Source organism: Odocoileus virginianus, chromosome 9 (assembly GCF_023699985.2).
Source record: "Odocoileus virginianus isolate 20LAN1187 ecotype Illinois chromosome 9, Ovbor_1.2, whole genome shotgun sequence".
NCBI lineage: Eukaryota > Metazoa > Chordata > Mammalia > Artiodactyla > Cervidae > Odocoileus > Odocoileus virginianus.
The window spans coordinates 64,382,806-64,454,894 of NC_069682.1; the positions used below are offsets into that span (position 1 = coordinate 64,382,806).

A 72,089-nucleotide genomic window follows, 5' to 3' on the forward strand; every position below is an offset into this window, starting at 1 on the left:
GTCACAAGTACTGAATGATCTACGAAAAAGTAGTATTATTATTTACAGGCATACTTCAGAAATGTCACAGGTTTGGTTCCAGACCACTGTAATAAAACAAATATTTCAATAAAGCCAGTCACGTGAATTTTTTGATTTCCCAGTGCATAGAAACTTTATGGTCACACTATACTGCAGTCTATTAAATGTGCAGTTGCATTATATCTAAAAACAACAATCTACATACCTTAATTTAAAAAAAAACTTTATTGCTAAAGATTGCTAGCCATCATCTGAAACGTCATTGAGTTGTAGTCTCTTGCTGGCAAGGGTCTTGCCTCGATGTTGATGACAGTTGATTGATCAAGGTGACAGTATGACTGTGACAATTTCCTAAAATAAGACAGTAATGAAGTTTACAATGTCAGTTCAGTTCAGTCGCTCAGTCGTGTCCAACTCTATGACGTCAACTCTTACTTTTGCAAACTATATCACTGTAGCATGAAATGGTGTTTGAGAGAATTTTACCCACAGTAGAGCTTCTTGCAAAATTGGAGTCAATCCTCTCAAACCCTGCTGCTGTTTTATCAGCTAGGTTTGTGTAATACTCCAAATACTTTGTTGTCATTTCAGCCATCTTCATAGCATCTTTCCCAGGAGTAGATTCCAGGAGTTGAGTCCAAACAAGAGACAAAAACCATGAAATGAGTTGACCAGGAAAAGTTTAATTCAAAGAATTATTAACCATTGCTCTTCAGTTGCTCAGCTGTGTCTGACTCTCTGCGACCCCATGGACTGCAGCACGCCAGGCTTTCCCATCCTTCACCATCTCCTGGAGCCTGCTCAAACTCATGTCCATTGATTTGGTGATGCCATCCAACCATCTCATCCTCTGTCATCCCCTTCTCCCCCTGCCTTCAATCTTTCCCAGCTTCAGGGTCTTTTCCAATGAGTCAGCTCTTCACATCAGGTGGCCAGAGTATTGAAGCTTCAGCCTCAGCATCAGTCCCTCCAATGAGTATTTGGGATTGATTTCCTTTAGGAAGGACTGGTTTGATCTTCATGTAGCCCAAGGGACTCTTAAGAGTCTTCTCCAATACCACAGTTCAAAAGCATCAATTCTTCAGTGCTCAGCTTTATTTATGGTTCAACTCTCATGTCCAAACATGACTACTGGAAAAACCACAGCTTTGACGAGATGGACCTTTGTTGGCAAAGTAATATCTCTTTGCTATTAACTATATCTCCCCAAGTAATATCTCCATGTTATTAACTGCAGCATGGGGTAAAGAGGATTCCAAGAACAATAGAAATAGCAGAGTAGGAAGCAGCACAAGCCCTAGGGCTGAGGCAGAAAACCCAAGGAAGGAAGGAATCTAGAAGACAGCCCAGAGCAGAGATCCAGATTGGGTTCACAGTGGTGCTGCTTCAGCCCACCGGGTGGTGGAGAAGCTCCCCAGAATGTGCACATCTTGGGTGCTGGGGTAAAGAGCCCATGGTAAAAGGCCATGCCCCTGGTGATGAGTGTCACTGGGTGTCCCCTGGCCTTCCACTAGAGAAGCAGACGCGGTAACAGAACCAAGATGGTTCTGTCTCTCCAGCGCCCTCTACTGACACCTCTCACCAGCGAGCTGGCTGACCAAGGAATGGGATTCGGATGTCACAAGCGGGGCAATGAAGGGCAGAAGTTGATAACTGGCACATACACCAAAATACATGAAATAGAAGAAAACAAATTAAGATCACCAATAACCCCAACAACCAAAACAAATCTTCTCTTGATATTTCAATAAATATTCCTCCAAAACTTTCATTTATTTGGAAGGGAAAGTGTGTTTTCATATTTCTTTTTTATGTCACCAAGGTTGTATTTTATATATAACTTACCATATTACTTTTTTCACTGAACACCATAAGTAATGCTTAATATCATTAAAAATCCCTTTAACATCATTTTATTGGGTACATAATATTCCACAATGGAATACTTAATTTAAGTAGCCTTCTTAGTCAATGAGAAAAACACAACACACTAATAGATAAAAGGGAAAAGATAGAAAAAAAAGACTAATCGCTGAATGTTAACTACGACCATTAAACAAAGATGAAGAAATGTTAAACTTCATGAATAATCGGGGCTTCCCTGACAGCTCAGTTGGTAAAGAATCCACCTGCAATGCAGGAGATCTGGTTTGATCCCTGGGTTGGGAAGATTCCCTGGAGAAGGGAAAGGCTACCCACACCAGTATTCTGGCCTGGAGAATTCCAAGGACTGTATAGTCCATGGGTCGCAAAGAGTTAGACACAACTGAGTGACTTTCACTTCACTTCATGAATAATCAAAGAAAACGATTCCTATAATGACAAATACAGCAAAGTTGGGCATACATTTGTAGTCATGCTGAATTTTCTTGCTAGAATCATCTGAGTTATTACTCAAATCAGTTTCAGACAATGACAAATTCTTCAAATTCAAAACTTGTTTTTCTTCAAGTGACAATGGCTGTAAGTCATGATTTTTCAAATGTGTGTCTGTTGTCTGACAATGCCATTGCCAAGTTCAAAACAGGCACCCGGCCTGATGGGAACCATAACACAACCTTCATCTCTCCTGGGGTTGTCTCCAGCAAAATGATTTGGATTTGTTTTGAAATGGCCTTCCCCAGAGAAGGATTTCCAAAAGGCATCTTAGAGACTCAACCTTTGGCTTTGCTTGGCACAATGCCTGCAGTGGTCAGACCCTGGGAAACATTGAGGATCCCAGCAGGGGAGAGGAGACTCGAGGAGGGGACCCGGCTCCAGGCCCATGATTAGATTCCTAATTTGTTTCTGCTCTGGCCTCAGTGCTGATCAAGACCAGTTCTGCTGCCTCTTCTGTGCACAATGAAGGAGTTATGAGATTCATTTATGGAACTACACTCCCCCCTCAAAGCTCATCTACAGTGTAGAATAATGGAAAGAAGCCTGGATTCAGAGAACACTGGCTCCTTCACTCAATTGCTGTATGAGCATGGGTAAGTTACACAAGTCTGTGAGTGTTGAGCTTCCCGCCTAGTAAACTGGGTCGACGCTTGCTTTGTCTATGTTCCTGGATTATTGGGAGAAGTAGAAGTTATTTATTTAAAGTATTCTTTTTTCTTCTTTTTAAAGAAGGTTTTATTACTTATTTATTTGGCCATGCTGTGCAGTATGTGGTATCTTAGTTCCCCAACCAGGGATCAAATGCTTGCCTGCAGCAATGAAAGTGCAGAGTCTTAACCACTGGACCACCAGGGAAGTCCCAAAATACAAGTAATTTAGAGCCAGTGTGCAAGATGATTTAGACATTGAGAAAAACCAGACATTTAGGATTCAAACCTTGTTTCTACAGCTGTGCATCCTTGAGGAAGTTTACTCAACCTGTCTGTGCTCAGCTTCACCATTTGTAAAAGGAAAGTTATTTCTAACGGAATTATTATGAAAATTAAATTCTATAAAACATGCAAGCACATAACAAGGCCTGGAACTAGTCTTGTTAGGACTAGTACTCCCTGTTTAGAAAGTCCTGCTATTCAAACTTTCTTTCCTATATGCTCTTCTTAATCCCATCCTGATGCTCCTCTCTTTCCAGTTTTGCCAAGCATTATCTTGTATTTTATATTTTTAGTACATCTGATACCATCTGACACAATAAATGGCATTCCCCAGCATAAGGTTTCCCAAGTGATGCTAGAAGTAAGCAGCTTGGCTGTCACTGCAGGAGATGTAAGAGACACGGGTTTGATCCCTGGGTCAGGAAGACCCCCTGGAGGAGGGCATGCAACCCACTCCAGGATTGAATGTGCAACCTTGCTTTAGTATTAGTAAGTTGCTAAAGCAATCTCTACCAGATATTGACTTCAAATCCCTCCTGAGACCAGGAGAAGAAGGTATTGCCTGTAACAGGGCATGAGACGGTATGTGGACAGAGGAGCTAAAGAGCTACTGCAATGAAGTGAAAAAGATAGAAAAAAATAATAATAATAAGTGATGAGAGTAACCAAAACTTTCATACACTACAATTACTGAAAGTAACAACTGATAAAACCACTTTGCAAAACTTTTTGGCTATATCCACTAAACTTAACCCTTCAGGTCCTATGACCCAACAATTCCGAGATATATGCCCAACATCTATGTGTATATGGGTGCACCCAAAATCATGTACTAGACTGTATAGCAGCATTATTCATCATCGCCCTAAATAGGAAGCGACTGAAATGAGTAATGCATTATGTATAAGCATCCCAGGTAGCTCAGCAGTAAAGAATCTGCCTGCAATGCAGGAGACCCAGGTTCGATCCCTGGGTGGGGAAGATCCCCTGGAGGAGGGCATGGCAACCCACTCCAGTATTCTTGCCTGGAGAATCCCATGGAGAGAGGAGCCTGGTAGGCTACAGTCCATAGGGTCTCAAAGAGTCAGACACGACTGAAGTGGCTCAACATGCATGCACACTATGGATCCATCCACTCATTCAGTTTTTGTTGGGCTTCCCAGGTGACACAATGGTACAGAATCTACCTGCTAATGCAGGAGATGCAAGAGAAGGGGGTTCGATCCCTGGGTCGGGAAAATCCCCTGGATTAGGAAATGGCAACCTGCTCCACTATTCTTGCCTGGGAAATTTCACGGACAGAGGAGCCTGGCAGGCTATAGTCCATGGAGTCACAAAGAATCAGACACAGCTGAGCACACACAAGACAAGAGATGCATCAACACTCTATAAGTGTTAAAGACACCAACAGCTATAGTCCATGGAGGAGAGGGATACTAAACAATCAACCCCTCAACCTGAACGCTTTCATTGTGGGAAAACAATTAATCAAAACAAAACAAGGTGGTAAGATACATCATAAGTGGACATTAGTGAGGGACTTTTTAGAGGGGCTACTTTCAACAGTATAATCATCAAGTTTCCCTGTCTTGGGCTCTTAGGATTAAGTTCTCCTGCACAATTAGTGGTGTTAAAACTCAAGATGCTAGTGTATCCCAAAGCAGCAGTCTTCTTTTCACCAATAGGAAGATAGGATTTTGACAACAGTCCCCGAAAGAGGACATCAAGTATAACAATGGGCTGTGATCACCACGTCATAGCCCACATGGACCAGACAGTCCATGGAATTCTCCAGGCCAGAATCCTGGGGTGGGTAGCATTTCCCTTTACCAGGGGATCTTCCCAACCCAGGGATCGAACCCAGGTCTCCCGCATTGCAGGCGGATTCTTTACCAGCTGAGCCACAAGGGAAGCTCCACAGTGCCCTACTAGTATCAGTTCAGTTCAGTTCAGTCGCTCAGTCATGTCCAACTCTTTGCAACCCCATGAATCGCAGCACACCAGGCCTCTCTGTCCATCACCAACTCCCGGAGTTTACTCAAACCCATGTCCATCGAGTCGGTGATGCCATCCAACCATCTCATCCTCTGGTATAGAACTCTGATAATCCAGGGTCCAGAGTGAAGCGCTGGACTCTGAGAAGTGTCTTTTGCACACTTCTCAGTGGCTATTCTCTCCGCCACTGCTTGGGCTGTATTCCAGGACCCTCAGCTGTGTGCCTCTGAAGCAGACGATGGTCTAAGGATTTTCTGGTGGCATATTTAACATACCCTTCATTTCAACATTTTTTTCCTAAAATGTTTTTCTCTCCAACTCCCTGGCAATTCTGAGCATAATTGTGTTGCTTTATTACCAGGGCTCTTTCAACACACTTTACTTTTGAAAGACTTCTTAAAATTTATTTTTAATATCTGAATCATTTTAGATTTTACACTTAGTCCAAACATCCCACTAACTCTCATACAAGTGAGAGAGCTCATTGGAAGAAAAGGTGCACATTTTTTGTAAGACAGACCAACATTAAAATTGAAGGGTTTAGTTTTTAATAATATCACTGGAGCCTCTAAAAATAAATGTGCTATATGAATGTAAAATTCTAATCACAATTTTTCATGGCAGAATATGCAGCAAAGACAACGTGAAAATATCTCAACTTTTCAGGGGTTATTGCCAGATTTGATTTGATTTCAACAGCATTGGTTCTACCAGTCTGTCCCCACATCCTCAAAGCCTACATGTTTCAAGGTCCCAACTTAGATATTAGCTCTTGTATGAAGACCCTTAGGTGGGAATGCTTTCTGCTAACCAATTTCTGTACCTGTTATTTATACCTGTCTCACATATGACTCTAAGATGGCGTGTTTATAGCTCCAACTGGTCTATTAATGTCTCAGGAAAAAAAAAGGGAGGAGGACCATATCTGAGTTAGCCTTTTATCTTCCCCAACACAGCATCCTTACTACCACCATCAACATCATCATCATCATCATTGTTATCACCATGGCTACCATCATCATCCCAGGTAACACCCAATAAGCAATTACCTTCTGTCAAGCAGTGGGCTCGCTGCTTTGAAAGCCTGGTCAGGGAAGAAGATCCTACAACTAAGATTTCACATGCCACAACTACAAGAAAAAAAAAGGCACTGCAATTAAGATGGAAGATCCCATGCGATGCAACTAAAGCTGGCGCAGCCAAATAAATAAATAAAAATAAATATTAAACAAAAATAAAAAGATCTTATTTCATTCTCCCCAAAGTCCCACGAGAAAGATTTGTTATCCCTCACTCTTTCCAGATAAGGACATGAGCCCATGGATAAACTAAGTGGCTTCTAATTCCTTACTACTAGAATTAAAACCCCAGGGCATCTGACTCTACACAGGGTCATATCTCCACTGCCACCCTGCCTCTCATCTCACACTTATCTTGGGTAGACGTTCAGAAACATGTGTTGAAGAATTTGACTCCAGGGCACGGCAGTGGCTGTGAATTGGTTTGGACAGAAAAAAATTGGAAAGTGAATTCCAACCTCACAAGTGTTTTGGGGTGAGTTTAAGAGGAAGCCTGAGGATCTACATTCCAAGACCACCAGTGACCCCCTTCGCAGTGGCGTACCCCAGGGGTCTGTGGTAGATTCCGTAAGCACTCCAGTTTTCCCAGGATCATGATAGCCTCCGACCAAGCAGTCACATAACCACTGTCTCCTGTAGTGTCCATCCAACTGCTCCTCGGATTCCCCAAGAGGCACGTGGTGAGGACAGGTGGGCTCTCAGGATGGAATGGATACGTACTTAAGCAGTTGGCAGCGGTGGGCTTTTTCCATTCCCTTTATTAACTCCCGTGGACTTCCATTATAAAAATGAAGATGCATTCCCATGGGATAAAACACTTGGCCTTACCACCAGACAGAAATGACCTGTACGAAGCAAACAAATCCTTTCCAATCAGCTGTTTGAAGGAAAAACGGTAATGGATGCGAGGACCTGAAGGAATGAGGAGGCTTATCTTCGGAAAGGGATGCTGAACTACAGAAAACATTAAGCGGGAGAAAGAAAGCCTTTTATAAAAAGTGAAAGTGGAGGAAGCGGTCCCGGTGTGGGAGTTGGAGCTAAAGTGAACTTGCATCTCTTCATTTCCTTTTTTTACCCACTTACTCCCTGTTCAACAGAAAGCGCTGATTTGCGGCGAATGAACTCTCCACGACACTGGGGAGAAAAGGACACACTAGGAAGTAATATGCAGAGGACTGGCGCTCAGGTGGACCTGGAGGGGTCCAGTAGTTAGGATACAGGTGTCCACTTTCGCAAGGCAGCAGAGCAAAGACTGGGTCGGGGCTGTGGGCAGGAATCATGTGCTACTCCCGACTTGGAGACACTTCCCGTATCACAAGGCCCCTTCCACCCAGCAGCATCTCATTTCCTTCCTCACCATTGTCAGGTATTACCTTGAGCCAGGCTTTTAACCTCACTCAACTTCAGCGTCTCCAATTATAAAGTGGGGAAGTTGTAGCCTCCCACACTTTTCATAAGATTGTTATAAGAATTAAATGAACTAATATCTGTAAATCATTTGGAAATGGAACATGAATACAGTTCTGACATTTATTTGTTAGCAGTTTATTCATCTGCCAAACCGGTGAATTACACGTCTAAGGATTACACATATATAATTATGTATATTATTTAAATTGCATGTGTGCATGTTCGTTGCTCAGTCTTGTCCAACTCTTTGCGACCCTGTGGACTGTAGCCTGCCAGTCTCCTCTGTCCATGGGATTCTCCAGACAAGAATACTGGAGTGGGTTGCCATTCCCTTCTCCAAGGGATCTTTCTGACCCAGAGACTGAACCTGGGTCTCTTGCATTGCAGGCAGATTCTTTACCATCTGAGCCACTAAAGGCCCATTTAAATCACACATATATTCATGTATATGTATCTGTATCACATATATACATGGCATACATACATACACACACAGACATATCTAGATACACAGGTGTGTATATGTATGTGCATATTTCCATTATATATTGATATGTGCATAACATAAATATATGAAATGCTGAACAGAGCCCAACACCCAGAGAGTACTCATGTAGCTTTCAGTTATGCACTAAGCCAATTTCTATCTGCCTAATTTGTATAATTTTGTTATTTGATTATTATTTAATGGACAATGAGGCAGAGATAATGAATTTTTTATATATTAAAAGGGGGAAAAAATGATTTGCTGAGCTCTTTTCATGTGCCAGGCACTGAGATTTCGCAGTGAAAAGAGACAAATGTGGTTAATGTTCTCGGGGGTGCTTATTTTTTCAGCCAGCCCATCCAGTAAGGGTGCCCACTCAGATACAGAAGGTTAAAGGGAAGGACAGTTTGGTGGGGGAAGTTTACGTGGTAAGTCAGGAGCCCTGGAGGGTAACAGAAGAGGTTCCTTGACAGGAAGTTACTTGGATTTGGAAGTGGGAGCAGAAAGGGGGCATATTATGGATCTGGGGGTTCTCAGGAGTTGATTCAGGGCATAGTGAGATCATTCACTGAGCAAACAGAGGGAGAAGCAATGGAAGGTGAGGAATGGGACTCTTGATAACTCTACAGTTTTTTAGATTCAAAGAGGGGGAAAAAAATTAAATGATGGAGACTGAGAAAAACATCAGAAAAGTGAGAGATCCAGGATTTTGCAAGGAATAGAGAGAAATTGGAGAAGGATGGGAGAAAATGCCTTCACAAGGGAACAGCAGACACCTATCAGCAGCTAAGACCGTCACACAGGTTTGGTTGCATGCATGTTGTAAGAGCATTTTTTTTTAACTTATTCATTTTTAATGTTTAAAATTTTTTATTTTTCCATTTATTTTTATTAGTTGGAGGCTAATTACTTTACAATATTGTAGTGGTTTGAGAGCATTTTTAAAAGCTCCACTTGGAGACACTTCCCGTATCACAAGACTCCTTCCATCCAGCGGCGTCTCATTTCCTCAAAGCTGCTCACATTCTGCTCAGAACAAATCTTGACGGTTCACTAAGGGCTCTCTCCCATCTTGCCTGGGCCTCTCCACCGAGAATCAGGCAGATCATTATCACTCTACAGATGAAGAGGAAACCGGTTCAGAGAGGCTAAATCGTGCCGCAGATCTTGAGGATTTATTGACATCCTGCAACATACTTGGCGTTCTCTCACCCTGGCCTTGGCCTTCATCTGACCCTGGCCTTGGGAACTGTGTCTTCTGAGATCTATTTGCAGAAATTATGCTCAGCGGAGACTTTGAGGGGCATTCTGGGGTGGCATGATCCAAGACATATGGAGAACTGACTTGGTTAAATCCCTTGGAAAGTGAATAAAGAAATGAAGAATGCAAAAGGGACTCAGGTGCTTAGAGTGACAGAGTGTGAAAGGCAGAGACACACATCCCTATGTGTCATTGTGTCCCACCCTTCCCAGCAACCCCCAACAGATAAAGCAACCGGGCTGAGTCTCCAGGGGGATGGACCCGGGCAGCTGCCTGCACCTGCTCCCTTGCCTGGGGCTCATATTTCCTCCGTCTGGTGGTGCAGGGCTCCTGCTGCCTCTCTTAAGTTCACGTATTACTGCTGCTGACTTAAGAGCTCAGATCTGCTTCTTAGTCAGCTTGGGTTCGCTTGCTCCTGGAGTTCAGTCAGACCTTCTTATTTCCCAAGTCAGTAGCTTCTCTAAAGCATAGAGACACAGAATGTCGTAACTCCAATGCCAAAACAGCAGGAGCTGCCAGGGAGGGGAGGAAGGGATGGAATGATGCTGATGGGTGAGCCGAACAAGGCACGTATATGAGCTGGAGGCTTGGGGAGGAGGGAACTGTGGTTGTCAGGCACAAAAGCCGCTGCATCGGGTGTCCAGCTGACACTTCATGTTTCAAGGCCAGCTCGTATGCAAAGGAAGTGAAACTTGGAGCAACCCAGACCAGGGCGGGTAGAAGGAGCTGGGTCCAGCCCCTTCCCAGACAGAGAAGATCAAGAGGTGGGCGGGGCAGGCTCTAACCAGACATTGATGCCCCTGTGAATGAATGGAGCCCATCAGAAAGCCAAGGGATGGTGAGACTGGCAGACCCCATGGGAATGATCCCAAGAACCCGGCAGCAGCTTCTTTCCACATTCCACAACCCAGTGGACCTGCAAGATCGCTCAGGTCAGGACGAATGGAGCGCATATGACCTTGCAGCTCATATCAGCCGGGACTCAACAGGTTGAAGTGAGGAGCAAGGAGGCAGGGCCCCAGAGAGGGGCAGGGGAGGGAGTCACTCAAGGCCCCAGGCAGATCCCAGCATCCTGCTGCTGGATGCTCTGTAAAGCCATCACCAGGTCCTGCTGCATCTCCGTGTTCACATGTGTCACACTGTCCCCATCCTTGTTCACAGAATCTTTAAATGACTGTAGCTGACGTTGGCTGCCTGTGACTTTAAATGTTTAAATTATGCTAGATAATTGTGTTATTTCCCCCAGAAAGTTTCAAGTTTTAATTCACTTGCTTCATTCTTTTTAAAAATATTTTAATATATATATAAATATATACACAGCATATATATATTGAAGTATACTAAATGGATAGAAAGAATAGTATATTAGTACATACCTAAGTATATAGCTCGCTTTATTTTCATAAGCCAAATACATTCATATAACTAAGACTCATAAACAGAACATACCAACACCCTGAAAATCCCTATAACACAACTGTAAATACACATGCACACACAAATATTTATACATATAATCTACTCTGCCAATTCCAAGAAATACCTTTCTGATTAAGATTGAAAGCAAATAAGGAAATTCTCTACACTGTGTGGGATTTCACCATCCCCCATGCCTCCCAAACAGATTTATCCTACAAAGGGAATTGTGCCCATCTCCAAACTTGCCCAGCAAAGCTCCTAGAGGTTTGCTTTGACACGAAATGGACCCACAGCCTTCCCGGTAACCGTTCTGCTTTGCGGTCACTGGGAAGTTGGCCCTGAACCTGGCTGAATGGCCTGAGTCCTTCTGATGGATTGTCATCACAGCATCCTTCTCAGCACTGAGGCAGCAGCCAGCACGGAACAAATTCTGCAGCTGGCACTTAACTTCTTTTCATGCGGGTTCCCATAGAGTCCTGGGAGCCATTTCCTTTTACAGGACGTGGGCACCTTGGAATTACTAAGGAATCTGCTTTTAGGGTATTTTTGAGCCCAGAGCCTTAGCAGAGGATCGGGAATGGTGGGTGGAGTCCAAGTGTTCCTCTAAAACTGTATGCAAGATTTCCAGTATTTTTCTGGGGCGATTCTCAAAGTTACATAAATATTTCCACATCAGGGCCTTCCCCCTTAAAGGTTAAGAACCTCTTTGTTTGACTACGAGTTATTTGAGGGCAGGGACATTGATCTTCAACTTGCATCCGCACTGAGATGTTTTTCCTACCTTCCCAGGCCTGTGTGATGGAAAAAACTGGGAATTTGAAGTCAAACCACCACCCTCCCCGCCTTGTGACTCTGACTTTTTCAAACTCTCTGAGCCTTAGTTTTATCAGCAGAGTGGGTATGGTTAGTGTTAGTCACTCAGTCATGTCCTGCTCTTTGCAACCCCATGGACTGTAACCTGCCAGGCTACTCTGTCCAGAGAATTCTCCAGGCAAGAATATTGGAGCGGGTAGCCATTCTCTTCTCCAAGGGATCTTCCCAAACTAGGGATCGAACCCAAGTCTTCCACACTGCAGGCAGATTCTTTACCATCTGAGCCACCAGGGAAACCCAGATATGATAATGACCACTGCAAAAAACAGATAGGCATACAAAAAGCATATATGTATGTGTACATGTATGTCTGTCAGTGTGCTTGATTCATTGAAGGATTTCTGCAAAATCCAGCTACAGCTCTGCCTGTCTCTGTTGCATCCAAGGCAAGCCGAGATGAGGAGGAAGCTTGGGCTCAAGCTGACTTGAATAGTTTAGACACACAAAAAGTATAAAGTTGAGACTTTGCACCATATGGTAAGTTCACCCAGATGGCCTATGAACTGGGTATCCTTACAGATCTCAGGTGATGAATAAATCTCTCCACCTCCAGGCAAGAATGTTTTCTCCCACTACGGATGGTCCATAGCCCTTGAATTAAAGGGCCCCTTGTGAGTGGCCCTGCTTAATTCAGGTTGTGGTCTGCAGTCTATCAAGTTCATGGTTTCCTGCCTTTAAGCAGTTCAAGGGTTTTGAGAACATGAATTTTATCTGAATCTACCACTGACCTAGCACAATGCCAGGCGCCCAGCAAGTACTCAGCTAATGCCAGAGGAATCTGAAGTTCTTAATGACAAAGTCCGTGGCTAAGTTTAGCCTGAAATTATAAGTAAAATGGTGTATGGAAAAGCCTGTATAGTTCCCTCTGGCCCCCAGAACAGAAAATGAACAGATGGTGTTCATCAGATTATCAAATGATGGGAATGATAATGGTGATCTCTGAAGGAGATCACCTCTTAGTCACCTCCCGATGCTCCATTTTTTAATTAATTTTTATTGGGGTATATTTGTTTTACAATTGTGTTAGTCTCTGTGTTCTGTTAGTTTCTGTTGTACAGCAAAGTGAATCAGGTATACCTATACTTACATCCCCTCTTTTTGGATTTCCTCCCCATTCAGGTCACTACAGACCTGTGTGTAGAGCTCCCTACACTATACAGTAGGTTCTTATTAGCTATTTATATTCATAGTATCAAAAATGGTGTGTATATGTTAATCCCAATCTCCCAATTCATCCCACCACCACCCCTTTCCTCTTTGGTATCCATACATTGGTTCTCTATTCTGTCTCTATCTCTGCTTTGCAAATAATTTCACCTACACCATTTTTTTAGATTCCACACATAAGTGATATTACATCGTATCTATTTTTCTCTTTCTGACTTACTTCACTCTGTACGATGGTCTCTAGGTCCACTGACTCCATTACTCTTGATTCCTAAACTCTGCTTCTGCACTTTGAGATGCTCTCTAGATTTCCTTCCAGAGTCATGTAGGTTATTCAGTTTCAATCACACAACGGCTGGGCTGGTTTCCCCAAACCCTGGCAAAGTTTCCACTGCCCACAAGATGGCGTTGAGGGGTGAACCAAACACTCCTAGGTCTGGATGGCCTAAGTGCAGAGTGCTACTATAGCTTAAATGTCTTGTCCCTCTCTAGCAGGATCTGCTTACAGGTTGGGAGCAAAGGACAAGGGACCTAGTTAGACAAATCAATTACCTTGCATGTGCCATGTTCTACGTTAAGTGCTTTGCATCAGAGCAACGTCTCAGAAATTCCCTAGAGTTCCTTGGCAGATGCTGCAGGTGCTTAGTCTTTGTATGCTAAGCTAAACTGGGTTGTTTTAACCCCAAGCCCTTAGAAATCATATCTCCTTTACTTGAGCTTCCATTATAGATTGATAAATATGGATGCTCATTCTGCTGAAGAATGGAGGCATGATATTCCTTACAATCCCTTGAATTCCAGCCTTCTCTGGATACACTGGAATAGATTTCACATGTGGAAAATAGGGAGGGTGCCACTGAGAGTATAGATTTTGGAAAATAAAGAAACAGGATCTTCTGGAAAGACACGTGGACCATGAGGATCCTGATCTACAGCTCCAGGTCCGCTTCCCAGAACCCTGGACAAATTACAAGAAGCCTCAATGTTCTGGCTGGACAATTGCTGTGTTTACCCTGAGTAGCTTGCATTTTTGAAATGATCAAATATGCTAAGGATTGCAAATCACTATGTGGAAAAAAACGCACTATGGCAACTCTAAAAGTCTATACACGTGAAGAGAGCACGTATTACCTTTCAGTACATGAGTCTGAGCAAGCTCCAGGAGATAGTGATGGACAGGGAAGCCTGGCACATTGCAGTTCATGGAGTCACAAAGAGTCAGACACGACTGAGTGACTCAACAGCAACAACAATGGTAGATGACACCAAATATGGTCATGCGTTAAGATTCTAGAGTCAGGTCTCAGCCTGAACCTCAGCTGTAGCTTTTATTAACAGTGAGACCTTAGATAAATCATATCATTCTATGAGCCTCAGTCACTACATCTGTAAAATGGGATGATAGGGCAAACTTCCTGGAAGTACCATGAGAACTGAGATAAAGGGAAAGTATTCAGAATGATGCTTTAGTTGGCACTCCAAATGATGCTACTAATAATATCAGTATTGTGGACAACTTTTATTTCATGCATATTGTGAGCTATGGTGTGCCATATATGGCTTGTACTGACTCCCATAAGCCAGTTGTGCACATCTCTTTCTAATTTCGTGTTCCGTGACATATTGGTAGCTTGAAATCGGCCATGAGGAAGTTATTTACACCACAGACTTTGGCAGATTCCACAAATCAGAGTTGTTGGTTTGTTTTTATTTCCAGAAAGTTAGTTTACTATCATCCCACTGATTCTGAATTTTGAAGGTGTTTTAGTTTAGGTCCTCTAGAAATAGTTCCTGAGGTAGACATTCATATGCAAATAAGTTATTAAGGGTGTGCTCCCAAGTAAAATCTGTAAAGGGGTGAGAGAAGCTGGGCATAGGAAAGAAACCAGACTAAGAGGTAGTTTCAGCTGAAAGCTTATCTCAGCCTGATCCCATAGAGAGCTCTGCAGGCTGAAAGGCACCTCAGAGTTCCCATCCTAAGGCTAAGGGGCCAGAATTTTCCGCTGTCATATTAACTGGCCATTGGCTACTAACCACCGTCTGGGTGGGGTGTAGCTTTCCAGACTTTTCTGTGTGAGACAGCTCCTGATCTTGGAGTAATTCTCTGGAGAAGTGTCTAGCTGTGAGTCACTGACATCCTCTATTGCTGAGAGACGGATGGGCCAGCTCAGTGAAAAAAGGACCTGAACAGGACACCAACAATATCCACCGAAATAAAGAAAACAGTGTATTGTTCTAGACATTTGAATTGGGATAGGTTTGGGAAACCTCTCCTACATGTGTAATGCAGTGCAGAAAGGTTGTTTATTCAATCAATAAACATTCACTTCTTATGGACTACGTTCCTGGTACCGGGATAGATGCTGAAGATTGAGGGATGATACACTCAGATGTGGGATCCCTGCACTGAAGGAGTTTACATTCCAGCCCTGGAGACAGACACGAACCTAATTCGGGGCATAAATAAACATACATTTACAACTGTGATGACGGTTGCTGTGAAAGGGGATAAGAAAGTAGCACAGCCCACCTTCTGTATCCATGGGTTACACATCCCCAGACTTAGCCAAGTGGGGATCAAACAATTTTTGAAAGAAAAAAAAAATTTCAGAGGTTTCCAAAAAGCAAAACTTGGATATGCTCTGTTGCCAGCCACTATTTATGTAGCCTTTAGATTGTATGTGAAGTCTAAGCTAGAGATGATTTAAAGTGTACTGAAGTTTGTATATGGGTGAAACACAGATTTTATGCCATTTTGTATCAAGGATTTAAATATTCCTGAATTGTGGAATCGACAGAGTCCTGGAACCAATCCCTTATGGACACCTAGGATTGACTGTCCACTTGGATGTAGAGAGAGGGGTTTCATAGGCAGGAAAATCCCCGAGGACCTCCCCAAAAAAGGGAGAGCTGAGCAGAGATCTGAAGAACTTGAGGCTCTCTGCCTAAGTGTGTGCTCAGTTGTGTCCAGCTGTTAGTGACCCCATGGACTGTAGCCCGCCAGGCTCCTCTGTCCATGGAGATTCTCTAGGCAAGAATACTGGAGTGGGTAGCCATTTCCTTCTCCAGGGGATCTTCCTGACCCAGGGATTAAACCCATGTCTCCTGTGTCTCCTACATTGGCAGGGGTGTTCTTTACCACTGAACCACCTGAAAAGGCCCATTGGAGCTCTTAGGTGTGGGGATGGGGTGGATCTAAAAGAGGAAATCAGTCCTGAATATTCATTGGAAGGACTGATGTTGAAGCTGAAACTCCAATACTTCAGCCACCTGATGCGCAGACTGACTCATTGGAAAGAACCCTGATGCTGGGAAAGATGGAAGGTAGGAGAAGGGGACCACAGAGGATGAGATGATTGGATGGCATCACCAACTCGATGGACATGAGTTTTGAGTAAGCTCCAGGAGTTGGTGATGGACAGGGATGCCTGGCGTGCTGCAGTCCATGGGGCCAGGAAGAATCCGACACGACTGAACTAAACTGGGAAGGGGAAGGCACTGATATCAGGCAGGGAAGTGAATCTTCCCCGCAGCCTGGCTCCAGGGTGAGCTTGCATATGGAGATTAGTCCTGAGACCCTAGGAGCAGGATGGCTCCCTGAGGCCAGGGGGAGGGCTATATGAGGAAGCAAGGGAGAGTTACCTCTGCTCAGAGAGCAGCACCCAGAAAGCAGACCAGCTCTTCTCTTTTTCCACTGAGATTCTAGCAATCTCTATTTTGAAAACAAGACTATTTTAATGCTCTCGATATTTTCTATGATTGGTTACTTTCTTTTCTTTTTGATGTTTAAAAAAGTGCCTTTTGAAAATTCCTGCCCGATTTAGCTGTGCCAAGGAAGTCGGGGTGGGGGGGTGGGGGGGGTGAATTGTCTCCTTACTAAAACCGGAAACTGGAAAAAAAAATGTGGGGGGAGTAGTGATATGGATATGCAAGATGTCTATAAATGTGTGTGATCGTGTGAGCACATGTGCATGTCTGCTTGTGTGACCAGGGCTGAGGTGGAGAGTGGAGGTGGGGGAGGGGAGGGGATGACTGGCAAGACCTGGAGGGAGGAGGGGAAGTGGTTCATTGCTGCTGCTTGGCCAGTTATTAAAGAGAAACAACATTCCCAGCAGGAGGCAGAAGGGCCATAAAACCAGTGGCTCCACAATTTATGATGCTAACTGAGATTCCATAGTTGGAAGCGAGACTATCCCCCGAGCATCAAGGTCAACAAGCCAGCGATGCCCAGGCTCCCAAAGAGCTCCCCAGTGCCCCCCTATTAATCAACCCATTGCTGAAAATGCACCAATGAGCTCTGCTCTGGAAACATCATTAATAAGCAGGGACAGGCCAAATTGCTAAGAATTCCAGGATAAGGGCAAGAAGGCAAGGAAAAAAAAATATTTATATACACATATGTGCGTGTTTGCATACAGGGCGTAGCCTATTATGCATACTGGGTCATCTATTACTGAGGTCATATACAAGTGTGTCTATTCATTTTCCATATATTTTATGTTCTAGAAGAAATTTTCAAGCTTTAGAACCCTGCCAGATGGAATTAGAGCAATTGTTCTTCTGTGGAGACTTTGGGAAATTAATGAGGTCCTCACGCAGAGCCGTGAGAAAACAGGAATTTTTTTCTCAAAGTGCCCAGTTTCCAAAAATACGGCAGCCACGATCCCAGAGAGAGCAATGTTTAGTGGCTAATCGTGAGGCCTATCAGTGGCCCGGCGTATCTTCTGGGTTTATTGCAATTCCGAATAGAGCTTTAATCAGCTTAGCCCAGCCTGGTTGCTGGGGCTGCGAGTGGAGGGCTGGGGGGACTTCAAGCAAAGAGCGTTTTCCTACAAATCCTCTGGACACCATCTTCTCTGCTCAGAAAGAAATGGATCATTCTTTCTCCAGCTCCATCCTGGAGCCCAGAGCTTAACTCTCTTTTGTGTTTCGGGAAGAAAGCAGGGAGGAGACCTTTGCAATTCAAATCCCAATGAGTATGCATTCTCTCTGTGTTTCGGGCTTCCATCCTGGGTGGGGGTTTGGACCCCAAGTTGGAAATCCCAGCCCCGAAAATGTGTTTCTGTTTTAATGTTCTATCATCAAAACTTTCCCTGGATGTTCTGTTCCCGTCAGAGACCACCCTGAAAATGAGAACTCTGTGCCACTTTCGTCACCCTCCAAGCCCCACGGGACATGTCTTTGGCCAGTAGGGTGACCTCCCATTCTGATGCCTTCCTGCACAGATCAGATCGCTAGTGGCGGGGAAAGGAGAGCTCAGCTCCGGGCCCCGCCTCCATCCAATGAGCCATCTGGGCCCAAGCTAAACCAAAAAGCTGGCTTGCTTCCTCCCTCTGCTCCAGTCTGCCTCCAGTTTGGAACAGGAGGGGCTTTTTGTCAGCAATCAGCCCCAAAGGGTGTTTTCCTATTGCCTAACAGACCTCAGGAGCAGAAATGCTGTCTATCTGCCCAGTTCCTCTGTCCCCTGCAGCTCTGTCTTCTGTTTGGGGCTCTCTCAGAGGGAACCCAGGGAATTTATAATATGTTGTGTTTGGTTTGAGCAACAGCAAATGACCCCGGGAAGATTTTAAAGGGCTCTTCTTATTAACAATGTAGGGCAGGACATAAATGTATTTTTTTACACTGATGTGTATCGAGACAGTTTATAGAGGACTTTTTAAACCACCCTTTATTGAGCATGTACTATATACCAGCACTATACATTAAGTATTTATATCCATGATACAATATGCTTTGATGAAATGAAAACTTTAAGGGACATTTTCAGAACCAGTGAGTATAAGAGTTTGAGGTTTTGACTTAGGTCTGTCGGATTCATAGGAGGTTCTGTGTCACCATTAGTCTCAGTCTACATGTCATCAAATATCAGAGCTTCCAATAAACAAGGTTAAACTCATTAAACTGACATTTTTGCAAGTGGACCACTGAACTTGTCAGTTGGTAAGTAGCAGAAAAGAGAAAAGACTTTTTAAGTCAGGGCTCTTTGTTCTGTATCTATGAATGATGAAAAAGATGGGAGAGGAAAGTTCTCCTTCTGTTCTAGTCTCAGCAGAAAGTACTTACCTTCCTCGTTAGTAGTAGTGCATGCCTGCTCAGTCGTGCCTGACTCTTTGAGACCCCATGGACTTTGCCCACCATTGGATTTCCCAGGCAAGAATACTGGAGTGGGTTGCCATTTCCTAGTTCAACCTTCCTCATTGAGCAAATTCAAAAGGCACTTACTGAATGACCAGGAATGGGATTCAGGCATCCCATCATCCCAAATGTGCCCTGGGCAGGAGTTATCTGTGCTAGAAGGATGGCATTTGGAGGACCAAAGGCAGACTGTAACCAAGAACCACGTTCAGCACTCATGCCAAGGTCAAGTACCTCACTCGCTGTGGGAGTCTAAGAGGTCCCAGTTCTCTGCACACGGGAAAGGTGAGGGCAGCTTCCTGGGCTGACATCCCTAGGTGTGGCTCTTGATTCGCAGAGGTCTCAGAGAGGAAGAGATTCAGGCTATGGAACCAAGGAGGATGGGGCAGACGGTGGATACTGGGGATGTTTCTTTTTTGATCTTATTAGACTGGGGAAAGACCCACAGTACTTCTAATGGCTGCTGAGATAGGAGGTCTGTTAGCTGAATGGATGCACTTTGTTTTTAATTAAAAACACAGACACCCTGACCTTAACAAGATGAACTAAAGGTGAGGAACTCATAACCAACTTTCAAGGCAGCTTTAGGAAAACTGAATTTGAGTCTGCCCTTAACAGTTTCATGACCTCGAACGAGCTCTGTTATCATGCTGTGCTTTGGTTTCACCATTCATGTGGCCAGCAGTTAATACTTCTTGTTAATCTAAATTGTTACATATATGTGCTTTTCCAACTCAGCTCTGAGTATGGACTTCAGCTACCATAGGACCGTCATTATTCATATTGAGCCTCAGAAAGAGGGCAAGGAAAATTAATCCTCACTGAGAATTTACTCTGTACCAGGTACCATATCAGATACTTTGCAAGCACTAATCCAGTTTGATCCTCACCCTGCATATCTTCAGCTCTATGTATAAATAAGTTTCAGAGAAATTTTGAATGCTATCTGATCTCAGACAGCGCTGAAGTGAAGCCTATCTGATGCTATGTTCAAGCTCTCTCAGACTCTTGGCATCACACTTAGACATTTTAACACTCACATCAGAAACAAGAGATGACTTCTCTTATACTTCATGGTGTGTGTGTGTGAGTGCTCAGTCATGTCTGACCCTTTGTGACCCCATGAACTGTAGCCACCAGCCTCCTCTGTCCATGGGATTTCCCAGCAAGGATAGTGGAGTGGGCTGCCGTTTCCTTCTCCAGGGGCTTTTGCCAAGCCAGGGATCAAACCCACGTGTCCTATGTCTCCTGCATTGCAGGCAAATTCTTTACCACTGAGCCGTTCCTTCTGCATTACTTTTATTTGCAAATGGACCCTGCTCGCTCAACTGGGCCAGTTATTTTCAAAGTAATGTCTTCATGTCCAGTTGTTCATCCATCTCCACTCATCCAAGTCTAGAGGACTATAGGGGACACTTCTTCAATCTCACTTGAATCTAAATGCCCCGAATCCAACTTGTCCTTGGGGGTCTAGCTAAGTCCAGGGAGTAGAGGAGGTATGAGAGATGTTGACTGGGTGCCAAAGATGAACAGGTCTCACCTCATATTCCCAATCCACTTCCACCACGACTTCCAAATTTTTGGTCCACAGGTTGATTTCCCACCACTAGTGCCATGGAAGTCCTCTCTTAGCCAGGGCCTGGGGCTCCGAAGCTGCCCAGATGGTCCTAGGGTCATCAGTGGGGGTAGCTTAGCAGGCTTGACAATTCAGAGGTGTAGCAGATTCAGGAAGGGGAAAGTAACTCAGTGATTGTGTATTAAAAGTCAAGTGAGCCAAGTAGTCGTTGATCAATGAAAAAATGAATTACTCAGACTTTGAAGACAAAGCAAGTCGCTACAGGAGAAGAGACTAAAAAAACAAAACCTCTAAGCAGAAGTTTACAACATTTTTTGGCACCAGGGATTGGTTTCGTGGAAGACAATTTTTCCATGAACCAAAGTGCGAGAGGTGGGGGTGGGGGGGGTGGGGGAGGAATTGTTCAAGTGCGTTACTTTATTGCGTACTTTATTATTATTGAATCATCGCCACCTTAGAGTGCCAGGTATTAGATCCTGGAGGCTGGGGACTCCTGCACTGTGGACAAGTGGAGCCCTTCAGCTTCACACTTTTACCTATAATTTTTCTTATTTACTCCTTTTACTGTCCCCACTCAAGCCTATTTCCATATGATGGAGCATCAGAGTTTCAGGTCCTGGATCTATTGTTGTCGCTGTTCAGTCACTAAGTTATGGTCAACTCTTTGTGACCCCATGGCCTATGGCCCACCAATCTCCTCTGTCCACGGGGTTTTCCAGGCCAGAATACTGGCATGAGTTGCCATTTCCTTCTACAGAGGATCTTCCAGACCCAGAATCTAATCCATGTCTTCTGCATGGGCCAGTGGATACTTTACCATTCAGCCACTAGGGAAGGCCCCTCTGTGTCTGTTACTTCACTGTTTACAGACAGACAACATCTAACTCAAGGAAGTCTTGAGTTTTTAGCATTTGAATTCTTTTTTCTTGCAGGACCAAAGGCTCCCACTCTGCTTGGCTCTATCTGGTTCTGTCTGGCTGTACTCTGTCCTCTGAAATAACTTCCCTGCTTCAGTTTTCCTTCTCCTTTCCGAAGCCAGTCCCTTCCTGCTTCTCCTCTGGTTTTTCTAGTGAAGCCCATGATGCCGATTCCAGCTGTTTATAATCACCTCCCTCAGGCTTCTCGGGGCGAATGACTCAGCACTCTGCCTTATTTTCTTTGTGTGTGTGTGTGTTTGCAAGAAACCAGATATTTGTTTAACATAGTCCCTGCAATATCATAATCACTAGATATTCATGCATGCTTCCCTTAAGCAAGTTGCTCCTACAGTTCTCAAGTCACTGAGTAAAGAAGGTAGATTTTGAAATTAGAAGTAACTGGACTTGAATTTCACCTCTAACTGAACGTCCTGGTTATTTAGCCTCTCCAAACCTCAGTTTTTCATCTGTAAATAGGGCTCATGGCATATATTTCTCAGAGTTGTTACAAAGATAAAATGAAAACATGAATGAAAAAGGCCTATTGCAGTGCTTACCCACTGGATATTTTTTTAACTCAAAGTATATTATTTCTTTTTTGTCTCAGATATCCAGTCAGCAATTAAATCGAACGAATTCTTCCTTCCTAATGTCTTGCAAATGATCTCATTTCTACTACTCCTTTTTTAATCAAGGTCATAGAGCTTAGTTCTGAACTATTAAAATACTCTTCTGAGTGATTTTTTTCAGCTTCTCATCTTCACCTTTTTGTATTAGATTAATTTCTCTAAATTATGCATTCTATTCCTGCTCTAGGATCAGCACCCAATCCTTCAAGGTCACTCTTAGCTGCAGGTTTGAGTTTTATCCTTGTGGATTCAGCTCTCCCCACCTAGTTCTCTGAGTTAGCATCTATCAAAGCATGGTACCCAGGTTGCCTCTGGGCCAAGCATACCTAAGGCATGCTGTCAGAGACACCCCGCCACCTCAAGAAATTTACCCTGGTATCTAGACTTCCCATAATCTTGGCCCATCTTGCTCTCCTTACTTCCCATTTTATCTAGTCTTGTCTTTGCATTCTAGAGTGTCTTCCATCTTAAAACACTGAAATAGGACTTCCCTGGTGGTCCAGTGGTTAAGAATCCTCCTTGCAATGAGCGAGACATGGATTCAATCCCTGTCGGGGAACTAGAATTCCACGTGCCATGGAGCAGCTAAGCACACGCACTGCACCTTCTGGGCCTTCGTGCCACAACTAGAGAGTCCATGCGCTACAATGAAAGATTCTGCATGCCTCCAACGAAGACCCGATGCAGCCAAATCTAAAAAAAAATTAAAATAAAGGATATTATCATTAAAGAAAAAGAATAGGCACTGAAACGTCACCAGAAAAAGAATTTGATCATTTGATCCATGGAGACTAGGGTTTGAATCTCAATTCTAAGGAGTAACATCTACAAAGTCACTTATCTCCCAGTCATCAGTATAAAATGAGGATGATGACACCCATCTGAGATAATATTGGGGGGACTACATAAGGGCACAGGGTCAAACTACCAGTGACCAATGGAAAACAGTCAACAAATACTCATCTCTCTTTCTTTCTACTTTCGTGTTGCCTTTTGTCCATCAGAGAACGGGTAGCATCCTCACAGTTCTCCACACTGTGGAAAGGTGTGCCGCCTCTTTGCTTCACCAGCTCTCTTTTTCTCGTGTTCTTCTTTTTTGCTACTAACTGTTTATGTTAAATCAATCCACTCTGTGGGTTTCCCTCGTAGCTCAGCTGGTCAAGAAGCTGCCTGTAATGCAGGAGACCCTGGCTGGATTCCTGGGTCTGGAAGATCTGCTGGAGAAGAGATAGGTTACCCACGCCAGTATTCTTGGGCTTCCCTGGTGGTTCAGCTGGTAAAGAATCCACCTACAATGCAGGAGACCTGGGTTCAATCCATGGATTGGGAAGATCCCCTGGAGGCTACCCAGTCCAGTATTCTGGCCTGGAGAATTCCATGGACTCTAGCGTCCATAGGGGGTCACAAAGAGTTGGACACAACTAAGCGACTTTCACTTTCAATCCACTCTTTAATGACAATGGGAAAAAGAAAACTCAGAGTAAACATTTTTATATTTTTGGACACCAAGTAGCATATAACCAAAATGCACAATGAAGCAACTATAGAAATAGCAAGGAGATATCAATGGAAACACTTTCAGAGGATCAGGAAACAGCCTCATCTTCCTCAGCCCAATATGCCTTTGTAGGAAATATGCATAGTCTCCAATTAGAAAGTACTGGTTTTGTAAAATATCCATGGGCCACCAAATAGCATCCATTAGCCAAGACAGAAATTCTCCATAAGGAACAAACTCAAAAATCAAGCAGCAACAAAAAACTGTGCGCACTATTCAGATCCCAGCTCATGTTCTTCCTCTTTTCTAAAAGCCTTCTGCCAGGCTGCATGCAATGTGGACATAACAGCTTTTCTGAAACCCAGTTGGCCTTGCCTCTCATTGGAAGGGTTGCCATGCTCCCTAAATGGACCCCCTCTCTTGTGTCCCATCTTAAAAAATTGCAGGAAGTTTGTTTCATTCATTCATGAATCCACTTGCCCATGTGGTCATTCATTCCTTGACGCATTCATTTAAGATATTCACCTAATGAAGATAAACAACCACCCAATGGCATCCCTGGCAATTAATGCCTACTCCAGAAATCATCCTGGATCCAACCCATAGATGGTTTGAAAATTAGCAACTCAGTGGTGTAAGCATCTCATATCGGGCAGGGTGTTCTACAGATTTTAGATTGTTAAGAAAGGCAAATTAGGACACATGCTTCATGAAGGAATGGAGAATGGGGTTAGCGTCACATCTCTGATTTTGAGATGTGAAGGACAACTTCACTTCTGTCCTCTTCTCTGGAGCCCTAGGGCTCCAAGTCTTCCATGTAGCCTCTCATCACTCCCTGAATGAGCATGAGAAGACCTGGTGGCCATGGGTTCTTGCCTGATCTTTCCATGATCCCATCTCACTCCTCCTCACCTGCCTGCCTTCTCTCCACTGCTGCCCTTGCCTTCCCAGCCAGGATCAGCCTCACCTGGAAGGACCTCAAAATCTTGGATGAGGTCTCTCAGAATCCTGTGTCTGGTCCTCATAGCTTTTCCCAGGTGGTATACCTGACGCTCACCACCTGCAAATGCAGCCTTGTCTCTCCTGGGTCAATTCCAAACAAGGCAGACTCAGCCTCACTGGGGAGTGGGCTCTCCAACGAATTTTGCATTCTGACACCCGACTTTTGCTGCTGGGTTCCATGTTATCCATTTGGTAGATAATTAGCCATCACCTACTAAGTTGGTATCAAGGATCTTAAGTTCAGAGATGAATAAGACACAACATATGCCCTTTAAAGAACTATTAGAACTGGTGGTCCAGTGGATAAGAATATGACTGTTAATGCAGAGAACATGGGTTCAATCCCTGGTCCAGGAAGATTCCACATGCCACAGAGTAACTAAGCCCTCAAGCCACAATTACCGAGTCCATGTGCTGCAAGGAAGAGTAGCTCCCACTCACTGCAACTAGAGAAAGCCCTGGGCACAGCAACCAAGATTCAGTACAGCTAAAAATAATTAACTAAATTTTACAAAAATTAACTATTAAATTAGTGGGATCACAATATAACTATATTACAATATACACAATATATACAATTATGTACAATATACACAATACAACTATAAATAATAAGCACAATACAACTTGATTAGCTGTATTACTTATACAACTCAGACAATGAGACATACAAGTTCTTGGGCTTCTTTTGCCAGTTAGTAGCTACATCTTCTCCTAATCCTCACTCATTCTTTCACTTGACAAGTGTTTCTTGAGGACTGAATATATTCTAGGCCCTAGGGAAGTAAAGCTGTGACCAATCTAGACAGCATATTAAAAAGCAGAGACATTAGTTTGCTGACAAATGACCATCTAGTCAAAGCTATGATTTTTCCAGTATTCATGTATGGATATGCGAGTTGGACCATAAAGAAAGCTGAGTGCCAAAGAATGGATGCTTTTGAACTGTGGTGTTGGAAAAGACTCTTGAGAGTCCCTTGGACTGCAAGGAGATCAAACCAGACAGTCCTAAAGGAAATCAGTCCTGAATATTCATTGGAAGGACTGATGCTGAAGCTGAAACTCCAATACTTTGGCCACCTGATGCAAAGAACTAACTCAGTGGAAGAGACCCTGATGCTGGGAAAGATTGAGGGCAGGAGGAGAAGGGGATGACAGAAGATGAGATGGTTGGATGGCATCACTAATGTGATGGACACGAGTTTGAGCAAGTTCCAGGAGTTGGTGATGGACAGGGAAGGCTGGTGCTACAGTCCATGGGGTCACAATTTGCTGGGTACAACTGAGTGACTGAACTGAACTGAGAGATGCACTAATGAAATCACAGACATATTTTTCACTCTTACAGAGTTTATAGTCTAGAGAGAGATGGAGATAAAAAAAGGTCCTAGTTGCTCAGTTGTGTCTGACTCTTTGCAACATCATGGACTGTAGCCCACCAGGCTCCTCCATCCATAGGATTTCCCAGGCAAGAACACTGCATTGTGTTACCATTCTCTTCTCCAGGGGATCTTCCCAACCCAGGAATTGAACCTGGGTCTCCTGCATTGCAGGTGGATTCTTTGCCATCTGAGTCAGCAGGGAATCCCCATATAACTACAACTTGTGATGAATTTCAACATATACTTATTGAGGGCTTGTAGGGTGTCTGGCACTGTTCTAATCGCTGTGGACATGGGGACAAAATGTCATCCATTTCCAAACTTCCTAAACCATCTAGAGAGCAGTTAAGAAACAAGATAAGAAGGGAACACATGTCCTCAGGTCAGTGCTCTGTGAAGACACAGAGGAGCGGGCTGGAGTGAGTGGGAGGGAGGCTAAGAGAGAGGAGACATATGTAACCATATAGCTGATTCGGTTTGCCGTACGCAGAAACTAACATAACATTGTTAAAGCAATTATATGCCAATTAGAAACAAACAAATAAAAGGGAACCTGTGTCATAATTTAGGGGTCAGTGCTAAGGAGAAGGGCTTCCCAGGTAGCTCAGTGGTAAAGAATCCACCTGCCAATGCAGGAGACACAGATTCAATCTCTGGGTCAGGAAGATCCCCTCGAGAAGGAAATGGCAAGCCACTCCAGTATTCTTGCCTGGAAAATCCCAAGGATAGAGGAGCCTGGTGGGCTACAGTCCACAGGGTCTTGAAGAGTCAAACATGACTAGGCAACTAAGCGTACATGCACAGTAAGGAGTAAAAGTGTAAAACAGAAAAAGGGGGCAATAGAATATTGGGAATATTGGGGAAGATGGAACTAAATTGTTAAATGAGGAGGAAATGCCTCCCTGAAAGTGATTTTTGAAAAAAAAAAGACTTTGAAGCAGTGAGGGCACAAGGCCTATGGATATTTGAGAGAAGAGCATTCCTAGAAGAGGAAATGGCAAGGGGGAAAGGCTTGACATGAGTGTATCTGAGTAAAGAAAATATAGCACAGCAATAAAGCAGCACAGAGGACATCTCCAGTGGTCTAGTGGTGAGACTCTGTGCTCCCAACGCAGGGGGCCCAGGTTGGATCCCTGATCAGGGAACTAGAGCCCACATGATGCAACTAAGACTGGGTTCATCCAGATAAATTTTGAAAAGTAAATAGAATTCGTTCAAAGAATTTTTAAAGCACAGGGACGTCCATTTGATGTCATCAACAAAGGCCTCTGTGGGGAGATGGTCTTTAAGCTGAGATGGGAGACCAAGGCAGTGCTTCTCTCTGTTACATTACTGTGTTCCTTTTAGGATTCTGTTTCTGATTCTGACTGCTTCCTGTGCTTAGGACTCCTTCCTGAGAAGCAGACCCCACCAATGGTGCCCACTGTCTCCCAGGTTTCTCCTCCCCAGAGCTCCTAACCAGGGTCCTGCTCCAAACAAGGATGCCACTCCAACATAATCATGCCCACAGATTTCTGATCTCTTTGCTTACTTGTCCACTTTTTGCTCACAACCCCACAGTGCCCCACTGTAGAAATGAGACCACCCTGGGAACCTGAAAGAATTTCCCACATCCATGTGGACAACTAGGACTCCACTCTCCATCAACAGTCAGCTTTCCAGCTGGGCAGACTCCCTCCATTCTAGTCCAGCACCAATTCCTCTTCCAGACGCCTCAGGCTTCTGAGGTCCCGGCATGCCTGGCAGCCAGTCCTGGCCAAGTTATGACACATTCACACTGTACTGAAAAAGGCAGCAATATAGCTTCTGGAGACTTGATGATTTATGGGGCTTCAGTCTACTTGGAAAGCCTACAGAGAAAAATGACAAAGGAACATGAGTTACGATGAGTTATATTCAGTTCTCTTTTGCCATTTACTAGCTATACGTCTCTAGAAAAGTTGACTTCACTGAGCCTCGGTTTTCTCATTTGTAAACTGGGCATTCTTTCCCTACTTCATAGCTCTTGAAGGACTCAATAAAAATAAATTAACTGAAGTATCTGACACCTAATAACAGTTCCAATGAATGCTTGTTGACTGTGAAACTTCAATCCCCTCTTTGGTTTATGCCAGGAGTCAGCAATCCACGGTCTATAGGTCAAGTCTGGCCCATGGCTGGTTTTCATAAATAAAGCTTTATTAGAATAGAGCTACAATATTAATTTGCATAGTCTATGGAAGGCTTTTGTGCTACAAAGCACATGCCCACAAAGTCTAAAACGTTTATTACCTGGTCCTTTATACAACAGATGTATAAATCTCTGGTTTATACCATCCTGGGACGTCTAGCATTATGGTAAGCACAGGCTCTGGAGTCAGGCTGCCTGGGTTTAAACGCTGATTTTATCACATACTAGCTTTGGAAATCTGAGCTAATGATTTAACTTACCTGGACCTTAATTTCCACATCTGTATGGGAATTGCTCATTTATCACATTTGGTTGATGCAAGGATTAAATAAGCCTATCTAATACAGAGAAGCACACCTGCCATGCAAACAGTGAGAGTTAATCCACATAACAGTTATACCATCCGTGTTATGTAATACTACGGATGGTATCCCCGGAGTATCTCCATCAACTGGAGCTAGAAATAGTTTTCAGAATCAACCAGAAACCCAAGGATCCTGCTTAATGTACTTATTAGGCATATAAACATCCCTCAGGGTGGCTCGTATATGGCCCAGAACTCCAGGATCTGATCCCAGTCTTTCTAATTCTCCCCATGGATGCTTGCCATCTTCTCCCTCCTAGAACCTGGTTGAAATCTGGCCTGAAGATTCAGGCCTCCAGATGAAGACCTCCTTGCCTTGCTTCAAGTCCAATGAGGGCACGCAGTCCCTGCTGGTGAGTGTCCCAGGTGCACTTACTAAGTCACCCTGAGGTGAAGGGCCTCCTTACTGGCAAAATGCTTAGCGGAGACTTTGTGACCCCAGGGACTGGAGCCCACCAGGCTCCTCAGGCCATGGAATTCTCCAGGCAAGAATACTGGAGTGGGTCGCCATTCCCTTCTCTAGGGAATCTTTCTGACCCAGGGATCAAACCTGGGTCTCCTGCATTGCAAGCAGATTCTTTACCATCTGAGCTACCAGGGAAGCCCTAAATCAACCTAATCTAACCAAAACTATTGTTTGTCCTTTTTCGAAAAGCATTGTATAAAAAGTCTGCCATAAATTCAATCATGTGGATTTACATGCTGCTTCTATTGACAGGATCACAGGCTTGTGTTAGCAGATGAGTCCGCTAACTCTCAGAGTCCCAGATCTCCTGAGACTTAACACTGCCCACATCAATGGGACAGATGTGTACACTTTTGAGCAGCTATCAAATTCCTGGAGATGACTCCCCATGTGAATTAAAAGCAGTTTGATTAACAGCCAAGCCACCTGTGGGGAGTGTAGCAGAAAGGGCCGCCACCCCACCCTAAATGGATAAAGACATTCATGCTGCAAATCGAGGGTGCCCGCACACACCCCAGGTGTGGCAATATTAGGAGGCAACAGTCCTGTCCAATGATCCACGTGACTGTTGAGTTGGTTTGTCTGAACCAAGAAAGTGTCTTTAGCAAGTATGGACACCTCCTTGAAAAATAAAGATCTCAGCCACAAAAGCTGAGAACAATCTTGCCCCAGTGTGAGATCACTTTCTAACTTAAATAACCCCAGCCCGGCCTTGGCGAACTCTCCAAACAGTTAATGAAGGCATTTGCTAAGGAAAAAAATTCAATCAATTTCTCTTACTGACACATTCTTTCTCTGGATTTATTACCACTCCAGATGCAGAATTTAGGATGCGGGCAAGAGAGTTCCAGTGAAGGGCTTCCCTAGTTCTAGAGCAGAGCTCTCCAGAAATCTGTGTTGACCTTCTGATTGGTTAAGTTTCCCTTTGGGCAAACAAACCAAAGTCATTTATTCATTACCTGATGCTATTCTATGAAGTGTTATTCCAAACCCATTCCTCCAATATCCTCTTTGCTAACAAGACTTAAATACATCTAAATATAATACGCTGGCAGATTTCTTTCTGATGTCATCTAACTAGACTTTTCCATTCTAATTTAGACAGCGATGAGGTCAAGGTTTTCATTGCAGCCTGTCTGTCCCTCCGTCAGTCAGACTGGTAGCACATTTACACTGTACCAGCCAACCCACCGCAAAGCCTGCCATACCCCAAGGCAGCATTCAATGTGCCCCAGAACTTGACTGGGAGGCTCAGGGGGAGCTTGATGGAAGAGGGAATTACTCTGGCCAAATTTTGCAGAATTTTTGAAAAGACATGAGAGTCCTCAGAGTTGGAAATGAGATGCAGAGTGTCTCCTTACGCAGATGCACACATGCATCATCCCCATGCTGCCCCCAGGAGCTGGGAAAAGGCAGAACGGGCCACAGAGCGGGTCCATCCAAGGGCCACAGATCAAGGCTGGCTCTCGACTCCTCTCACGCCCACAGGCTCCACAAACACAGATTGCAGAAAAGTGAGGGGAGAACATACAGAAACCAAGTTCTTTCCCGCCTCCTTCTTGATATTCAACCACTTGGCACTTGAGAGATGCTTGGAGAGATACTGGGGGAGGCCACCGTTGAAAGCTTTGGAAGGTCTATGAGGCTCAGGCCCAGTGCTGGCCTGTCTGCAAACCATGTTCCCGGCCCTTCTTCCTCATCTGAGGCTGAGATGAAACTTCCTAGCAGCACGTCTATGAGAGGCTGAAGGGAAGATCAAATGAGGCAAATAAATCCCTCCAGTGGCTGCCACATCGGGGTGACTCCACTCGTGACCGAGCATGCTGCCCTGAGGAATGACATCACTGGGTAAATTTAGCCCCACAGTGAGTCTGTCCCAGGTATAAACATTTCCCAAATGCCTCTGGTGAGCTCAGAGCAGTGCCGGGTGGCTTCCGAGAGAACCACCTGTTATTTCTTTATCTCATTCGATCTTCCCTTCAGCCTCTTTTAGACGTGCTGCTATGAAGAAGTTTCATCTTAGACCCAGAGCTAGGTCCCAATGATATGGTGGTTAACAAAAACTGGAAAAATGGTGTGTGTTCAGTCGCTCAGTCTTGTCCAACTCTTTGGACTGTAGCTCGCCAGGCTCCTCTGTCCATGGGATTTTTCAGGCAAGAATACTGCATATAGGTTGCCACTTCCTCCTCCAGGTGATCTTCCTGACCCAGAGATCGAACCCAAGTCTCCTGTGTCTCCTGTATTGCAGGTAGATTCTTCACCACCACTTACCTACTCTGAGGAAGCCCAGAAAAATGATATAGATGATCTTATTTGCAAAGCAGAAATAAAGACTCAGATGTAGAGAACAAATGCATGGATACCAAGGTGGGTGTAAGGTTGGGATGAATTGGGAGATTAGAATTGACATATATACACTATTGATACTATGTGTAAAATAGATAGGAAAGATGCTGAAGTAGAAACTCCAATACTTTGGCCACCTGATGCAAAGAGTTGATTCATTGGAAAAATCCCTGATGCTGGGAAAGACTGAAGGCAGGAGGAGAAGGGGACGACAGAGGATGAGATGGTTGGATGGCATCATTGACTCAATGGACATGAGTTTTGAGCAAACTCTGGGAGATGGTGAAGGACAGGGAAGCCTGACGGGCTGCAGTCCATGGGGTCCCAAAGAGTTGGACACAACTGAGCAGCTAAACAACAACAACCATAAAGTTGGTAACTAATGAGACCCTACTGTAAGCACAGGGAACGATACTCAATGCCCCATGGTGACCTCAATGGGAAGGAAATCCAAAAAAGAGGGGATGTATGTGAACATAAAGCTGATTCCCTTTGCTCTATAGCAAAAACTAACACAACATTGTAAAGCAGCTATACTCCAATAAAAATTAATTTAAAAAAAAAGACACATAACTCAGAATCCAATAAAAGACCTGCATTCATCTGATCATCACATCCACAACTGAGCTTTTCCAAAGTGAGTGACTGATGTATTTGACCAGAGGGGTGCTAGGCAAGATCTAGGAAGCAGAGAATGTTGGTTAAGCTTGGAGACATCGGTCTGGGGTCAGAGCTCAGCTCTGCCTGTTTTGTTCTGAGAGACACCTTGGCCAAACGGTTTGGTCTTTCTGGTGTTTCATCTGTGAAACAAGGCTAATAATAGTACCTACGTCATGCAGTCTTTAAAGGATTAAGTGAGATCATATTTGTGAGATACCTGGACGGGTGCAAGGGGAGGATGGAGCGAAGGGACACTCGCTACAGAGCCGTGGGGGGTGAGGGGGCATCATTCTCACCTAGCTGATCGGAGAGTGGAGTCCAGGGAGGTGACCTGACTTCCCCCAAGGTCACATGCTCTGTCTTGGGGGCGGCTCCCCGCGCTCCCCACCAAACCCGGCCCTCTGCTCCCTCCATCGCCCCGCCCGCAGGCTTGGTGGAGAGACACACGTCAGGGAGGCCCAGCCCCGGCACGGCTCGCCATCACCTCCACAGAAGCAGCCTCCCTATCATAACACATCTCTGTTTAAGAAACATAAACCACCCTTTGGCAGCTTCTCAAGTAAATGTCAGCGTCAGTAAAGAGCTCCCGCCCCTCACCCCCACTTTGCAGCCTGGACTGGAAGACCCAGCGTTATGGGGAAATACACGGGAGCTTACCCAACAGGTTTCCCCAACAGCCACGCCAAAACTGGCAGGCCCCGAGGAGCCCAGACTGGGGGGGTGGGGGTGGCCCTCTCCTGGCTGCCCATGCCCCCTCTGACCCAGCACGGGCGGCCTCTCTCTGCTCCTGTCGGAACCTGCTGCCTGGGAGGAGCTGATGCCAGTCATCCCGCCGGTGTAGCTGCGGGCCACCTCGGGCTCCCGTCCCGGCCCTGCCCAAGCCCTGCCTCCTTCCTGCTGGCATCTCTCCAGCCATGGCAGAGAGCCCAGCTTGGGAAAGCGCTGGGCTGGCCCAGTGGTGAGTGTCCCAGCCGAGTAACCCAGCCCCAGCTTGACAAATAATATCTGCAGCTTGTCTAGCCCAGCAGTGAGAGTCCGGCCAAAGGGCCAAGTTCCAAGCTAGGTCTTCAAAGGACAGAAAAGACTCTGGAAACTACGTGACAACAGGCCACAGATCTCCACGGAGTTACCCTAAGAAGAAATCACACCCGGTTCCCAAACGGTGAGTGCAAATGGCTCCTCAGAAAACCATTCGCTGTCCCTGCCCTTCCATTTCTAATTAACAAGCTCCTTGCAGGCCTGGACTATCTTGAGGCCAGATCATGTTCACATTCTCTTAAGATGGAAACTAAGGCCCTGCTGAGAAATACTCAAGGGCTTCTGAGGACAGCCAAGGTGGTGGGGAAGCAGGTGCTGGGCCCAGAATTGGCAGAACAAGCTGGGAACTCTGGAGGGCAATCAGATTTAGCACCAGAAGACATCATAATATAAGAGCAATAATAATAGTTGGTATTTTACGCTAAACATTTTACACGCGGGACTCATCAAAACCTTACAACCACTCAGGAAAGTTAATCTTGATAATTTCCACTTTATAGACAGGGAAGCCTGAATCTGATAGAGAAGTGACTTGCCCCAGTCCATTCAAATGAAAATGGTAGGAACTTCTCTGGCAGTCCACTGGTTAAGACTTCACCTTCCAGCACAAGGGGGTATGGGTTCAATCCCTGGTTGAGGGGCTAAGATCCCACATGTCTCGCAGGCAAAAAAACCAAAATTAAAGCTAAAGCAATATTGCAACAAATTCAATAAAGCCTTTAATAGTGGTCCACACTAAAAAAATCTGAAAATAAGAAAAATTGATAACGGCAGCCCTCATGCAAACCCAATACGCCAAACTCCAGGGCAGACCCTGAAAGGATAGTGGGAGCGGGAATCCTCCTTGTGGAACCTAGGGTCATGGGTCTACAAAGGGGTAGTTCTTATTACACTAGTGAGCCGGGCAGGAGTAGGGACATGGTGGATTGTACATTTGAAATGCAACAGTCAGCTAGACTGCAAACTCTGTGAAGGCAGGAAGCAATTGAAAGCAATTATGTCTTGCCCCTGCTGTATTCATAGCATCTAGTCTTCCACCTGATATATAATCTGCTCAAAAAATTTCTGTTGAAGTATGAATATGCAAGGATGCACAGATCAACATGTCAAGGGTTACATGTACAATGCGTATGACCATGGATGGTGCATGACTAAACAAATTTGAGGCCTTGTATGAAATAGGCTGGTAAGCAATCATTAAAAAGATGGGGGCAACTCCCAATGTAATCATACTGAAAGGTCAGCAGAGTGTATCAATAGGAAGATTGTACAGCAGTGTGTTCTTAGTCACATTCTTGAAAATCCATTTGAGATGAAAATTACAACACAGATATAACACAAATGAACTTATAAATGAAACATAAACAGACTTGCAGACGTAAAGAACAGATTTTTGGTTACTAAGTGGGAGGGAGTTAAGGGAGGGCTGGATTGGGAGTTTGTTATCAGCAGATGCAAATTATTATGTATAGAATGGATAAATAATGAAGTCCTGCTATATAGCCCAGGAACTATATTCCATCTCCTGAGATAAATCATAATGGAAAAGAACATTTAAAAAATGTATATAGGGAATTCCCTGGTGGTCCAGTGGTTAGTTCTCTGCACTTTACACATATATATGTATACACATATTCTTATTTGTATACATATATATATATATATATACACACACACACATATAACTGAATCACTTTCTGATGCAGCAGAAATTAACACAACATTCTAAATCAACTATACTTCATAAATGGTAAATAAATAGCAAAATTTCAACAAGGAAGGACAAGTAGAAAAGGAAATATGGTTATTGGTGTGAGGATATTTTCACTTTTTACCCTGTGCATTTAGCATTGCTTAATTTGTTTTGACAAAGAGCCTGGGACACTTGGCTTATGTAAAAGTGCAACCAAAATTATTCTTACATCTTAGGTAAGTGAATAGAAGACTGAGGGCTTCCCTGGGGGCTCAGATAGTAAAGAATCTGCCTGCAACGCAGGAGACATAGGTTCAATCCCTGAGTCAGGAAGATCTCCTGGGAAAGGGAATGCCTACCCATTCCAGTGTTCTTGCCTGGAGAATTCCACGAACAGGGGAGTCTGGCAGGCTGCAGTCCATGGGGTTGCAAAGAGTCGGACATGAATGAGCGACTAACACATTCATACTTTCAAACATTTTAAACACCATGAATAATGTAGGCCCCACAAATGTTCAATCCCTTTCCTCCCTTGCTCCTAAAGAACATTTATCACAGCCCGATATCACTGTGACCAGAATGAGACGTACAAAGATTTGCAAAGCTCTGCTTCAGTTGATTTTGTCCCTCAGTGTGTGTGGCCCTGAAAAATCTGACAGCACCCAGCCTTCCAGAGTTTTCTGGCTTGGTCTTAAAAGGACACATGGGCTGAAAGCACAGCCACTGGTTTTCCCCAAAGCAGAAACAGAAACTTGGATGCATTGGCCAAATGTGAAGTCAAAGGTTTGGGTGGGCTCCTGGGCCATTTGTCAGAATTCTCTGAGGTTTTGGCCTGGCCTTGATGTAAAAGAATATTCATTGTTCCAAAAATCCTTACCAAAAATTATAACTTCAATTTGAGAAGCTGAAGGTCAAAGAGACAAGGAAAAAGGGTAGTTACTTAGCAATGCAGGAGTGATTTCCTGAGTTTCAGGCCAGAGGGCTGAGTTAACGGTCTCTCGGAAGAGCTGAGTTCTCCTACAGCCAGCGTGGCCTCCATTGGCTGCATTTGTGTATCTAACTAACAGGCAATTGCAGGACTTTCTTGCCTCTGCTGTGTAGATCAAACCATCTCCATGCAGTCCCTGAATTTGGTACAGTGGTTACAGAAACGGGAACATAGGAAACAAACATTGAGGAGGTACCCAATATGTTTCGGGAACTACTCTAGATACTTAACGGAGAAGATTTCTTAAAAATGTCAAAGCATCTTGTGAAGTAGGTTAGATTTCCCCCACTTACAAATGACTCAGAAAAGTTAAACACATGTTCCACAGGATTTAATGGCAAGACCAGAAAGGAAATTTTGGTTTGTCTTTCTCCAAAGCCCATCCCCACCCAACACAACACACCCAACATTACACACACACACACACACACACACACACACAAACAACCTTTTCTCACTTTAACTACTTACCCAACCAGAACAGGTGATCATGGGTGATATTTTACACCCAATGTTTTATACCCTCTAAGGAAAAAAAAGACAAAAAAAAAAACCATTGTCATCCATCACATTGCATATGAAAGTCTAGTAACTTTCATACTGTTTTTGGAGTTCCTTACATGTGTACATGCTAAGTCTGCTTTAGTCAAGTCCAACTCTTTGTGACCCTATGGACTGTAGCCTGCCAGGCTCCTCTGTCCATGGGATTCTCCAGGCAAGAATACTCGAGTGGGTTGCCATGCTCTCCTCCAGAGGATCTTCCCAACCCAGGGATTGAATTCACATCTCCTATGTCTGCTACATTGGCAGGCAGGTCCTTTACCACTAGTGCCACCTGGGAAGCCCTTGGACTTGCTTTAGTGTTCATAATCCTGATCTCCTTATACCAATAGTCAGGCACTGTTCAACATTTGGTGTACAGCATTGACAGGGAGCAAGTCCTCCAAAACTTGACAGCCTGGTAGGTGACTGTGGCAAACAATAGCAGTCACCATTCTTGCTTCTTCTTTTTTATAAGTTTACTTATTTGACTGCATCAAGTCTTCACTGTGGCACACGGGCTTCTCTCTAGTTGTGACACATGGGCCCCAGAGTTCACAGGCTCCATAGTTGCAATGCTCAAACTTACTTGCCTAAGGTGTGTGGGATTTTATTGCCCCAGTCAGGGATCCAACTCTTATCGCCTGCACTGGAAGGTGGGTTCTTCACCACTGCACCACCAGGGAAGCCCCACTTTTCCTTCTTAGGGACTGTGAGGCAGGGCGGGGGACAGGGCTCAGTTGCTCAGTTGTGTCCGACTCTTTCTGACCCCATGAACTGTAGCTCACCAGGCTCCTCTTTCCATGGAATTTTTCAGGCAAGAATACTGGAGTAGCTTGCCATTTCCTGCTCTGGGGAATATTCCTGACCCAGGGAGAGAAACTACCTCTCTTGTGTCTCCCGCATTGGCAGGTGGATTCTTTAGCACTAAGCCACCAGGGAAGACCCCATACTACACTTGATTTTAGCCAAAAGTTTCTTCTTAGGGACTATCAGAGCTTGAAATTTCCCAAGAGAGCATCAGTTCCAACACTTCAAACTACAAATGAAGAAACTATGCAGAGGAAGAAAGTTCTTTTTTTCACATCAAACGGCAAGTCGGTGGAAGATTTTGGAGTAATGTGTCCTCCATGGCTCCCTGACTTTGAAGAGCTAATGTCTGCAAGCCAATCATATGTGCATTTTAACAGCTTTGTTGAAATAAAAGTTATATAACATTGAAGTCACTTGTTTTAAGTGTATGGTTCAATCACCTTTTGTACATTTACAAAGTCATACAATTATTGCCATCTAATTTTAGGACATTCTATCACCCCAAAATAGAAACTTTGAGCCTGCTTACAGTCACTCTTCCTTCTTACCCAGCACCAGATAATCACTACTTTCTGTCTGTATGTGTGCCTTTTCTGGACCTGTCATATATGTGAACTCATATTGGGTTGGCCAAAAAATTCATTCAGATTTTTCTGTAGGATCATATGGGAAAACCTGAATGAACTTTTTGGACAACCCAATATAATATGTGGTCTTATGTGTCAGGCCTCCTTCACTTAGCATGACACTTAGAGGTTCATCCTCATTGTAAATATTCATGCTCCATTCACTTTTATTAGCAAATAGTATTCCATTATGTAAATGGCCATATATGATCATATATTCACCAATTAATGTATATCTGGGTTATTTTCACTTTGATCCTACTGTATTTTTACTCACATTTCAACCCCACATGACTGGTGATGCACGTGACATATATTAAAGACCTTGAACTACATCTAGACTCAGTTGAAGAAGTGCCCTTAATAATTAGTGATGTCTGCCCCTGGTCAGAGAGTAGAAAATTGAGGCATACATGCAAATCATGATTACATCATTTCCAAAGAGGTATTTTCTTGTCCTAAATGGGATAGTCACATTTCTCCCAAGAAATGAGTTTAAAAGAGGCAAGACATTGCAACTAGGAAGAATCGCCTCATTTTTGGTGAAGAACATACCTTGTAGGGTACATTTTATTATTAAACAACCAGTGGTCTTTCACATATTTTTCCAGAAAGGCAACGGAGCCACACTGTCACGACTTCTTCAGGCCAACTCCTTACCAGGCTCAGGGTTGGCATCATTTATGTGGCCAAGGATTGGTGAATGCAGCCACAGTTATGGCCCCAAGTGGCTGATGAGTTAGCATTCTTGGTGATCATATCGACAGCCAAGATTTTTCTTTTTTTTTTTTGAGTAAAAGTCCGAAGGATAGTTCTTTATTTTCCTCTTGGGAATAGAGGAGTAGGCTTAACTCTTTCAAAACTCTGGGCTTGCTATTGTCCTTGCATTGTTGACCATGAGAAAAGATGGGAATTTGAGTTGGCTTGATGGAAGAATGTAGAAATCGTGGTTTTTATGAATACCCCCCAAGCAAAGAACCTGGTGTCACTTTAGGAGCATGTAAAGAAAACACTGTTGATGTCAGGGGGAAAATGGGAGGGAAAAATCCAAGTATTAGAGAAGGGTGAAGAAGAGGATAAGGCAGAAATTTACAAATGACGAGTAAAATAAACCTGGTGGTTTGTTAAACTGGTGGTTTGTTAGCCAAACCCAGACCGCGACCATCTTTCTACTGTTCAAGACTGTTTTTCAAAAGGAAATGAATTTAACACTTAAAAATCAGGAAATTTGGTATAAGTTTCTGAGTTTCCTACTTGTTAAGAAAGAAAAGAAAAAGAAAAAAGGAAGGAAGAAAAAGGAAGAGGGGAAGAAAGAATGCAAGGAAGGAAGGAAGGAAGTCGGGCAAACATTTGCTATAGCAGAATAATGGCCGCTCCCTGAGTCCGGGGCATGGATGCTCCAGTTTGCCACAGTCCCCACCATACCCTTTTGATTATATTCAGCAATTTGACAGGTTTGTGAGACCATTTGCATCTGCAACACCTCATATAGCTATGTTTACACAGGCTCAATCATCCCAGACATCCTGCTCGGTCCCTGTGTTACCACCTTTCTTTCAGAAAATGAAATTAAATTCATAGAGATTAAGCCACTTGCCCAAGCTCACCATCAGTAAGAGTGAAAGTTATTTTTCATCTCAACAGAGCTACTACCTTTTCTAGTGTATCACACCTTGGCAAGCAGAGAAAAGAACTGATTAAATATAAAGCAAAGAATGGAACAAAACTGAAGGAAAAAACTGGAGTAGAGGAAGAAGAGGGAGTTTTTTTTTTTAAGAATGATTTAATGTATTAATTGAACATGAAGCTAAATCACGGACTTACCCAATGAGGGTCTAAACACAAGCCTAGTTGGACACATGTATTCTTTGCCCTCTTTTCTAGAAACAAGTCCAGGCCTCCCAGACAGAAAATACTTTTTTTTTTCCTTGACTCATAAAGGCAGCTCTGAAAAAGCATTTGGGATCTGGCTAAGGAATAAAATAACTTGTTCAAATTAGCAAACATTTTCCAAATATTTCTTAAAGAAAGTGTTTCCTACGTATCATTCCCAAACCTCACGGCATTAGCAAAGTCTCCAGGTGGCTCCAGAAATTCAGCTTAGGCCACGGTTGCTATCTGATGGTATAACCCATCTCTGGGACTGATCCCAACACTGTCAGTAGTCAGAGATTATTGGGGCAGCTTAAGACCCTGTTGCCCACTTTGTCAGCCTCTGCCAGAGAACCTGAGATCTCCCCTGAGAGTGACCACGTGTACAGAAATAGAGGAGAACAGAGAAAACAAGTATTTCTTTTTGCAACTTTGAGATCTATTTCTGGGGTTGAACAGAAGCCATTAAAACATTCCCATGACTCTGTGCCAAGCCCCCAAATTACTAATGACAGACATGCTGGCTCGAAGGGAGTCATTGCTGGCAAATAGCCCTTTGGTATCTTGTTAACTGTAATAACCCTGAGCCTTTCATTGAAAGATCTCAAAGCACAGGGCAAGACTTAATTGACGCCCCCCCCCCCACCCCCCGCCTTAACTCTGTCCCTGGAAAAGGTAATTATCACTCTAACCCTCAGACAGTTTACACAGGGGTTAAATGGGCGACAGAGGTTGAATGATTTATCCTCGTTTCATACTCTAAGTTGAAAGGAAAAGTATAAACAATGTCATAACTTGGGGTGAACTCAGATATACAAGCTGGAACCAGGGAGAGAGTCAAAGCAGGCAAAATGAGGAGGCTGGCATAATTAGAGATACCTCTGACCAGCAGTCACAGGGCAAGCACCATGTTCAGAGGTGCTGACCCGAACTGGGTTTACCTTAAGGATGTTAACCCCAGCTGCCCAGTCTAGGTTAGAAGGAGACATGTCAGAACCAGAGTCCTGGAAGGGCTGTTGTTGTTCAGTTGCTCAATCATGTCCAACTCTTTGTGACCCCATGGACTGCAGCACTCAGAATTCCCTCTCCTTTACTTCCTCCTGAAGTTTGCTCAAACTCATGCCCATTGAGTCGGTGATGTGATCTAACCATCCCATCCTCTGTCGTCCCCTTCTCCTTCTGCCCTCAATCTTTCACAGCATCAGGATTTTTTCCAATGAGTTGGCTCTTCGCATCAGGTGGCCAAAGTATTGGCGCTTCAGCTTCAGCATCAGTCCTTCCAATGAATATTCAGGGTTGATTTCCTTTAGGACTGACTAGCTTGATCTCCTTGCAGTCCAACGGACTCTCAAGTCCTTTCCAGCACCGCAGTTTGAAAGCATCAATTCTTTGGCACTCAGCTTTCTTTAGCCTGGAAGGGGGACACCCTCAATATTGTGTATGCAGTTTCCAAAATGAAAGTTCATGCTCTGTTGCTTGAAGTAAAATAAGGGTCTTATCTCCCTGTCAGAGAAGTGGGGCAAGAGCTAGAAGTAGATTTGGTCCCCAAATAAATGAGGACTTCATCCCAGTGGAGGACTTGAATTCCAGGCATGGAATCTGAGGTAGTCACCTGAATCTAGAACCTAAGCCACTATGGAGATGATTGACACTGATATCACAAACCTCTTCTTTCTTCTGTAAATCCTCATCTCAGTAAGTAGGACCTTTCCTCACTCATGTGCCTCAACCAAGGTGCAAGGGTGCATCTTCTCCACCGCTTTTTATATATGATCCCCAACTTCTTATAATACAATATATCTTCCAAAGCAGTATTCTTAGCACCATTCCCACATGTTTGGACTTATTTAAGACCCCATCAAATTTCCTCTGGATTATTTTCGCAATCTCCTATTTCTGTTGCTTTTACAACCTTCTCAAAGTCACACAATTCTTTATGGTACTATCCATGGAATATTCCTGAAACACAAATATAGTCATGGCACTTATAAATTGCTCTTAAACCCTTCAACTTCCCTTCCACTGGGAAAAGTGCAAAATAAAACTGCCAGTCTAGAATTCTATACTTACAAAATTGTATTTTAAAAATAAAGATGAAATAATGTTTCAGATAAATAAATAGCTGAAGCAGTTTATCACCACCAGAACTTCCATACAAGAAATACTGAAAATTTTTCAGATAAAAAGAAAATGATACCAGATGAAAACTTGAATCTATACAGGAGGAATGAAAAGCATTAGAAATGGTATACATGTGAGCAAACATAAAACACCTTTTTTTCTCATTTTTTGTTTCCTTAAAAGACATATTTTTAAAGTAAAAATACTACTACTTACAACAGATGTGTAAATAACTGAATGAAGCAAAATGGAAGAGGATAAATGGAATTGTGTGGTTGTACACTTTTTAAATTATTCAATAAATGGCATATGATATTATTTAAAGATAGAATAAGATACACTAAAGAAGTGTATTGTATTCCCTAGAGCAGTTAGTAATAATAAAAGCAAGAAATAGCTAATAAGCTAACAGTGAAAATAATAGGACGCTAATAATTAACACAAAAAACATTAAGGCAGGAGGCAAAAAAATAGAAAGAAAAAAAAGAGCATATAGGACAGATAGAAAAAAGAACATTATGGATCTAAACCTACCATAGCTGTAATGATATTGAAGTTTACTCATCTTGACACTCCAAGAGAAGACATAGTGGGAGGAGGTAAAAAAATAATATCCAAATATATGACAATAGAAAGAAGTCCATTTTAAACATAAAGTCATAGGTAAGGGAATGAAAAATTATGTACCATGTAAATACTAAGCAATAAATTAAAATATTTATATTATACAATGTAGATTACAGGATAGGCAATATTATCAGAGATTAAATTTGGTATTCCATAATGAAAAACTTATACATATAGCCAGAAAACATAGCACTTCCTGAAAGTATATGCAACTTTAAATCTTTCGGGAAAATCTCCCAAAATATGTGCAAAACCTCTAAAACTAAGACCACAGTAGAGTGCTCAGAGATACTACAGAAGCACTAAATAAAACAAGAGATATACCATGTTCGTGGATTAGAAGATTCAATATTGGTATAATAATTCTCCCAAGATCATCTATAGATTCAACACCATCTCAATCAAAACTCACAGAGACCATTTGTGTAGAAATTGACAACGGTTTACTAACTATGGGAGGATTTTGTGTTTGTCAGTAAGACTCCAATAAGTATACACCAATCAGTAGTTTTGACTTTTTTTTAAAGATACAATGACAACAATAAAAGTAAACTCATCAGAAAGTTAAAATAATTTCTGTGTAAAGCAAAGAAGGAGGTCAGAAATAACATTGTGAATTTAAGTATTTTGCACAAGACAAACTAAACTTTAAAATGAAAGTGGCAAATACTTTGGATTAGCAATTAAGGTTTGAGCGGACATAGGGCTAAAGACCTCAGCTAGCTTCACTAATAATAAAATTAAGTTACATTTTTGCACATCTGAGTACTTTGCCTATGAAAATTCAGATCTTACTCCTTGTTAACAAGATACCTGTGCTTCACACTTGAGGCATGAGGATCACTATGTTCTTGGAAGACCTGGTCCCCAGGAAGATTACTTGTGTGGCACAGTGAAGAACTGGCACTTGGGCCCAGGATTAAATTCTAATATAGAATATCACAGTGTTTGAAAGGGCCTAAAAACGTATTCCTCTGAACTATAAAAAATTTCTGATGGAGAACATTTTGGCTTCTAGTAGAAGAGGAGTTCACTGCTTTGGATGGGAACTCATTCCACTATCATCATGCTTTCTTAAGATGCCCCCTGAACTTGTGGTGTTGAGGAATAAACACATAAATCCAAACTTGGTCTGTCCTAGGCCAAACACAGGGACTTTCACCTTCCTCAGTCTTGACACTACTTAGAGTTGATTTTGCCTGGATTTTACCAGCAATTTTAAAAGTTGAGTTGCCATGTATGAAATTAGATATTTTTTCCATCAAGAAAGATAAAAGACCACACTTACCTAAAAGCAGAAGTTTGTATTTCTACTCATAAATTTTCAAGGCATTCACTCATATCTGTTTTTCTTAACTGACAAGGTCTTGTTTTAATGTGAATTCCGTAACACATCTTAGCAATACTTTATTTGACTGCTTTATTGAACACTTAGTGATATTGAATTTGTACCTTTGAAGGAACATTGGCAAAAAGCATGAAAACTTTGCTGACAGCAAAAGGAACACTTTGAGGAGGCTAGAGAACAATAAACAACCACACAAGAAGTATTCTTAGGATGCTGACATAAGAAGGCTTAAGAGGTATGTGAGCAGACAGTCAAGGATTCCTGGAGGAAAAAGCACCACAAGAGACTACTTCAGCAGCTGCATCAGTCAGAACTTGAATAGTACTTTCTTATCCTCAATCTTCAGGACCAAACTACATCTTCCAAAGTAGCTCTACAGCAGTCTTAGAAGAAAGATGCTAGGAAAATGGTGCTCTTTGGCAACTGACTTGGTGCTGATGGAGCTACTTTCAAGATGTCTCACTCATATCACGGGCAAGTTGGTGATGAATGTTGGCCCAGAAACTCAACCCAGTCTGTGGGTCAGTGGGCTTTTGTTCCTCTCTATGAGAACCTCTCTTCAGATGCTTGAGCTTCCTACCAATATGGTGGCTGAGTTCCAAGAGTGAGAATCCCTCAAAGAGCAAAGTGAATGGCATGGCATTTTTATAATCTAGCCTCAAAAGCCACATTGCATCACTTCTACTGTACGCCATGTATTGAAGCCGTCACAGAGCTCCAGGCAGACTCAAGAGGATTCAATATAGACACCACATCTTGATGGGGTAGAACTCCAGAGTGTCAGATGAGCCTGAGATATGGGAGATATAGTGGCAACCATTTTTGGAAGACATAAAATGCCACCTGAAATGACTTTAGGGACTATTCTCCACCTTTCCACCCCTGTATACCTACTATAGTGTGATCATTTTACACATAGAAAACAACTAGATTTTCATTTTCTTTTTGTAGCTTGTTATTTTGTTACTCCCTTATTGGATGTGTATTTGCGTATAGTCAAAAGTTTTACAATCATTAATTCTCATCTTGGGTGGCAGAAGACAAGTAATACCTAGAATATAAGGATCCCCTTGCCCCTGACAGACATTACCAAATCTGAGAAAATCCAGTTATTACCTCTAAATTATTCTTAACACTGCTTTTCATGAAATCACTACCAATAGTTCATGGCAATGATGTGGGAAAAATTGCTTTTGCCATCTCAGTATAGTTTCTGTATCTGGCTGAACCAAGATGTTAGAAGCTGGAGAAAAAGAATCTGGATGCTAGGGGTGGTAGAAGCTCAAAGAAATACATGAAAACAAGATAAATCACTGTACCACAAAGATATAGGATTGGTCTGGTCAAAAATTTCATTTGGGTTTTCCAGTTACATTGCATGGGAAAACCCAAACAAAACTTTTGACCAAAGTAATATCTGCTGAGACAACAGCCAGTCTGGAATACAACAGGTTCAATTTAGGTTTAAAATGAGGTTGAGGATGTCTATGGAGACACATCTGGGAAATCTATTTGGAGCATAATTTAGGGGCTTAAGAGTTGTACTATACTGGTGCCAAGTTCAGGGTAAGACTGTGACCACAATTCTGCTCAAATGGGCAAAATGTCCTCTGCTCAATGGTCAGGGAATGTATAGGGACCAAGCAGTGGTTTGGGATGACGATCACAGATAAGACTCCCTGCAGGAATTCCCTAATAGGAAAGAAGAAGCTGAAGCATGCGCATTCTCCAGACAGAACAGGTTCCCTCATAGTTTGAATACCAGGTTGATATGATGAAATCAGAATTCAACAGGAGAAGACTGATCTCATCTGGTATTTGGTTGCACTAGCCATCAACAAAATTTGAGTCAAGTAAATTTAGCGTTGCCATGCCACGCTGTGCTCAGTCGTGTCCAACTCTTTTTGGCCCCATGGGCTTTAGCCCTCCAGGCTCCTCTGTCCATAGAATTTTCCAAACAAAAATACTGGAATGGGTTGCCATTTCTACTCCAGGGGATCTTTCCGATCCCCTGGGGGGATCTTCCCACAGATCATGCAGGCATCCCCTGCATCTCTTGCATTAGCAGGTTGATTCTTTACTACTGAGCTTCTGGGAAGCCTAAATTTCGCATCAAGACCATGAAACTATTCTAAATAGCTGAGAGTAAACTAAATAAAAAATATACAGGATTTTTATGAAGGAAAGTTGCATACCATTGTCATCCCTCCCCCAAACACAATTAAGATGCAAAAGAATATGCTTAGCATGGAGCATTTTGCACAAAAGTTTTAAATATACAAAACAATGCTATATATGATTATGAGTAAATGTGTATTGTGAAAAAGGTTAATACATGCATAGACAGACTATACTCCAGTTGCATAATTGTGCTTACAGCAGAGGGTGGAGGGGAATTTAGGGAGAGGAATACGCCTGGTTTCTGTAACATTTTAGATCTCCATCTTAAAATATCTAATGCATACACAAAATACAACCTGTCAAGTTTTGATTGATACTTTTATTTTCTGCATATGTGAATATTTATCATGTAAATATAAATCAATAAAGAGGTGGAAATTAAGATGAAGAAATGAAAATGATGATGGAGGATGAGAAGAAGGAGAGGAGGGGCATGAAGGAGAAGTGCAGATTTTAAAAAGAAAGCAAAGAAATAAGGAAATGGCAACCCACTCCAATGTTCTTGCCTGGAATATCCCATGGACAAAAGAGCCTGGTGGACTACAGTCCTTGGGGTCACAGAAGAGTTGGACATAACTTAGCAACTAAACAACAATGAAGAATGAAGAAGAAAAAGAAGGTGAAGGAGGAAGAAGAGGAAAAGGAAGAAAGGAAACTCTCAGATCTTAGTGAAAGACAAAAATTTCAAGTCTGTGTGTATCTCTGCTGAAAACTTGACAGCCTGTTTCTGATTCAGCTAGACAAAAGAAATGCATGAAAGTGACTCATGAAAAAGGCGAAATCTGCCCTACCAGATGTCAAAACATACTAAAAAGCTACAGTAATTCAAATGCAGAATAAAAAATACAAGTATTAAATAATTCAAAGTGTGGGGTAGGATTATTAAATAAACATGGCATGGATGATGGGTTAAATATTCTGGGGTTTAGAGAAAGACAAATACCCCCCACCATCACTTACCTCATATAATTGACATAATTTGATTTAAACTGATTAAAATTTCAAAGAGTAAAGATGAAATGTTAAATGAATTGACAAAAACATAGTCTTTGTGTCATCTTATGAGAAAATCCATAAAGAATATGCATGTGAGGTTTTAAAACATTTGCTTTACTCTTCCTTACAGACAAATTTTCTACAGTTACCATGAATTGTTTTATTTATTTTAATTAGATTTTAAGTTATTAAATTATGATATATTCATTATAAGGTCAAGAAATACATGAAAGAATAAAATACAACCTCTAAATTCTCTCCCTTACCCCATGCCCCTGTCCTATTCTCCAGAAGTTCACCACAACATCTTACGTGTGCCTTTAGGCACAAATTTGTATAAATACACAAATGTGATATATGTATAGCAACATCATACATATGCGTGTTTTATATTTATAGTATGTATGCATATATAGTATTTTAATCTAACTACACACAAAATGTGGTAAAATTGTGTATGTATATATGTGTATGTGTATGCCATATATATGTATTCTTTTTTTTCATCATTGTATCTAAGACGTTAAGGGAGGAGAATTGCTATCTACTGACACCTGCAGATGGCTGGGTGCATTTTGGTTCACCTGCATCAGTTACGTCCGGCTAGAATAATGCCATGTTAACAACATCCAGAATACCTTGGTGGCATTCAATAAAAGAATTTTTTGCTTATGCTTCTGGGTAAATTGGGAAGTAATCTAGAGACTCTACTGATTTTTGACTGGGGTCACTCACACATCTAACTTACCTACGATGACCTTAACTGTAGCGAATGGAGTGGCTCTGCTCTGTTCCGTGTATCTCGTATCCTCCAACAGGCTGGCCCAGGCATGTAAGATTATGCCAAGCTGCAAGAAAGCACCTGAAAACAGGCAATGCCTCTTGGGCTGGAAGTGAAAAAGCACATCATCATTCCATCTCATTCTGTTGGCCATACTAGATGGCATGGCCAAACCCAGAGTCAGGGTTGAGTGGATGGGCACTTTGAAATTATAAGGCAAGGAGTGCAGATACTGATAGAGATGAAGAACTGGCTTGTTTGCTGCAACCTATCACGCTGCCATGAACTTCCTGGGTGCCAGGGCAGTTTCAGTTTGGAATACTGTGATAGATTCATTCATGGGGTTCCCAGCCAGTGGTTAACGTAGGCACAAACACAGATACGGTCTCTCCCACTTTTCAAAAGTTCACTTTATGAAAGACCTACATTAGAAACTGTTTTCACTAACCGAAAGAAATCCCAAGAGAATTTTCACTTTTACCAAAAAAAAAAAAAAAAAAAAAAAGGCATAAAGCAAAAATAGCATTCAGCATTGGTTTTGCAGTAAGTCTTTTAGAGACAGCATGCACCCCAAGCAGAGAGAGAGGCACCGCCAAGGCACCTTCCCCAAGAATGACACTCAGCATCTCAGCATCAAGCTGCCATAGCATCTCTGTTTTATCTCTATTTATTTTGTGCATCTGTTAGCAAGATGTGTCCTAAGATAATTGCTTCTTCACTTAATGTCTTTTCAGCTTACGAAAGGTCTCACAGGTACACTCTACTCTCAGCAAGGAAACCTGTACTTCTCAGAGGAAGCAAAATAGAAGTAAGAAAGTTGGCATTGAGGACTTAGAGTTTGGTGTGATCCTAACTAGGGATGAGGTCCGAGGTTGGAGTTACAAGAACCCTTCTTAGAGTATTTTGCCTTTGATTTGAACACTAAAAAGGAGGGTGGACTTTCTGATATTAATTACTTACAAATGGAGATGGGAAAAGGATATTTTTGACAGATGGAAGATACTGAGTTGGGGACACTGAGAACATGATCATATCTGCTGATCTCGAAGAGCATGGAACTCGAATGAAAGCTGAGATCGGAGAGGGGATTTAGGGGGATTCTTAGGGGATTTAGATGTGGGATGTGGATTCTGGGTATTGATTTGCAGGTGACAGGAGCCTATGGCTATTTTGAGCAAGAAGATGATGCTTCTGAGGGAATGATGGACAGACTGAAAAGAGTAAATCAGGGAAGCAGAGACGTGAGTCAGATACCTGGGGTCCAGTGGCTAAGGTGTCACACTCCCAGTGCAGAAGGCCCAGGTTTGATCCCTGGTCAGGGAGCTAGATCCCACATGCTGCAACTAAGAGTTCACATGCCACAACTGGAAAAAAAAAAAAAAAAACCAAACAGATCCTGTGTGCCTGTGTGCCACAGCTAAGACCTGGTGCAGCCAAGTCAATAAATATTTTTATAAAAAGAGATACTGAAGGCTAGAACTAGGGCATTTTCAGTGGAATTAGAGAGATGGAAGAGCAGCACCAGAGAGATTACGGGATCAATACCATTAGGGTTAGGGAGGGATGCGTTAAGAGTTTGGGATTAACATACACACATTATTGTACTCATATAAAATAGATAATCAACAAGAACTTACTATATTGCACAGGGAACTCTACTCAGTATTCTGTAATAATCTACATGGGAAAAGAATATATATATATTCTTTTTCACAAAACTGAATCACTTTGCTATATACCTGAAACTAATAGAACATTTTAAAACAGCTATATGACAGTATAAAATGAATTTTTTTTTAATTTTGAAATACATCATAAGGATTAGAAAGCTGAATGTGCCTGGGATTCTCAAGGAATGTGGTCAGAAAGGACAAACTTTATAAGAAAATGTGCTTCACTCTTTTTACTCCCTGGTAGCTCAGATGGTAAAGAATCTTCCTGCAGTGCAGGAGACTCAGGTTTGATCCCTGGGTTGGTAAGATCTGCTGGAGAAGGGAATGGCAACCCACTCCAGTATCCCTGCCTGGAGAACTCCATGGACAGAGGAGCCTGGCAGGCTATAGTCCGTGGGGTCACAAAGAACTGGACACGACTTAGCGACTAACCCGCAAATGGGATTAAAGCATTTAAAAAATATTTCTATTAGCATTTCTAATATCTCATGTGGCTTTCTCCCACAGACGCCTTACCTCCAAACCTAGAGGAAACTAAGAGACATTTGTAGAAGGAACTGGAGGATGTTGCCTGCAATCACCTCCAGCTTAGAGATATGGACTTTGTGCTGGAAAGATGCAGGAGTGACTGCGGAAGCATTTAAGCAAGACATTCCTTGATCCTGCTGGAAAAGGAAGGCCTGACAATGAAATCCACACAGATGCTGTCATTGAAAGGGCCCCCATTTCCTGAGAGTCTTCAGTCAGATTAGGTTCCCATTTGCCCCTGCCTGCTCTCTATATTTTTGCCTAGATTCTTCAGCGGTGACATAGGTCATAGCTGAAGGGATGGATATCACCATAATTTGATATTGGCAAAAAAAAATAAAAATATTTTCTACCATAGTGATTAGTAAGAATGAACTTTAAAATCAGCCTGCCTATGGGTGTACACATGGGAGATACTCAGAATAGTGTAGCACAGAGAAAGCACCCCATGTATGCTGGCTATTAATATTTTTATTTAGATTAAAATGGAAATGTCACATTTCTGCTCTAAAGGGGTCTGTCCAGCTTCTCCAGCTCTCCAGCCAAGACAGCCTCGTATTTGCCCTGAGAAAGCAAGTGAGCCTAGAATTACTCTTGTCTTAAACCTGTGTTTTAAGAGTTGTGTCCAATTCTTTGTCTTAAAACCAGGTCTCTCTGTGGTCACCCAGGGATGCTGTGTTGTCTGGGTGAATGGATTTCTACTCGGGCCTGCCTTGCACTCAGTCACCTTGTTTAGAGCAAATGCCCCGTGCTGACCTCCAGTCCACTTGGCTTGGGCCCTGACACCTGTCCGGCCTCTCCCCACACATCGATGCCATTCCCCAAGCCGGGCAGCCTGCCCAGAGCCTGACCTGGCTTGACTGCCACTCCAGGGATACTCCCTTCTGTCGTCTCGGGCCCCCAGACCAGACATTTTTAGACCTTCTTTCCGGGCTGGCTCACGTCCTGGTCACCACGCCCCTTTCTCATCACTGAGTACAAGCCCTGCCCCGAACTGGGTCCATCCTTCCCCAACCAGCCTGAGCGTCTGCATTCCTGACATGTCTCCATTCAAGGCATGATATTGGGGTTCTTCGCATTCCAAGTTCCCTTCTTTATAGACGAGGATCTGTGGCTTAGGGAGGGGAAGAGCATTCCCCCATGTCACACCCAGAGGGTGTGACAGATGTAGGAAAAAACCCCAGCCTCCAAGAAACATTTGTCTTGGAATATTGTTACGATTCCAAAGAGCTATGGCTTATGTTTCCTCGTCTTGTCCTCACACAACCTCTGAAAGAATTTTTTTCCGAGACCACACTTCACAGGTAATTCCTTCCCACTGTGCAGTCGAGGTCCTCAGACGTGAATATCCTTTTCACCCCTGGTGTTCAGGAGTTGTCAGAGCATCAGGGTCTGTGATGGTGGCTGAAACAGAAAAAGAGAACAATTGCTGGAATCCTTGAAGCAGGAAAAAAGCATCAAAGGCTTCCCTTGGTTTTCCGTGAGCTGGTAAAATCAGGTAGAGGGCCAAGGCATCTGCAGAATTGTTTCCATTCTCCACAGTGTGTTGGCCCTTTGTCAGAGCCCATTAATTGATACACTGAGATACTTGAACATCCACAGGAGCCCTCATGGTCTTTTCCAGAAAGGCCTGGAGACATGCCAGGCAAACGTACAGAAAGGCCTGATTTATAAGGATTGTCGCCCCCTGGGGCTTGGGAATCCTTCCATATTTGACTCTGCACTGCCATTGTGTTCCCCATCCCGGGCATTTCCATACCTGGTCATCTTCTGAATTCGGTCAAAATAAAGCACCAGAGGAAACAGTCCTGGACTTGAAATATTTCTGAGTCCCATATCCTTCATCTATTGGCACGTGGTTTATTCTCCATCTATTTCGCACAGCTCCTGGGAGCTGCAGTGTCCTGTTGTGAAAATTAAGAAAGAGAGAAAGGAAGAAAGGAAGAGGGAGGGAGAAAGAAAGGAACAGGAGGAAACAATTCTGTCTTGCTCTTCACACAGACTTCCACTCTCCCACTAGGCCATATTTGCAATGGCTTTGAATGCTGCGAAACTGTTCAACACAAACACTCAACTTCTTCTCTTCCTACGCAGCACAGACCCTCCAAGGAGAGAAGAAAATAGAGGATGTCAAAGGCAGATGGGTAGCAGGAATACAGTCTCAAATGTTCAGTTTCCTCATCTGCAACATGGAACCAAGCGTAGTGTCATTTTGTAAGTATGCTCTAAGATTCAGAGGATAATGACGGGCTATGGTGACTATTTTAAAATGAGTCATGGTTTGAAAACACAGACTCTAGAACATCCCTTGTTGCTCCTGTTGATCTTGGGAGCCATTATGGTCTCTTTGCAGTGCTCCTGAAATGGCGAGGTGAGGTCCTCCCCTGAATTCAGCAGTGTTTTGGAGACAAGTTTCTAAGGCTCCAAGGAGTCTTTTCTAAAGGTCTTAGGTGGACTGAAGGGAATGAACAGGCAAGAAATAACCAGAAATATTCACTTACAAGATGGAGGAGGTTTCCCACAGCCAACTGAAGGCCCGAGAGCAGACCTGCCTCTTCTTCAGTTCAGTTCAGTTCAGTTCAGTTGCTCAGTCGTGTCCGACTCTTTGTGACCCCATGAATTGCAGCATGCCAGGCCTCCCTGTCCATCACAAACTCCCGGAGTTTACTCAAACTCATGCCTATCGAGTTAGTGATGCCATCCAGCCATCTCATCCTCTGTTGTCCCCTTCTCCTCCTGCCCCCAATCCCTCCCAGCATCAGGGTCTTTTCCAATGAGTCAACTCTTCACTTGAGGTGGCCAAAGCATTGGAGTTTCAGCTTCAGCATCAGTCCTTCCAGTGAACACCCAGGACTGATCTCCTTCAGAATGGACTGGTTGGAACTCCTTACAGTCCAAGGGGCTCTCAACAGTCTTCTCCAACACCACAGTTCAAAAGCATCAATTTCTCGGCACTCAGTTTTCTTCACAGTCCAACTCTCACATCCATACATGACCACTGGAAAAGCCATAGCCTTTGCCAGATGGACCTTTGTTGGCAAAGTAATGTCTCTGCTTTTTAATATGTTATCTAGGTTGGTCATAACTTTCCTTCCAAGGAGTAAGTGTCTTTTAATTTCATGGCTGCAGTCACCATCTGCAGTGATTTTGGAGCCAAAAAAATAAAGTTTGACACTGTTTCCACTGTCTCCCCATCTATTTCCCATGAGGTGATGGGACCAGATGCCATGATCTTAGTTTCCTGAATGTTGAGCTTTAAGCCAACTTTTTCACTCTCCTCTTTCACTTTCATCAAGAGGCTTTTTAGTTCTCATCAAACCTCACCATCAAGGAAGTGATGCTGAACCCATGAAACTCTGGACCACCCTAAAGACATCAAGCCTCCTCAAAGGCTGAAATTAAAGTGGAGAGACTGGGAGGTCCCTTCCATGGCTGCTAAGATGGAATGTTCCAGCTTAGCATGGCCTGGTCCCCAGATGATTAACATTGGGTGTGCCTTCTTCCTTCAGGGGACATGAGGCCCACCCACAGGGACATAGATTTACAGAATAGGCCTGAAGGGATGATTGTCAACAGCAACAGCACAGAACATAGACATACACAGTGAGAAGCAGGAAAAAAGTGGGTTCTCCAAAGAGGCCTGTGCTGATGCAAGGGTTTAGGATCAACTTGGTAATTTTTTTCAATCTTCCCTGCAAGAAACAAAAGTGGAAGAAACTATCTCCCTAGAGAGAAATGATACACTCAACAAAATACATAAGTTATTAGAGGTTAGAACCAAAAAGCTAGCCAAAAAGGGAGATCAGCCCTCTAATACAGGACTTTGTTATTATTCTTGTTGTTAAGTCACTCAGTCGTGTCTGTTTCTTTGTGACTCCATGGACTGTAGCCTGCCAGCCTTCTGTGTCTGTGGGATTTCTCAGGCAAGAATACTGGAGTGAGTTGCCATTTCCTTCTCCAGGGGATCTTCCTGACCCAGGGATCACACCCAGGTCTCTTACACTGGTAGGCAGATTCTATCACTGAGCTACCAGGGAAGGCCTGTATAAGACTAAGCCACACTCTTGCTCCCGGGAAGAGGACTACTTGACAGCAAAAAAGGAGAAACTTTGAGAAGACAGAGGCCCTGCAGAAGGATTGTTTCAGAATGTGTGAGAAATCCTTGGTCTAACTTCACTTCCCTGTTCCTCAGCCAGGCTGTGTCGGGGTTTATGCATATATGTATGTACTAATATATGTATGTCTGTCTTTACAGCTCAGACAGGATAAAGGGAAAAAAGCGTTCCTGCCACAGGACTTTACCTGCAACCCCGCATAACATTCATAATAATGACCCCGTCACTCATCAGAGATGCTCCCCAGGCCGGGCCTCGATGGCCTGGCAGCTCTCTGATCACACAGCCAGCTCTGGCTGTAATTGCAAACACCCTGCCCCCGGGACGTGTCCGCTGACGTGAAAGCACTCCAGCTTTGCAGGTATCTGTAAATGTAAGTTCAAGGGGACTTTTTAACATCAGAAGTAAAAATATGAGAGTCAAGAGACAGGTCCCCTGCGCCCTGTTGAAGATCACAGTCGAGATAAGTAGTGGGAGGCAATTGCTCTGAAGGTGGGAAAAATAATTTGAAGGCAGCAGAACAGACACAAGGTAATTACTGCCCAGACACCGCGCAGACGAAGAGGCCCTTGCTTCTAGAGAAACGGGGTGCAAGCAGATCGAGGGGAGGAGAGGCCTGGCTCTCCTGAGTGGGGTGAAAAGTCACTGCTCACGCCCTGATCGGAAGGCGGGCAGAGAGAGAAAATGCCCCCAGATGCCCTTTCACTCTTACAAATTTGTGAGCCAGGCTAGTTATGGACACTTCTCGTTTCCTCAGCTTTTCTGTCCTGTTTTAGAGGAATCGTGTGTGTGTGTGTGTGTGTGTTTGTGTGTGTCTGTGTGTCTGTGTGTCTGTGTGTCTGTGTCTGTGTTTTGAGATGATGGGGAAAAAGACATGAAGATTTGGGGGAAAGAGGAACAAAAAAGAGACACTGAAGCAAAAATACAAACACACAACAAATATATGGACACCAAGGGAGGAAGGGGGGATGGGATGAACTGGGAGATGGGGATTGACATCTATACAGTATCGATACTTTTGTATAAATAGTGGACTCATGAGAACCTACTTACAGCACAGGGAACTTACTCCATGGTCTGCAGTAATCTAAATGGGGAGGAAAGCCAAAACTTCAAACAGAAGGATTATACATATACATATGGCTGGTCCACTTTGCTGCAGCAGAAACTAACACAACACTGCAAAGAAATTCTAAACCAAGAAAATGTTTTAGAAAGAAAACACTATCTACCATCTTATTCTAACTATATGACCCTCTATGGAAGAGGCAAAACTATGGAGATGGGAAAAGATCAGGTTGCCAGGGGTTTGGGGAGAGGGAAGGAAGGATGAGTAGGTGGAGCCCGGAAGATTTTAGGGCAATAAAACTCTCCTGTTTGATCATGTGTTGGTAGATACATGCCACTGTGGAATTATCAAAAGTCATGGAATATACAACATGAAGAGTGAACCCTAATGTCAACTATAGGCTTTAGTTCATGATAATACTAAGGTATTAATTTTGACTCATCAGTTGTAACAAATGCAGCCAATATACCACACAAGTGCAAAAAATTAGTAAGGGAAACTGTGCGTGAGAGAGAGGAAGGGTTATATGATAACTCTCTGAACTTTCTATTCAACTTTTTTTTTGCCTTGTTTTGTTTTTGTTTTTTAAAGATGAGGAACTTTTAAAGACATTTATTTATTTGTCCTCACTTGCCATGCGGGATCTAGTTCCCTGACCAGGGATCGAACCCTAGCCCCCTCCGCTGGAAGTGCAGCATCTTAGCTACTGGACCACCTGCTCAACTTTTCTGTAAACTAAAAACTATGCTAAAAAACAAAATCTAGTAATTTAAGAGAGAGACAGAGATGCAGGTGGGAATGTGGGATTAAACATTTAAACAGCCTCTCCCTATCCAGGCAAAATGTTGGCAGGCCTGTAACTATAAGAAAGTGGGATATTTGGGTCTAATAAATGCCCTCCAAGTAAAAAATTAGAAGTGTCTGAAATGCAACTGGTTTGTAATCTGATTTCACTAGAATCTAGAAAATAACTAACCACGCTCCCGCCACTCCAGCAAAGGAAAAGAGAGAGGGAACATCACAGGGAACATGATGTCCATGCTTCCTGAATGTATCCAGTGAAGAGCTAGTTGAATGTACTCATTGTCTGTTCATTTCATCCTCATACATTACCAACCATTACTTTTGTAAAGCAAAATAAAAATCAGTTACTAGAAAAGAATGATCATGAACCTGATACCAAGTTCTTATTGAAGTTTTTTTTTTTATGACAAAACCCACTACAATATTGTAAAGTAATTAGCCTCCAACTAATAAAAATAAATTTTAAAATTAATTAATCAAGTTCTGATTGAAGTTTATTATGCTTATACTCAGCTTTTGTGCTTCTCTTACAGAGGGTTGATAACAAAAGTTCACAGACAAGCACCAGTCACAGGAAAATCACACTTTGAGAAATGCTCAAAGGGAGAGGAATGAATCTACCAGAGAATCAGGCACTCTAGGAACCCAGGCAGTTAGCAAACAAAAGAAAACCCAGCCAAGAAACATGGGGAGTATTTACCAGCAAGGTTTCTTGAAGACCAAGAGCACCAACTCTTGCCTGTATGGTTACACTGTCCTTTAGCCTTCTCCCTTCCAGTACATTTCACTCAGAGTCACAGATAACATTCTCAAGGGCAAGCATGATCATGTCACTTTCTTACCTGACCTCAGGTAGGTTTCTGATTGCTCAGGATGACCTGGGCACTGTTCAGCATTTCATTCATAACAAACTGGCCCCTACTTTCCTCAGTCCTAGGGTTTAAGGCAGGAGGGATGAGGTTTGATCGAAGTGTGTGCATAAGTGCTTATTCACTCAGTTATGTCCAGCTCTTTGCAACCCTATGTGAACTATAGCCCTCAAGGCTCCTCTGTCCGTGGAACTTCCCAGGTAAGAATACTGGAGTGGGTTGCCATTTCCTTCTCCAGTATATCTTCTGGACCGAGGGATCAAACTTATGTCTCCTGTGTCTCCTGCATTGTCCAGGGGATTTTCTACCACTGAATCCCCTAGGAAATTCTTGATGCAAGTAACCACATCCAAAAGTTGGTACCCTAACCCACTAATATATGTTACCAGGTGAGGGTGAGTTTGATTTAAAAGCATAGAGTCAAGGGTAATTACTTAACTAACTCTGATAATGGGGGAAGGGTGATGAGAAGGATATGGGAACATTCATCAAAGGAATTTCCTTTAATATAAATGAAGGCATCCCAAGCAGAAGGGCCAGCACCAATAAAAGCATCGAATCATTGGAAAATATGGAGTATCCATGGACCCTCAAGAAATTCCATGTATCTAACAGTCAGGGAAGAGTCCTACATCTTCTTCCAGGAAAGGGAATGGCAATAATTACTGCAGAAAGACTGAGGTTTACTTTCTCTAAGTATCTGGCAGGAAGATAAGCTATTTTTGCCTCACACTGAAATAGAAGACACTTAATTATAAGAACTTAGCAGAAACTAAGGGAAATCTACTGATGAAAGAGAATGCTTTGAGTTCCTTGAGCAAAATTTAACCTTTGTATTAATCCAATGGGACAGCATCTTCTCCCCATTTTACAGATGAGCAGACTGGGGCTCAGAGAGAACAACTGATCTCAGCCAGTCACACCAGAGTGTCCAACACACCTGAGTTTCAAACCAAGGTCTACCTGCCACTGAAAACTGTGTATTTTGTACAAGGCAATTTTTATGCTCCTAAGTGTGTAAGGAAGGCGTTATTGAGAGGCAAGAGGAGGGTAGAAGGCAAAGAGAATCACATTTTAATTCTGTGTTTGCAAATATATGTTAAAGTTGGGCTATTTCATAAGAATGGGCCTTTGCTGAGTGTGTACTGTGTCAGACACTGTTAGATGCTTTGTCTTTCATTTACTTAATTCCTGCGGTGATTCTGCAGGTAGATGTGGTGGTTGTACTACAATAATATTCCCAATTATGCAGTTTCTACCACTGTCATGTGACTCACTGTGCTTCTTTGTAGACGGAATATATTTTCCTATCCTAATAACAGATTGAGTGATGTGGCTGTCTTCAGGATTCCCCAGTGGCACTTCAGTAAAGAATCTGCCTGCAAAGCAGGAGCCACAAGAGATACAGGTTTGATCCCTGGGTTGGAAAGATCCCTTGGAGAAGGAAATGGCAACCCCCTCCAGTATTCTTGCCTAGAGAACTCCATGAATAGAGGAGCCTGGCAGGCTACAGTACATGGGGTCGCAAAGAGTCGGACATGACTGAAGCGACTTAGCAAGCACACACAACTGTCTGGGACCAACTGAATTAAAACAGACATGCTCTTTGCCCTGTGAAGCTCTCAGAACAAGTTTCTGCTTTCTCTCTTGCTCTCTCCTTCTGCCCCAAGAATAGCTCACAGTCTGGGTCCTGGGATGAGAAAGCATACCGAACAGAGACATAGCAGGGGACCTACAACTTAGTGACAAATAAAAGTTTGTTTTAAGTCAGTGAGATCTTGGTGATGCTTGTTAATTCAGCCAAGCTGACTAATACAACTGGTGTTTTATAAATGAGGAATTGAAGCTGGAAGACATCTTTCCCCAGGTCACGTAACTTGTAGAGATAAAAACCAAAATTTAGACCCATTTCTATTGGATTTAAAAGTCTGCATCCTTTTCATTAGAGTTTCAAAACCTTTCTGCAAAGTCCAGGGAGTCTAAAGTAACTCATATTAGGCTTCTTCCCAGGCAAAAAAACAGAGCACTGTCTCTGGAGTCGTCATTCTTTCTATAGTTCCTATGTCTTCTCATCCACAAGAGCCCTGCCAGAATCTCTGCACTCTTTGTGAATTGCTCCTCGGTTTAATGCCACCCTAGTTTCCCTTCTTCCTTCTCTTCACTTCCTTAGCATTTACATTGAATGTCCCTTGGTCAGAAGCTTGATAATAGATGCTTGTGCTTAGTAAACAGACACAAACCAATATGGTATTATACACAGAATAACAACACAGTAAACAACCTATTAATCAAGCACGAGAGGAATGAATATTTGAACTGTAAGGAGCAAATTTTAGGTTGAAACATCCACTTTGTTACTTCCATGATTTACAAAGTGGGAATACAATCGCTGGCCCTATCACACATTCTGAGACACAATCATCTCCTTCCTGACATTCTATAACAACCTCTTGAGTTTTCTCCCTGCTTTTATTTCTCCCCTGCAGACACTTCTCCATGCTTCAGTTAGGGTGAGCTTCTAAAAATGGTCGTGACAATCCCTGGCTTAAAACATTTTGGTGGTTTCTTATAGCTCTCAGAAACAAATGCTAAATGACCTGGCTCCTGCCAACCTCTCCTAATTTGTCTCATAGTTTTTTCTTCCTTGCTTATTATGTGCCAGACTTAATGACATCCTTTTAGTCATCAAGAGGCCAACTTTTTTCCCCCAGCTTATAGTCTTTCCATGTGGGATTCTTTCTCTCTTGAAAACTCTTCCATCTCCTCTTTATAGTCTCTGCTGAAATGTCAAAAATGATGCTATATATAGGGGCTCTCAAATCCTTTTCTATATCCCTCTTCTGGGTCACCTAGGAAATGTACTTTCCAGCCTGCCTGTCATTAGATGTGATCATGTGACTAATTCTAGGTAAATGAAATGTTGGGTGACATTTATCTAGCAATTGGGCTCTACCATTGTCCAGCCTCCTTCTTTCCCTGCCTCAAATCTTGACCACATCTACTCAATCAGTATTTCTGAAGTATCTAAATATGTGAGAGGCTACGTGAATAGAACTCTTATGAAAATAAAATGAGTTAATCAATGAAAGCAGTTAGTACAGTGTTAGAGTGTAAGCACTCAACAAATATACCTAATTATGAACAGGAAGATTGAGACCGAAGGCCTTTTCTTTCTTTTTTATTCTTTTGGCCATATGGCCTGTGGGATCTTAGTTCCCTGACCGGGGATGGAACCTGCGCCCCCTACATTGGAACTGCAGAGTCTTAACCACTGGACCACCAGGGAAGTCCCCTTTTCTTTCATTTTTGTACGGTGGAGAGGAAAGGAACAGAGATGAGGATAGGGTTTGGAACCAAAGGTCTATCAATGGCAGTGTTAGCCTTGGACATCAAAATCACACAGGTGGGTAAAAAGAAGTGGCCTGTGACAATAGACAGTAGACATGACGGTAGACTGAGAAAGGACTCCACTCCACAAGTCAAAATATTTCCTTATAATATCAACATGACACTGCAACTGCTAGTAAGGGTCTAAGATGCTTCTGCATTAGCACCACAAAATTGTTGCATGCACTTATTGGGCTTAGACTACATGCCAGGTTTTAGCTGGGTTTTGCAATTAAGTTATAAATAAATCTCCATCCCTCCCCTCAAGGATCCAGAGAGAGAGAGAGACAAACATGGAAACAAATAATTAAAAATAAAATATGACCCATAGTAAGACAGAGGCTGGGCAAAAGAAGACTGGAGTAGAGGAAACAGAAGGAGCACCTCTGTCTATGGATTCACCAAGGCTAAAGAGACAACCTCTCTACTGGACCTAAAAAAGGAAAGTATAAATTTCCCGGGAAGACATAGTGAGAGGGCATTATAGGCAGAGGGAACAGCATTTCAAGGCACAGAGTCGGTAAGAGTCTCACAAAAGAGGAAGAGCAAGAAGTTCTGGTGATTAAAGCATAAGGTGAGGATATCATATATGTCTTGGAATGTGTGGTCTTGCCTTTGGCATTTGAAAGACACACGGGAAAGAGATACTATAAAAAAATTTTAGAAACAGAGAACAAAATTAATCTACTGGTGAACAATAAAAGCCTTACTGATTGTGTTGGGATAGTTCATTTTCTTTTGTTTGTTCAAGCTGAAAATAGAGATGATTTCTAAACTTTGATTTCTTTGGGGTTCTTTTTAAAATATATTGTTCAAGCATTGTTATACCAGAAAAATAGACAACTCAAAATTAGAAAAGAATGACCCAGAATACCTCTACCCTAAAAACCACATGTGTTCATATTTTCATGTTCCCGCAAGGCTTCACTTTGACTGTCCATCCCTGTCTCAGGGGACTGAACAAATGGGAACAGGACTGGACCGCATTTTAATCATGGCAGAATACTGCAGGGACCCCTGGAGGAGATACTTGGATTTCTTGTCCCTGGAGAACTTAGACTGGAGATTGGTTATGTATAAACCTGCCTGAAAAAGGGCTACCATCATCCACTCTTCAAGGTACAGATTCCTAGAATATGGAGAGTCAGCATAAGATTTTAAAATCTTGGATCCAGAGGCATATGACCCTCTAAAAAAGATGGTCAGGGTCTGAGGCAGTGAAAGAAGGAGGCTGGAGAGTAGTTCAGCCCAGATGACTAGATACACGTCACTATCACCTGAAATTTCATGTAGGGGGATGGGGGTCCATGGAGGGTCTTCAAGAATCTAACAGTCACCTGAAATTGTACACCAAATTTTTTTAGAAGTACATATGTGCTTTTTCCAGGAAGAAGAGCCTCTGCTTATCAGAGACTTGGTGTGTAAGTCTGAATTTTTGTTTGGTTGTTTTCTAGAAGTACTAAAAAATTACAAGCTCAGCAATAGGTTTCAACTAGTGACCCTTGACCTCTGGTGTATAAATACCGCAGCTCCCTGACTCCTCAGATGGGATGATTTTCTATGTGCTTGTATTACACAGAGCTTCAGACGTTCCCCCCAGGAGTCAGCTCCAATCCCCCACTATGATAACACTTGATATCACATTCTTCCTTACTGCCATCATGTCCTTGTCTCATTTCCCCTTTTCCTTATCTGTGTTGGACCTCCCAAATAATCTACTTGTACTGGAATCTTGGCCGTGGGGGTCTGCTTCAGGGAGTACCCACCCCAAGACAAACCCTCAGTATGGTACCAGGTTCTTTGGAAACCCTCACAGTTAAATGGCTCAGCTATCAGGGTTCCCAGAGAGGCCTGCACCCCCTCTCAGGGGGAAGACCTCGCTTCATGCCACCCAAACACTACCACCAATCATCAGAGTGAATAACCAGCCAGGGTCTGTCCACAAAGCCCAGTCCTGACCACATGTGTCATCAGCCAGGCTATCTCCATGTGTTGTGAGCTCAGCACCTCCAGAGGCAGACCACCATGGTGTTCCTTCTGGCACAACCCTCCACCCTCCAGGGAAACCAACTGTGAAGAAACCTGTCTCTTCAGGTAAGGCAAGACGCTTCCTTGCCCTGCCCTGGCAGCCAGAACATGCCTGGCCAGTTGTTGCTTCTTTGGTCCAGATGTCATTCAAAAGTGAAGCCAGGACTCTTTGTCCAAAACTTGGATTCAGAGCCTCAACTGGCACTCCCATGACTCTGTACATTTTCTTTTTAACCTCTTGCCCATTTTGGATCCTCAGAATTCACCCCTTATAACTTTATCTCCCTTAAAGAGAAATAGGAGGGGTCATCACCAAAGACTCTTCAATTTTGCAGGCAGGTTGCAAACCCTGTAAACTCCCAGCCCACCCCAGCCATCCTGGATGTATAGTCTTTATTCCTTTGAGAAACCCTGAGGCTGGATCTGGGCTGAGCACTTGCAGGCACAGGCTCTGAAGAATCACATAAGTTATTGGCAAACTTCAGCCTCGTGTCTTCTGGGTTCTCCCAGTGTTCATGGAAATAAAGCCACAAACTCTTTGAGTCAACTCTCTGGTTCCTGACCACCATGGGTCTTTTCAACTATAAGGGCAGGGACTTTTCCATAGTGTAAATGCAAAACTTAGGTCAAGAAAAACTCTTCGATTCCTCTGTAGTCTGAAGGTATCATGGTTTTTATCTTGATTGTGAAAGCACTCCTGACAGCAAATACTTTTGAAACTTACTTTTCACAACCTGATTCCAGATTGTCACCACTCTCACCTACTCCCTAAAAGAAATGCTCTTTGTCAATTTCTTGGTCTGTCCTACAGATCGATAAGTTACACACATAAACTTAGCACCAGTTGTGTGTCCAGCAATGCTTAAAGTACCATATGGCCACTAAGAGAGAAGGCTCTTGGGGTCAGACTACCTGGCTTCATATCTCTGGGCTGTCTCTTCCACACTGTGAAATCACGGAGAGGGTTAGTTAACCTCTCTGGGATAGCTTTAAAACATAGTACCCAGTTCTTTGACTCTTCCCCCATTGAAAGTTGAGGACTGTCCCTTTCCTTCAAGTCTATATGGACTTGGGACTGTTTAGACCCATAGAGTTTAGCAGAGGTGACTAATATCACTGTTCCAAGGATAGATCATAAAAGTCCAGGCAACTTCTGCCTGGATTCTAGGAGCACTCATTGGAGTCCTGGGCCACCATATAAGAAGGCTGACTCTCCTGAGACCACCGTGTTGGCGTGGCCATGGTAGATGCTCCAGTCTACATTTCTAGCTGAGTCTAGTCTTTGGCCAGCTCAACCAAGGCACCAGGTATGAAAGTGGAGAATCCATCTTAAAAATGGATTCCCCAGCTCGACTATTCCAACTTCAGTTGTTTGGATTACTCCAATCACTCATGAAACCCCAGGAGAAGACCCAGACTTCATCAAACAGGGGAATACAGTCCTGCTCTGCCTGTTCCAAATTTCTGATCCATAGAATCTATGAGTCAACTAAAATGGATGTTGTTTTATGCTTTTATGTGACAGCTTGTTACACAGTTATAGCTAACCAGAACATCCCCTAATCTTCAGTTATCTTCTCTGCAATGTGGTGCCATTAAGGGTGCCTGCCTCGTAGCATTTCTATGAGAAGTCAGTGATGGCTGTGCATCTGGTGAACCTCAGAAGCACTCAAATGATGGTAATTATTATTATCATCACATTCACTGTTTCATTTAATTGAAGAAAATATGGGTTAAATATACTTGATGGGAATCTCCCAATTTTTTTTTTTTTTTGGGTGTGTGTGCAAACAGCCTCTTCTAATTAGAGAAATAAGAGATATTCATGGGAAAGATGAACCCAACTTTCAGCTAAAAATAATTGGTTTGCAAGGCTGCAGAATGTTATTAGTCTCTAATAGGTACTAATACAGATTTGGTAAATGTATTCATGGTGGGGAGTGGGGGGAAGGGGTGGTATCTACGTGTAGCTGTGACTCCACATTTGTTTGACATCCTCCCCAGGCCAAAGCTTACAAATTGATTGACATAGACATAACAAGAGTCCCGGGGATGGTGCAGATGTACACAGCCATATACTCACAGAAGGCACGGCAGCATGTGGGGGACCCAAAGCAGTAACTGACACTCCCATTAGCGGGCTTCATCGCTCCTTCCCGAGCCTAAACACTTTTATTTTCTCGTCCACAGATCGATACGGCTGGCAGGGAACTGTCTGTCTGGCATGTCAGAACAGTGAGACCCCAGCGGGTCAATGGGCCCCAACCCCTCCTTGGGGTCCTCACGCCCAGCCAGGCTGAGTAGATGTCTGAGACCCGGGCTGGACCACACTTGAGCATCCAGCCGTCAGCGTAGAAAATCAGATCTGATCGGGCCTGCAGAAGATAAATGAGCTGGAGTCCCCCAGCCCCAGATTTGGTCATCTCTTTATGAGCTCTGAAGGGCCTATTAGCAGCTCTGATGAGGACTGGGGGAGATGAAGTCGGGCTCGAACAACGTTAGCGGGCAGAATCAAATCACTCCCAGTCTCCCTAGGGAGAAGGAGACCGGCGGGCTTTCAGACGCTGCCTCCTCTCCTCTCCATCGCCCAGGTTTATATGAATACTCAGTGGGGAGAAAAGAAAAAAAAAAAAAAAAGAAAGCAGTAAGCACTTTTTTTTTTTTCCCAGTAGAATCGCCTAAAAAATTCCTCATATATCTAATAGCTTCTCCCCTGGCAATTTTAGAGCTCGCTTAGACAGGTGTGCTCTCATTTTCTCTCTCTGAGTCTCTACTTAGGAGAGGCTGTCACCATTGAGGGAGGCCAGATGAACCAGCTCCCTTATCACCCTTTCTGAGCACCGCATCCCAATCAGTTCTCTAGAAACTGGAGATGCCTTCAGTGTGCTGAGGACGTGTGGGGTGGGGGACACAGGACAGTGATTGGAGGTCCAGCTCTTAGCTGCTGGGAGACCGTGGGCCAATAATCCTTTCCATCCACAGTTAACTCTGGGACAGTTGTTTCCACTCCAGTGTGGCTACCCTGAGGATCAAATGAAATCAGGAGTACATAGCTGATGAGACACTCATGGATGGTCTCTCTTTCCCTCCTTCCCCTTCTCCCTCCACTCTTGTGTAGTGGAATTCCCTGGGCCCAATCAAGGAGCATCTAGAGGACCCAAAGAGCTCCACCAAGGGGTTCACCAAGATGAAGACAAAGATCATTAAATCTAGGGCAAGATTTGGAGAAAAGGAAACTCTTTCCTAGAGAAAACCACAGACCAATTAATGCATATATTGCCCCTACCCTACATTTCGGATCGTGTGATATGGACCAAAGAAGACTTTAGTACCAATCCTGACTTGCCAGTGACCTTTGTCTTGTCACTTACCCTCTCTGATCCTCCATTTCTATATTTGTAGAATTAGTACATTAATACTATTTGCAAAAAAATCACGCGAAATCCTTGAGTAGCTCACACCATCAGTCTCCGTAAATATCTGTTACCTTCTCGCTTCTTTTCTTGTTCCTGTCTATAGGATGTGAAATGTTTGCCCTCCTGCCTTGCCCCACACCCTTGCTCCTCACTGTGAGTCTATCTCTTTACCTGACTTTATTCTTTACCTGCTCTGGGTCCACTTGGCTCTGGCAGGCTTCTTGCTCATCGATCCCTCCAGCTCCCTGGTATTCAGACATACAATGGTCATGATCCTGCTCACCTTGTGAGTTGTGATTATTCCTCTATCTCACTCTCCTACTTGATTTCAAACTCCCTGAGGTTGGGAAGTGCCTTTTATTGATCCAGTAATCATTCATTGAGAGGTCTTAAGTATTTGCTTTTTAAATCCAGAGACCACTATGTGTTGAGCACTCTGCCAAAAAATAAGAGAGAGCAAGGACTTCCCTGGTGGACTGTGGTTAAGACTCCAGTAGTTAAGCCTCCATTCATCCACAGCAGGGCCTTCCCAGGTGGTGCTAGTGGTAAAGAACCTGCCTGGCAATGCAGAAGATGTAATAGACACAGGTTTGATCCCTGGATCTGGAAGATCCCCTGGAGGAGGGCATGGCAACCCACTCCAGTAGTCCTGCCTGGAAAATCCCATGGACAGAAGAGTCTGGTCACAAGGAGTTGGACATGACTGAAGTGACTTGGCATGCACGCACATCCACTGCAGGGCTGATCACTATTCAGGGAACCAAGAACCCACATACTGAATGTCAAGGCCAAAATTATTAAATAATAATAATAATAATAATAATAGGAGCAAACAGGGAGTGAGACAGGACAGACAAGGAACTTGCCCTCTTAGGACTTAAGTTCAAGGGGTCGGGGGAGGTGAGGAAACAGAAACCAAGATGAAAGTTGTCAGTAAACAATAAGATAATTAACATCTGTAATACGTCCTCCAAAGATGGAGACCAAAGGACGGAAATGAGAGAAACGGAAGGGAGTATCTTTAGGTGGGAAAACTTTGCAAGGAAGCTCTATTCAACCAGAATGTCACATGAGACACAAAGGTGACCTCGGAGGGGGCTCCTGTGATGAAAAAAGAATGAAGATGCATCGCCTTGGTCAAAAGCCAAGAGGAGAGAATTTCTTCAGGGAGAGGGAATAGGATATGCAAAGATCCTGAGGTTGGAAAGAACTTGACAGCTCTTGGAGTAAAAGGAAGTTATCGCACTCAGAGCACAATGAATGGCCGGGAGACTGTGTGTGGTAAACAGGAGGAAAGAAGGCAGGAAGCCAGTCCCAGGGCTCAGTAGGACAAAGTAAGGTATTGAGATTAAAGGTCAGCAAACCATGGCCTACAGGCCAAGGCTGGCCTGCCCTGCTGTCAGTTTCCATAAATCATGCTTTGTTAGAACACAGCCACACCTATTCATATTTGCACAGATCTACACATGGTCCAGGGCTGCTCTCAGGCTACAATGGCAGGGCCAAGTATGTGCAACAGACACCTCATAGCCCACAGCCAGAAACATACACTCTCTGGCCCTTTACAGAAAAAGTTTGCTGACCCCTGGTTTGAAAGATGCAACAGACTTAGAGAACAAACTTATGGTTGCCGGGGGAAGGATAGGGGGAAGGATAGTTAGGGAGTTGGGGATGGAGAGGTACACACTGGTGTATTTTAAATGGATAGCCAACAAGGATCTACTGTATAGCACGTGAAACTCTGTTCAGTGTTATGTGGCAGCCTGGTTGGGAGGGGAGATTGGGGGAGAATGAATACATGTATATGTATGGCTGAGTCCCTTTGCTCTTCACCTGGAACTATCACAACATTGTTAATTGGCTATCCTCCAATACCAAATAAAAGTTGAAGAAGAAGAAGCCAGTGCGAAGGGTTTATAACTGAGGTGGGATGTGTCTGACAGACAGTTCTCAGCTCTGATTGGCTTCTCAAAGCTGCTTCTTGAAGCTGTGAATGGATCCTTCAGTGAATAGCGCTTCATTATCCACAGCCATAGAATACGATCCTCTCCAGGAGCACAAATAATCGGGGGTTTACAGGACTGCGTGGGCACCCCACCCCAATCCATCCAACGCAGGAGACTCAAAGTGCTAACAGCTGACAGATACTTAGAAAATTGAATGTTTTGTGCAGCTTCAGACTGGAAATAGCAGTGCAGTTTTCACCACAGGGAACCCTCTTAATGTAAATCCAACCCAATTACACACACACAGGCAGGCACCGACTTTGCAGCAAGACAGAGTTTTGCCCAGCAGCAAATGAGGCACAGCTTGGGAAAGGGAAAGGAGATCTGCTGGGAAGGGGGCAGGATCCGCAGAAGGCACCTACCCCCCAAGGGCCATTGCTATGTGACTCACACATGGAGGGTGCCGGGTGGCTGACAGAGTTCCAGAGAAAAAGGCTAGAGTGGTTTATGCAAATACACACCAAGCTGCACTCAGCAATTGCAAAATTATGAATAGGGGAAACTGCTCCAAAATCATAACTATCCTGAAGGCCATCCCTCTGACTGGCTAGAGATGACCAAAGCCTTAGGGGAAGTTAGAGACTGGGGCTTTGTAGTTTTTTCTCAATCACTGGCAATAAAATTTGGGAGTTACGTGCAAGACTGGACAGGTAGAATGATGGGTGTTCTCAGGCTGAGTTGGGCTGGATGCAGAATTGAGTAGGTTAAGCACCTGTGCTGCTGTCAGGGTGCTGATGAGAGAGACACCTCTCCGAGTGCTGCAAGTCCCCCCATTCAATCCTCCCTCCTGAAATCTAGACTTGGGGGACATTGCCACCACCTGCTAGAGGTCCCCTGGGTTCTCTGAAGAATTTGTATTTGTCAGTTGAGGCTGTCGTAAAGACTACCACAAGCTGAATGGTTTAAAACAATAGAAATGGGACTTCCCTGACAGTCCAGTGGATAAGACTCTGTGTTTCCAGTGCAGGGGGCACACGTTCAATCCCTGGTCAGGGAGATAAGATCCCACATGCCTTGAGGCCAAAACACCAAAACATGAAACAGAAGTAATGTTGTAACAAGTTCAATTGAAAATATGCCCCACACAAAAAATAAAAATAAAAACTCAAAAAAAATTAAATTTTAGAAAACAGAAATTTAGTTTCTCATTGTTCTGGAAGCTGAAAGTCTAAAATCAAAGTCCAGGCAGGGTCATGCTTTTTCCCAAAACTCAAGGAGAGGATCTTCCTTATCTCTTCATGGCTTCTGTTGGTGGCTGGCCATCCTCAGTGTTCCTTGGTTTATAGTTGCCTTATTCTCCTCTCCTCTCTACCCCTATTGGTGCATGGCCTTCTCCTTCCGGGTCTCTGTGTCTGAATTTCCCTCTCTTTCCAAGGATAGCAATCACTAGATTAGGGACCGCCCTCATTCAATATGACCTCATCTGAACTTGATTGTATCTGTCTGTCAAGATCCTATTTCCTAATAAGGTTGAATTCATAAATGTGCCAGTGATTTGTACTTGAACTTATCTTTTGGAAAACATAATTCTACCTGTGTAGGTCAAGGTCCTGTGGAAGGGTCCTATAGAAGGAAGAACCCACCCATGGCATAGATTAGGCTGTTAGGCATTATTCTCACTAGATAGAGAGGGCATTTGGACAAAGTAGTTATATTCCCATGGATATGAAAGCTCTGGGTGTGGATAATCTTAAGTGTTCAGCAGACCAGACTAGCTCATGGAAGACTGGACTTCCAGCCCAACACAGGTTCTAAGCACCCAAAATACTCCCTTCCCAGAGGTCCTTTTCTCAGCTCTTTCTCCTAGTACCTCCCAGACAGGCATCTTATTCTCTACCTTTCGCCAACCCTCTATTCCCCCATGCTCCCCAGCCTATCTTGCTCTCACCTACATCAAAGGATAATTCTCTCCTTCCCCTCTACAGTCTTTGGTGGCTTATAGAGGAACCAAAGGATTTCCCAGGTGGTGCTAGTGGTAAAGAACCCCTCCCCCTGACCAGTGCAGGAGACAGAAGAGACTTGGGTTCAATCCCATGATCAGGAAGATCCCCTGGAGGAGGGCATGGCAACCCACTCCAGTGTTCTTGCTTAGAAAATCCCACAGACAGAGAAGCCTGGAGGGCTACAGTCCATAGGGTCAAAAAGAACTGGGCATGACTGAAGCGACTGGGCACACATACAGAGGAACCAAATGATACTTAAGACATGAGTTTAAATGGGTTCCCCTTCAGCAAATGTAGGAAGGGCTCCATCATTTTTTTTAAGTCATAATAAAAATAATAATAAACATGGACCAATTTACCTTCCTGGTGTGAAGATATTTTCCTTCCATCTTAGAAAACACATCCTTTTGCTAAGACATGTCTGAACAACAATTTCTGACGCAGCAAAGAGAAAAATAGATTGAGCATCACAGTAATGAAAGTTGAAAGTTCCTATGCCCCGCCAACCTTTGGCAGCTGGTGTGGTCAACTCTTAAACTCTGCAATGTATAGAGAAGGAGCTCCCTGAAAGTCCTGCAGCCTAGTTTAAAAAGGAAACTTCCACTCAAAGCTGAGGGCTCAGAACAAGAAAAAGCCACCTGCATTAGTATGTCTCAAGCTGTAATGTGAACACATTCTGGGAATCTGGATATAATGCAGATTGTGTTCAGCTGGTCTGGGCTTCAGCCTGAGAATCTGCTGTCCTCACAAGATAATAGGTGATGCTTTGTGGCTGCCTGTCCCCTAACCATATCAAGGATCTACAGAATTGCTCACTGTGAAGCTTGTGTGTCCAAGTCATGAGACAGCCAACTGCCATGCTGATTCCCTTTAGTCAATATTGGAATCCATCCAAGAAAAATGGTTCCCATAAGAGTCTACAAAGCTACCTTCATCTTGAACAACAAGTGAGGGTTTTTAAATATGGTTATGTTTTCCTAAATTGGCACTCATGCCAACCAAGTTTCTACCACTAACTACATAATTTCTATAAAACCCTGCGATTCTAGGAAAAATAAAGATTTTGGCATTTTACGATGATCTTGAATATGGCAGGAAGTGGGACAAAGTTTTCATACTGGGATCTGCATCCTTGCAGATGCATTGAACCCTCGTTAAAACTCAACCGGAAAGATGGAGAAACTGAGGCCCAGGGAAAAGAAATCCAAAATTGGGTCTAAGTGCCAAAATAATTTCACTGGAACACAGTTGTACTCATGGCCTCTGTTACTTGGTTCATCACTGGTTTTTCCTCTTTGATGTTCAAGACCGATTTCTCTTTGTGGGGACGCAGTTAGAGTCAGACAGCAAGCAAGTTTGCATCTTCACCCTCTGCAAACCTCAGCTTGTTCCCATCTAAAGTGTGTATCCAGGGCTTTCTTGGTGATTCAGTGGTGGAGACTATACCGGCCAATGCAAGAGACGTGGGTTCCATCCCTGGTCCAGAGGATCTCACGTGCCATGGAGAATCTAGGTCTGTGGGTCACAAAGAGTAAGCCTCTGCTCTAGAGCCCAGGAACTGTGGCTACTGAACCCCTCACACCACAGCCGCTGACCCCCACGAGCCCTGCGCAACACGAAAAGCCATCACAATGAGAAACCTTTGCAGTGCACCAGAGAGGACCCCCCTGCCCCAACACTTGCCATAACTAGAAAAAAGCCCATGCAGCAACAAAAATCCAGCATAGGCAAAAATAAATAAACAACTTTTTTTTAAAGAGTGGGTATCCATAAGGTCTACTTCATAGAGCTGATAGAAGAACCAATCTTAAGGGACTTGCCCTTCAAGGATCTCATACAAAGGGGACTTCAAACTTACTCTGCTCTCTCCGTTCAACCATGGAAGCAAAAGGAAGGGAAGGGCAGGAGCCTGAAATCACTGTTCCTGGTCCCAGAAATCCACTGCCCATTCATTTCCTGCATATGCTAACTTCCCCTCCACACTGCCCAATGACGAGGCTCCTCGCCCATGATAGCAGGCCAGGGAGTAGCCAGGGCTGACATGACATCGTGACTAACTGCTGAATAAATCCTGGGGGTGCCGGGACCAGGATTTCTACCCCCATCCCATAATCCCTTGACCTTTTCTGAGTGCGGATGTTGGGGAATTGACCACAGAAGAGGTGACTTTTACGTATCTGAAATCATCGATTCCTTCTAAATCTGCACAGGGCATCATTTACTGGTTAATATCTCAGCTCTAGAACCCAGCTTGGAATCCTGACTCTGACTTCCCAGGAGTAGGACCTGGATCAAAGTTCTTAGCCTTTCTCTGCCTCAGTTTTCTCACCTGTATTGTAATGTTATTATAAAGGGCACAAGAAATAACTATGCTGTACTTACCCATCTCATGGTAAGCACTCAATAAATAATTACGATCACTGATATTTTTATTTTGTTATCATCTTTGGCCGCTCTCC

The 72,089-nt window shown here is 43.4% G+C and overlaps 1 long non-coding RNA gene across 1 annotated transcript; it reads left to right on the forward strand.

The window, feature by feature from the left end:
* The first annotated feature begins 33,021 nt into the window (after positions 1-33,021).
* LOC139036511 (uncharacterized) lies at positions 33,022-37,649 on the forward strand. The gene is made up of 2 exons (XR_011489277.1): positions 33,022-33,330; positions 37,414-37,649. It is a non-coding gene; the product is annotated as an uncharacterized lncRNA (long non-coding RNA).
* Positions 37,650-72,089: the final 34,440 nt, after the last annotated feature.